Here is a 72,089-nt window from a genome sequence, read left to right as displayed (position 1 = left end):
GACCACTCCTGAAAAAGCCTAACCTGGACCCAGAGGATGTTAACAATTCTAGGCCAGTGGCCAACATCCCCTTCCTGGGCAAGGTGCTTGAGCGGGTGGTTGTAGGACAGCTCCAGGCACTCTTGAATGAAACGGATTATCTAGATCTATTTCAATCGGGCTTCAGGCCTGGTTTTGGAACGGAAACTGCCTTGGTCGCCCTGTGGGATGACCTCTGCCGGGAGAGGGACAGGGGGAGTGCGACCCTGTTGATTCTCCTGGACCTCTCAGCGGCTTTCGATACCATCGACCATGGTATCCTTCTGGATAGGTTGTCTGGGTTGGGAGTTGGAGGCACTGCACTACAGTGGTTCCGCTCCTACTTGGATGGCCGATTCCAGAAGGTGGTGCTGGGGGATTATTGCTCTGTGCCATGGCAACTGTGCCATGGGGTTCCACAGGGCTCTATTTTATCCCCCATGCTGTTTAACATCTACATGAAACCGCTGGGGGAGGTTATCCGGAGGTGTGGGCTGAGGTGCCATCAATATGCGGATGACACCCAGCTCTACCTCTCTTTCTCATCAAAACCAGGTGAGGCAGTGGCTGTTCTGAACCAGTGCCTGGGCACAGTAATGGACTGGATGAGTGCTAATAAACTGAAACTCAATCCAGACAAGACGGAGGTACTGTTAGTGGGTGGTTCGTCTGCCCGGCTAGGTGATATTCAACCTGTTCTGGAGGGGGTTGCACTCCCCCTAAAGGATCAGGTTCATAGTTTGGGGGTGCTCTTGGATCCAGAACTGTCACTTGAGGCACAGGTGAACTCAGTGGCACGGAGCACTTTTTATCAGCTTAGGCTGGTATACCAACTACGCCCTTATCTGGACAGAGATAGCCTAGCTACAGTTATCCATGCTCTGATAACTTCTCGTCTGGATTACTGCAATGCGTTATATGTGGGGCTGCCTTTGAAAACGGTCCGGAAACTTCAGCTGGTCCAAAATAGGGCAGCAAGATTGTTAACAGGGACTGGCCTGTGAGCTCATATTACGCCAGTACTTTTCCAGCTGCACTGGCTGCCAGTCCATTTCCGGGCCCGATTCAAAGTGCTGGTGTTAACATTCAAAGCCCTTAACGGCTTGGGGCCAGGTTACCTGAAGGATCGCCTCCTCCCATATGTGCCTGCCCGGACCTTAAGATCATCATCAGCGGCCCTTCTCCGTGAGCCCCTGCCAAAGGAAGTGAGGCGGGTGGCTACTAGGAGGAGGGCTTTTTCTGTTGTGGCACCCCGGCTCTGGAATGAGCTCCCTAGTGAGGTTCGCCTGGCGCCTACATTGTACTCCTTTCGGCGCCAGGTGAAGACCTTTTTATTTTCCCAGGCGTTTTAGCTTTCTAAATTTTTATCTTTGCTGTTTTAAATCTGTATTTTAAACTCCTGTACTGCTGCTAGGTTTTATTGTGGTTGTATTGTTATATTGTGGTTTTAATGTTCTATATATTTTAAATTGTTTTATTGTGTGTTGTTTGGTTTTAATTTTTGTGAACCGCCCAGAGAGCTTCGGCTATTGGGCGGTATAGAAATAAATAAATAAATAAATAAATAAAAAATAAATAAATTAGGAGGTGTGCACATTTGATTGTTCCAGAAAATGATGAACGTTTCCAGGATCTGTGTTTTGAAGGTTAGCAGCAACTTCCTGGTATTAGATGGTGGGACAGGGTGCAAGGATGCTATTGACTAGGGGTGTATGGATTTGCCACCGTCTGTTCCGGTAGGAAATCTGGGGGGGGGGGGAGCTGATCCATTCCTCCCCCCAGAATCCTCCAGAGCGGTTCCGCTCCACGAGGACTCCGGTGGGGGGGAACTGACTTGGGGGCCGCTTACCTTCCCTCCTGCCAGCCAGAGCCGTTCGCCTCCTCCCTGTCCCTGCCGATTGCCATGTCTTTAAAAAAAAAAAAAAAGTGATCGGCAGGATGTGCCCATAGATTTATACACAAAATAGAGCCGTGAATATTGCATATAAGCCTATGGACACATAGACTTAGATGCAGGATTCATGACTCTATTTGTGTCTAAGTCTATGGGCACATCCTGCCTATCACCTTTTTTTGTTTTTTAAGAAAAGACATGGCCATCAGCAGGGACAGGGAGGAGGCGAACGGCTCTGGCTGGCAAGAAGCAGCCAAGTGCTGTTCCACCTCCAGTCCTCCTGGAGCACAGGTAAGTGGTCCCGATCCACTGCAGATTCCTGAGGCTGGATTCCAAAGAATCTGGCATCATTTGAATCCGCAGCAGATTTCTCTGACATACCTACTATTGACAGCCTGCTTCTAGGGTGTTTCCAATATGGAGAGTCACGTTATCCTACTTTATGTCCAATTGTAGTTTAAGAATCTCACCATCCATGCCCAAGTCCTTGAAGCTGGCCTTGAAGGATGGAGGTTGTTAATTACTAAAGACAACTGGGTAGGAAAAGATTTTACCGTATATCGGGTGATGGTTATTGTCAAAAATCAACACTTTGATAGGCACCCAGCAGCGTGTGCATGAGAGGAAGTGTAATCATTTCAGGAGACCAGTAGCTCCTTGGGATCCCTGGGGATGCTACCATTTTCTAGAACAGGATTAATTAAGTATGCTTTTTAAATATAGCTATTTATGAGAGCCAAGATGCTGTGGTGGTTAGAGTGTTGGACCGGAGAGCCCTGGGTTCTAGTCCCCACTCTGCCATGAAGCTCACACTGGTGACTTTGGACAGTCATTGACTCTCACCTTCACCTACTTTACGGGTTTGTTGTGGGGATGAAGTGTAGAGGAGGAGAATCGTAAGCTGCCTTGAGCTCCTTGAAGGAAAGGCAGATTTTTAAGGTAACAAGTCATCAGTTTATCGGAATTGTTGCCACTGATAATGTTAATTATGGGAACCATATGGGACCATTTTATTCTCAAGTGAATTTGAGAATCTGGGGGGTCCTTCTCAGAAGGATGGCCTAACCACATGTCTTTCTTTTGATGAGGCATGCTTGTCTGGAATACATGAAGTAAGTGGGCACCCCAAAATTCTCCATAGTGTCAGGCAAGTTGGCCATAGAGCTTGAAAATGTCTTCTTGATTTCAGGAGTTTCACTATCCATGGATTTACAAGAACAATTGCTGCTGTTGACCTTTGGTCACAGTGGGCAGCAAGAATAAATGTGCAATACTGTGCATATTTAGACAGAAATAATGTCTTACAACTCCCAGCATCCCTTCAGCCAGCCATGTTGGCTGGGGAGTGCTGGAAATTGTAGGACTTATTTCTGTCTAAACATGCATAGGATTGCATCATGAACTTGGTTCTCTGGAGAGCTCTACTGAAGTCCTTGAAATCTAGCAAGGGAGCTTCTCACGTGGAAGAAAGCTTCAGCACATGATTTTCCTGATGAATCAGACATTGCGTATGTAGATCAGCTCCAGATATGTGCTCAGATCTACATCCAGACACACGGTATCGAATACAATCCATAGTTGCACTGAAGATTGTGTGTTGGAGTGCAGTCCCAACGGACTTAGAATTGGAATTCATGTTACTACCCATTCTCTTGGGCCATGAGGTGTGTGAAACAACCTTGATGAGCATGGCTATAGCAGGACTCAGTCTAGTTACTCTGAATACATACTGCGAGATGCAGAAAGCACACCTGCCTGCACAGAAGAGCAGTTGTCCCACTCCACCGTTCAGAAAGGCCCAAGAAGAGCCTGTTCAGAGAATGGGGCATCTGATTCAGAGTTTGATCTTCCACACCATAGAAAAAGCAACATCCTTTAGGTTAGGATAAACTTTTGAGAATGGTCAGGGACCACATGTCCAAAGGGGATGGGGCTAGATCAAAAGGGGGCAGTCTAGAATAAAAGGGGGCAGCCCAGAATAACAGGAGCAAAAAGGAGAAGCAGCACCACTCGCAAAAGTCTCCGCAGAAGCAGGACTGGATAAGCGAGACTGAATCCCCCAGCAGCACTTGCAAATTGCATCCCCAAAACCAAGATCCTCCATGCCTACTCAGAAGGAAGCATGAGCACAAGCAGCACATTGACTCATGAGTCAGCAGGGGCAGCCTCTGCCTCTCTCCTCAGAAGTAAGCAGGGACAAGCCTTAGAAAGAAGTATGGCAAGCCTCAGAGGTAAGCAGGGCTGAGTGACTCTGCCTTTACCTGCACACAGGCAGCTCTGTGGTTCAGGAGGCCTTAAGCATCCCCCTGCACTGCAGAATGCTGTGAGAGTATAGAAGTGAGCATCTCTCACAGGGAAGGGCAGGAGAGGAAGTGAGTGGTGGTGGTGCTTCTCTGGTGCTAAAATGCTCTTTTTGGCTGAATGGGATACATATTTCCTGGGAAAACAGGCTTGCAGGCAGGCTGGCAGAGTAGCTTTTGTGCTATGTGTTAAGTTTTTTTCAACAAAAACTTACAAAGCAAAGAGCTATAATTTTTCTAGGGATGTACGAAAGTCACTTACCTTTTCGACGAGGCGATCCGCGGTGGGGGGGAGGCGCTCTGCACCTCCCCCTGAAATCTTTCTCCGGCTGGCTCCGCTCCGCAGAGATTCTGCGGAGCCACCGGCCGGGGCCACCCACAGCCGGAAATCGGGCCGCTGGGCAGCCTTCCTTCCAGAAGAAAAAACAAACAAACCACGTACGTAATGGCGGCGGCTACGGCGGCCGCCATTTGCGTTCCCTTTTTTTTTGCAGTTTTAGCCTACGTAAATATTTACTTAAGCTATTACGGCAAAAAAAAGGGGCAACGCAAATGGCGTAATGGGCGCCATTTGCGTTCCTCCCCCCCCCGCCGTTTTAGCCTACGTAAATATTTACGTAAGCTATTATGGTGGAAAAAAAAAAGGAACGCAAATGGTGCCCACTATGCTATTTGTGTTGCCCTTTTTTTCACTGTAATAGCTTACGTAAATATTTACGTAGGCTAAAACTGCAAAAAAAGGGAATGCAAATGGCGGCCACCGTAGCTGCCGCCATTTGCGTACGCGGGTTTTTTTTTTCCCTTGGCTTGCCGTGATAGGCTACGTAAATACTTACGTAGCCTATCACGGCAAAGGGCAGATGGCAATGGCGGCCGTGGCAGCCGGTCGAAAGACCAGCCGCTGCCGCCAGAGCTGCCGTCGTCCGGAACATCTGCCCCAGGTAAGCCTCGTCCCGGGGGGAATCCGCAGGGGTGGCGGGGGGTGGCAGGCCGTTCTGCCACAGATTTCAGGGGGCTGAAAGCCAGTGCATTCGGCCTCACTGAAATCCGTGGCAGAATTCTCCGCCATCCCTAAACTTTTCACTGGTTGCACAGAAGTGCATGAAATCTGCAACAAGCAGCCCACATGCCAAGACCCCAAAGATGCCTCATATTGGGCTTGCTTTGCCACATAGTGTAATATTAAATGTAAATAATAAATTTTAATGTCTGTAGTGCTTTGCCCACAGTATTTTGAAATGCGGACACGCATGTTGTGCTTTGCCACACTTGGTTTGCTTGACTGCAACAAGCACACACACAAATACACAAATGCAGACAGATGGGAGCAAAAGAAAAGCAAATACAGAACTGCCTATAAGGGAAAAAGGGTATTTCTTCTTCTTCTTCTTCTTCTTCTTCTTCTTCTTCTTCTCCTCCTCCTCCTCCTTATTATTATTATTATTATTATTATTATTGGGAAAAGGTATAGAGTTCAAAAATGGGAAGGGAAGGAATGCACGAACTGAGAAGGGTGGCAGTGGGGAGCTAATAACAAATATATATATAATATTCTCTCTCTCTCTCTCTCATCTACTATCTATCTATCTATCTATCTATCTATCTATCATCTAGAAAGAAATGGAAACCTACTAAGAAATAGTTGAATTGAGAAGGGGGGGCAAAAAAAACAAGGGTAGGCAGGAAAAGAAAGTACTTTTATTTTTTATTTTTTGGTTTTTTTATTAAAGAATCTAGAAAGAAAGGGAAATCTAATAAGACTGGTGGACTTGAGAAGGGCAGGGCGGGGCACGGGGGAGCCAAAGAACAAGACAAGGAAAGGAGAAAACTAAAGTACTTTTTCAATGTTTTCTGGTATTTACATAAAGAATCTAGAAAAGAAATGCAGGGAATAGTTGAACTGAGAACGGCCTGGTGGGAAAGAAGAACAACAAAGCTGCAGAACAGCACCCCCCCCCCCCACCGACCTAGCAAATTAACCACCTCTAACCAGTGCTCTCTCACACAATGAAACAAATGCAGGGTGATCTCCAATATATACAGTACTCCCCCACCCCGGGCCCCTCATTCTTCACCACTGTCACTGATTCGAGACTGCTTGGTTAAGTTCATCCCTAATTTAGTGAGAACAGTTGCCATTCGCAAAAGCTCCCTCCCTCCTCCTTCTCTTCCCTTCCCCACTCCGTCCTCCTCCTTGCTCCCTCCCTTTCACAAGTTAATACATTTAGAGACAGGTTGTTTGGGCTTCAGAAGACATCAGAATAGCTCCAAAATGACAAGGTGGACTGAGTCGCTTTGGTGGTGACTTGCTTTGCTTTGGACTGCCTTGGTGCTGGTCTCATCCACTTTGGATCTCACAAAGGCACCCCCGAAGCAGCGGGATTCACTTCGGTATTTGGATTCACCACCGAAGCGATGCACGGCCCTAACAAATAGTATTCCTGCTCTAGGTTGGTTTAGCTGTGCACACTTTAATCAAGGAGTAAGGGTAGAATCTCTGAGGGACAGTGCATTCAGAGAAGGACATAAGTGAATGTGTCTGGCTATGGAGAGTGCTTGGTCATGCCTGGCTCTACAGAAAGGCCACAGAAGAGGTGGATACAGTCAAATGCAGATGGTTTGATGGATTAGTACTTTATTGACTGACACAGACTGCATGGTGGCGGCTTGGAACATATGCAGGCCGAGGCCTTTGTCGTTCTCTATTCCATCTGGTACAGCATGACGGTCTCTTGAACGGCCAGATGGCGGTGTTGGTGTTGGTGCTGGTGTCTGAAACTGAACAAGATGCAAAATCAGCATTCCCATGACAGCACATTTTCCTAGACAGAAGACAAGGACAGGGCAGACCCAGGTTCAAATCCCCACCCAGTTATGCAGATCACTGGGTGACCTTCGGAGAAAAGGTGGGAGATACGTCTCTCTCTCTCTCTCTCTCTCTCTCTCTCTCTGTGTGTGTGTGTGTGTGTGTGTGTGTATATATATATATATATATATATATATATATATATATATATATTTTCCTCCTCTGGCAGCCTGCTTGGTTTCTATACTTTGTACAAAGGACAGACACCACACTCTAGCCCCGCTCTGCTAGAGCACTCACCCACCTGCATTGAATTCTGTGTCACGTATGGCTAGGGATGGTATGGATGCCCCTTTCAGTCCAGGAGTCTGGCAGACTGTTCATGCTTGTAATCTTGCATACATGGGCAATTCACGCACCATTTTGTGTATAATTCTGTTTGTTCATTTTTGTGATTTCATGTTTTGTTTCACAACATGGCAAATGTGGCGCAGGAAGATGGAGCCTGGGTGAGTGCAGGTGGTTCGGCGAGCTGGTGTGGGACTCAAGCGCTGGTCCAGGGTCGCATGAGTGGGGTCAGGGGCTGGGCAGATGTCCAGAGAACCCGCCCGGGGGGGGCACCCATCCTTCCATACGTATGGGTATCAGGCTAGTGCTCAAATACAAGGCTGCTTTAACCCTTCTCTGCTGGGGAGGAAGATATCCCTTTACCCCCAGCTGAGGACTTGAGGGATCTTTCCCTCTCCTTCTGGACTTGGACCAAACCTCCTTCCATGCTCCTGTTCACAGCACTGAAAAATAAATGCCCTGTACCTCATGACTGGGAAGTCCCCCAGAGCGCTTACCCGTGACTAATCCGTTCCCACGTATGTAATAGATTCTTGGAGATTCATGAGCCTCTCTCCCATCTCATTGGTTACTCCCATTGTCTAGTGAGAAGAATTCAGTAGGCTTAAATCCTGCACCCTTTACCTTGGCACCATCTTGAGTCTCTCTACCTGCCTTGGACTCCCCCCCCTGCCCTTACGCAGCCTCCCAGGGCCAGAGCAACACCGTACAAATGGAAGTTGGAAACAGCAGAGTGACAGTAGATAAACACCTGTGAGAGTTCATTCTTGGAGTATATGGAATGCTAAAGGTGCCTGACAATTGGCCTGGAAGCACTTTGTACGTGCACAGGTGCACTAACAGTCTCTGTCATGATTGTGGCCTTAAGGGCATACATTAGACCAGGGGTGTGCAGAATGTAGATTTCCAGCTGTTTTGAACTTCACCACACATGAGTTCCTGCCAGCATGGCCAATGGACAGGAATGCTGGGAGCTGACATTGCAAATAGTTGCAGACCTACCTTCTGCCCACCCCTGCACTGGACCATTTTAGCCATTCTCACCTTCCTTTGTATTATCATTATCCCTCTAGTATGTAATACAAAGAGGGGGGAGGGTTGGGAGGGCCCCATCTGTGTTGCTAAGGCTGCCATAGCGTCCAGGCATTGTAGGCCCTGTCACCTGGCAATGACCTCATCAGTAGGCATGAAGCCCTGCAGGCAGGAAGCATTCAGGAATTACAGTGCCATCCTGAATATGTTTGCTCAGAAGTAAGCTCCAATGACCCCTTCATGGATCACTGCCTTGTTGTGGCGAGCACGCTCTGGGAGAGAGCGCAGGACAGGAAGGCCTGGCGTGCTCTGGTCCATGGGGTCACGAAGAGTCGGACATGACTGAACAACAACAACAACAAAGCTCCAATGAATTCAAGACAGTTTACTTACAGAGAGAGCAATCCTGAGGTCCCTGGGTAAGCATCCCAGGGACCATAGGACTAGGGATGTCAGAGAATTTCTCCACAAATATCAGGGAGGCCGAATGCCAGCGCATTCGGCCCCCCAAAATTGATGGAGAAACAGTCTGCCCCCCCGCCCCCCCGAGATGGGACTTACCTTGTGCGAATGTCCCTGGCGGCGGCGATTCGGCGGCGGTTCGGCGGCGGCGGCCAGTCTTCCGACTGGCTGCCGCTGCCACCATTTCCAAGTTTAAAAAAAAAATGTGATAGGCTATGTAAAGATTTACGTAGCCTATCATGGCTAGATTTTTAAAAAACACCGTGATAGGCTACGTAAATGTTTACGTAGCCTATCACGGCTAAGTGAAAAAAAAACACACCCGCGCATACGCAAATGGCGGCGCCCATGGGCGCCGCCATTTGCGTTCCTTATTTTGGCATGTGTAGTCTACGTAAACATTTACGTAGACTACGGCGAAAATAAGGGGAACGCAAATAGAAGCCTAGCTTGTAGGATTTTGAGCATAACCTTGCTGGCATGTGAAATGAGTGCAATTGTACGGTGGTTTGAACACTCTTTGGCATTGCCCTTCTTTGGAATTGGAATGTAAACTGATCTTTTCCAGTCTTGTGGCCACTGTTGAGTGTTCCAAATTTGTTGGCATATTGAATGCAGCACTTTAATAGCATCATCTTTTAGGATTTTAAATAGCTCAGCTGGAATACTGTCATCTCCGCTAGCTTTGTTGTTAGTAATGCTTCCTAAGGCCCACTTGACTTCACTGTCTAGGTTGTCCGGCTCAAGTTCAGTGACCGCACTATCATGGCTATCAGGGACATTCAGATCTTTCCTGTATAGTTCTTCTGTGTATTCTTTCCACCTTTTCTTAATCTCATCTGCTTGTGTTAGGTCCCTGCCTTCTATGTCCTTTATCATGCCCATCTTTGCACAAAACATTCCCTTGAGATCTCCGATTTTCTTGAAGAGATCTCTAGTCTTTCCCATTCCATTGTTTTTCTCGATTTCTTTGCATTGTTCATTTAAGAAGGCCTTCTTGTCTCTCCTTGCTATTCTCTGGAACTCTGCATTCAGTTGGATATATCTTCCCCTTTCTCCCTTCCTTTTCGCTTCCCTTCTTTCCTCAGCTACTTGTAAAGCCTCATCAGACAGCCACTTGGCTTTCTTGCATTTCTTTCTCTTTGGGATGGATTGAGTTGCTGCCTCCTGAACAATGTTACGGACCTCCGTCCATAGTTCCTCAGGCACTCTGTCTATCAGGTCTAATCCCTTAAATCTATTCCTCACCTCCACTGTATATTCATAAGGGATATGATTTAGGTCATACCTAAATGGCTTAGTGGTTTTCCCTACATTCTTCAATTTCAGCTGAAATTTTGCGATAAGAACCTCATGATCTGAGCCACAATCAGCTCCAGGTCTTAGGGCTATGTGTGTCAGTATGCTACCGATAAGAAGATCATGTCATGATGCTTGACTCCTTTCCATTCAGGAAGGATTGATATTTCCAGTTTTTGCAGTGAGATCCCTTTCGTCAAGCTTATTCCAGGAAAACATCTGCATATGTCTCTGGCATCACTGCTTTGCAAAAGAAAACGCCATTGAAACCAGTTCTGCTTTCTCCCAGTGGCTGAGCCAGCAATTCACAACATAAAAAACCCTATGGAATTCCTATGACTGATCATTCTTCATTAGAGAAAAGTTCTCCTTTTATTTCTTCCTTGTTTCTCTGGCTTGCTCTGCACATCTTTGTCTCCTCCTGAATTCTGGTTTAATTGGTGAATTTCTAAAATTAAATCTACAATTGAGGTACAAGTCATTTTTGTCATTTTTCAGTTTCTTCCATTCATTTTTATCATTCTGTCCACCCTGCCTCACTTATCTGTTGTGGGCATTGATTAGAGATGTGAGAACCTCCCAGTTCAGGTTCTCTGTGCGCCAGCTGAGCTCCCCCCCACCCGCTCGCTGGCCCTCCGGGCTTCAGTTGAGACCCCGTCCTCACTTGGTAAGCAGCCTGCAACTTACCTGGGCCTGTTTGTCTCTGTCCCGATCTCTATGTTTTTCCCCATTGCAGATCATGCAAACATGTCCCATTTGTAATCTTTTCTGAGAAATGTTCGCAAATTCCGAAGTTGCAATTGTGTTCAAAAACTGAATATTGTTTCAAAACGTGCTCTTCGAAATTTGCCTTTTTTATATAAAAAGGTGCATTTTCACACTTTTATCAACAGTGGGAAAGTGTGAGCTTTCGAAAATTTAGTGTTGAAACACACACCATAAGTCTGTGTATTTTTCTGTACAACAGAAACAAATTTGACTCCGTCTGTGAGTGGAAAATGGAAGAAACGGCACCTGAAAATCCAGGAAACTCAAAACGGAATGGATTTGACAAACTTTGTACATCCTTAATCACATTATGTTTCCTCATTTTTCAGGGCACTACAAAACGTTTATCAATTCCTATGTGTACATGGTGATGTAGGGTAGGGAAAAGACTTGAAAGATCGGAAGGAGGCAGCAAATTCTGCATGCAGAGTTCTCAGTACAAACCTTAGAATTTTAAAGTATTACATTTCCAGACTACTTCAGAAAGAACTTTCCATTATACTGTCTCTTTTTCATGAGTTTCATAACAGCAGTATGGTGTTTAGACAGCCAGTGTAGCATAGTGGTTAGAGTATTGGACTGGGACTCGGGAGATGGGGGGCGGTTTCTAGTCCCCACTTGGCCATGGAAACTCATTGGGTGACTTTGGGTTGGTCTCAACCACACACATTGTTTGTGTGTTCTTTCTGAAGCAGTTAGACTTGTGCAAATGTAGCATGAGGGGAAGGATTAGCAAGCTTCTCTTTGTTGGAAAAGCATACTCTGCACATGCTGAGGGAATGGACAAAATGAGGAATAAACATATCAGGGAATATGAAGAACTGCATTCTTCCATTAGGTGTGTGTATGTGTGTGTGTGTGTGAGTGAGTGGGGAGGGGAAGCTTCTCCCCCAATCCAGCTGTTTCCCTGGACCCCCCCCCCCTGCCCCATCACCCAAGGGTCTTCTGAGATAACCTAACAGGAGGTTTGGAAATGAGCTGGATGTGGAAATACAAAGCTGAGCTGGGGGCAAGTGGGGTGCTGACATGTGTAGAAGTAAGTTGCATTGAACTCAGTAAGACTTACTTCTGAGTAGACATGCACAGAGTTGGTTCTCCTCTCCATTTTAGCCTCACAATGTCACCAACAAGGCTGGATGTGGAAATAGAAAGCCTAGCAGGGGGAATTCGTGCAGGGCTCCAGACCGGCATGGTCATTTTAAAAGGTTTTTTCTTTCTTTCAAACATCGTTGCTTTAAACAATGTGTGCATTGCTCAGGCACACCTGGGGCAGCCTTGTTTTGGGATGGGAAGCCAGGAGGAGGAGGAAGTGTTTTGGCTGAAAGTAATTACTGCACGTCTCAGGGCAGGGGAGAAAATATGTAAATATCTATGAAAAATAGCCTTTCTTACGGAAGGTATGCAGAATTACGGCTGTCGGTATGGATTTATCTTTGTAATTTTCAGAGCAGAAAAAAAAGAGGAGAATTCTGGGGGCTTGCGAACGACGGTACGGAGCACTGGCCACAAACTGCGGAAGTCAAGCGGCACGGAAGGTACACAATTCGCACATCCCTAGAAAGCAACCCACAATTTCATCCTTGCAGTGTTTAGGCAGGGAAAACAGGTCTTGCAAGTGGTCAGAGCAGATTGAGGCCTGATGGGACACATTGCCGAGTTTAGTGCTTCTTGTGCTGTTTTTAAAGGCACCAAGTACCAATCAGAACTCTTGAAAGGAAGCAAGTCTTGATGAAGAATTTACAAGCAAGCCAATTAAGGAGTTGGCATCCCACTGACAAATACCGCGAAGGGCAATTCAGGGAAAGCTTTCACGGCCTTTCACTGAATAGTCCAACAAAAGTTCATCGGGGGTGTACTGCACTTTCCTCCATGCTATCTGCCAACTGAAACATCTGCAATGTAGAATTCACTAAAGTTCCTTCATTGTTTTATTTGATAGACCACCAGTTTCCTCGCTATCCCGCACGAGTGTCTGTCAATGAGATTATGGAACTATGAGCCTTTCACCACACCAGAGAGTTAAACAGATCAGCATAGGAAAACAAGAGACACTATCACATTTAGCCTCATCTTGCTTTGGCACTGGTTTAATTCCTTCAAAGCTTGGAGGGTCCCTTGTGAAATGGAAGCACATACATCAACTTGATTTGCATGTGTTTTTGAGCTTGTATATGAGTTGTATTCCCTCGATACTGGAGATCATATAGGTAACCATCATGACTAGTAGCCATTTACAGCCCACAAATCCAGTTTTGTGGCAGTCCCTACATCTAGGAGTGCACGAAAGCCACTTACATGGTCTCGCAGCTTGCTTCGCGGTAGGGGGGAGGCGCTTCGCTGCTCCCCCCAAAGTTCAGGCCGGGGGGGGAGGCTTCCTGCCTCGCCCGGCCGAAATTCAGGCCGGGGAGGAGGCGCCTCGCCTTGCCCGGCCGCGAAATAAAAAGTTAAAAAAAAAACGCCCCCGTGATAGGCTACATGACGATTAACGTAGCCTATCATGGCTAGATCTGCAAAGTCAGCCGTGATAGGCTACGTTAATCGTCACGTAGCCTATCACAGGTGACTTAAAAAAAAAAAAAGCGCGTACGCAAATGGCGGCCCCCATAGGGAGCCGCCATTCGCGTTCCTTATTTGGTCGCTGTAGTCTACGTAAATCTTTACGTAGACTACAGTGACCACATAAGGAACGTGAATGGCAGCTCCCTATGGGGGCTGCCATTAGGTGTACGCGCTTTTTTTTTTTTAAAGTCAGCTGTGACAGGCTACGTGACGATTTACGTAGCCTATCACGGCTGACTTTGCAAATCTAGCTGTGATAGGCTACGTTAATCGTCACGTAGCCTATCACGGGGGCGTTTTTTTTTTTTTTTACTTTTATTGGAATGGCGGCGGCTGCAGCCGGTCGAAAGACCAGCTGCCGCCTCTGCCCCTGTCGAAGACCTGCCGAACCGCCACTGGGACCCGCCGCCGGGAGGGACATTCGGGAAAGGTAAGTCCCGTCCTGGGGGGGTGTGTGTGTGGGGTGCGGGGGGGTGCGGAGAATTTCTCCCCGAAACTACTTTGGGGGGCCGAACACGTTGGCACTCGGCCCCCCGAAGTTTCAGGGAGAAATTCTCCCCCATCCCTACCTACATCTTGTAATAAATTCCATAGTTTAACTCTGTGCTGTGTGAAGACATCTTTCCTGTTATCTGTTCTGAATCTCCAATCAATGATCTTCATGGGATTACCCCACTGGGATCTAGTATTATGAGAGAGGGAGAAAACTGAATACTTTTAAATTGTGGGGAGAGCCCGGGGGGCCACATACAAAAGGCCACCAAGGGCTATGTGTGGCTCATGAGCTGTTTGTTGCCCACCCCTGTTCTAATCTAAGAGATGCAAACAGCATTCCTGGTCTAGGTTGGTTAAGCTGTGAACACTCAAGCAAGTTGTATGGGTATAGCTTCTGAGGGACAGTGCATGTCGAGATGGACATAGGTGAGTGTGTCCAGCTATGGAGAGTGCTTGGTATGTCAGAGAATTCTGCCGTGGACTCAAATGAGGCTGGATTCCAGAGAATCCGACCTCTGGATTCTGCAGTGGAACTACATCACTTACCTCCAACCCTGGAGGATTTCATGCGGAGCGGCTGTCTGAAGGCGAAATGCTAATGGCAGCTGCCATTAGCCTATCCCTAGGACAAATACAGACAAATGCCTGCCGATTGCATCTCCTGACTCTGCATTCCTCAGCTGGAGGGAGAAGAATGTAAAATGCCTCCCTGCAATGAAGGGAGACATATCTGATCCCCCACCCCACCAAGCTCAGAAGCAACATCTTCTGTTGTTTCAGAGCACCCTATTAAGTTCAGTTGGGCTTACCTGAGGGTTGCAGACTGACAGGGTGATCTTATGTCTACTCAGAAGTAAGTCCCATTGAGTTCAATGTGGCTTACTCCTAAGTAAGTAAGTAAGTGCCCGGGATTGGGGCTGGGAGAAAAAATGCTACGCAGAAGTTAAGCTACAGGGAGAAGGGGAGGTTGGTAAGGGAGCATGTGTAAAGGCAGTCAGTTGTGATCCTGCATTTAAAACGGAAGCAGAAAACCCCATTTTAAATGCAGGATTGTAGGCTGGTGGCAGATGCATATTTTTTTTTACTTCAGTCAGTGAAGGGAGATGTGCTCTGTGATTGGATACTGGTTTTGTGGGTCTCCCCTTTAAAAATCATATGAAATTCTGAGGATCTTTTTTTTTATGTACCCTTGTTTTACCCAGTACCTCCCAACACATTGGCTCCCTGGTTAATGGGGGAGTCTTCTTTTTCAGCCAAGCAGGAGAAAGCCTTCAAAGTTTGGAATTCACTGGTTATTTAGGGCACAACCCTATGCATGTTTAGACAGAAAAAATGTCCTACAATGCCCAGCATTCCCCAGCCAGCATGGCTGGCTAGGGAATGCGGGGAGTTGTAGGGCTTTTTAAACGTGCATAGGATTGTGCCATGCAATTCATCTGGCAGAGCTTGGCATCTTTTAAGATTTTTTTTTAAAGCAATTGCTTTAGGCACTGCTTGGGTGGGAAAGCAGTGTCTGTCACCTCCAAATCAGAAGGCAACTTGCTTTCAGTGGGATTTCCCTCCCTCCTTGAAAAGAGGCAGACAAAGGCCTCCAGAGTTTGCAAACGGCGAACCGGAAAACACGGACCGGATTCAATACACTTTCTCAAATCACTGCAGATGACCGAATGAAAGATCCCTAACAAGCTACGAAAAAGAAACGGAACAGATTTCATAACATTCGTACATCACTAGTGCTTGGTCATGCCTGGCTCTACAGAAAGGCCACAAAAGAGGTGGATACAGTCAAATAGGGATGGTGGAGAAATCCGCTACGGACTCCAATGACTACCCCCCCGCCACCCCCCGAAATCCCCCCCGGATGGACCCTACTTGCCGCCAGCCGGTCCAGTCCATCTGCTACCATCCGCTGCATCGGTCTGCAGCCATGAATGGTGTCCAGCACAGCGGACACCATTTGTGTCCCTGCTAGGGATGGCAGATAATTCCACCACAGATTTCAGTGAGGCCGAATGCACTGGCATTCGGCCCCCCAAAATCCGTGGTGGAATGACCTGCCCCCCTGCCCCCCCACGGATCCCCCCTGTGACAAGGCTTACCTGGGGCGGATGTTCCGGATGGTGGTGGCTCCGGCGGCGGGTCCGGAGGAAGGTCCAGTGACGGCGGTGGCTGGTCTTTCGACTGGGTGCCACGGCCGCCATTTGCATCCTGGTCTTTGCCGTGATAGGCTACATAAGTATTTACATAGCCTATCACGGCAAGCCAAGCAACCCCCCCCCAAAAAAAGGCGTACTTAAATAGCGGCGGCTACGCCAGCTGCCATTTGCGTTCCCTATTTTTTGCTGTTTTAATCTACGTAAATATTTCTGTAGGCTATTACAGCAAAAAAAAAGGGGAATGCAAATAGCGTAGTGGGCGCTATTTGTGTTCCTCCCCCCCCCCCCGCTGTTTTAATCTACATAAATATTTACATAAGCTGTTACGGCAGAAAAAAAAGGAACGCAAATAGCACCCACTACGCTATTTGCGTTCCCCATTTCCCCCCCCCCCCCGTAATTCTACGTAAATATTTACATAGACTAAAATGACAGAAAATAGGGAACGCAAATGGCGGCTGCCCTGGCCGCTGCCATTTGCATACGCCGGTTTGTTTGTTTTTTTGATTGGCTTGCTGTGATAGGCGATGCAAATACTTATGTAGCCTATCACGGCAGCCTGGCTGGATGCAAATGGCAGCCGCTACGGTGGCTGCCATTTGCGTCCGCACCAGCCAGTCCGTGGCCGGAACTCCGGCTGCGGACGGCCTGGCTGGCTGCTCCTCAGAGCTGCCGTGGAGCGGAGCCAGCCGGGCAGAATTCTGGGGGGGAGGACCGGATCACAATCCCCCCCTGTCGAGGATTCCGGGGGGAGGGACAGAGTGCCTCCCCCCCCACCGTGAACACAGTCCGTGAAAAGGTAAGTGACTTTCGTACATCCCTAGTCCCTGCTTTAGCGGTGATAGGCTACATGAATATTTATATAGCGTATCATGGCAAAGAGCAGGGACGCAAATGGCATCCCCTACGCCGGACGCCATTTGCGGCCGCAGCCTGGCAGCAGATGGAAGTCCGGCTGCAGATGGGCCCGGCTGACAACTCCGTGGACTCGCCACAGAGCGGAGCTGGCCAGGGAGGATTCCGGGGGGAGGGAGGGATTGCCTCCCCCCCCCGTGGACACCCTCCGGAACCTGGTGGTAAGTATTTCATACATCCGTACAGTCAAATGCAGATGGTTTGATGGATTAGTACTTTATTGATTGACACAGACTGTATGGTGACAGCTTGGAACATATGTAGGCTGAGGCCTTCATCATTCTGCATTCCATCCGGTACAGCATGATGGTCTCTTGAACGGCCAGATGGTGGTGTTGATGCTGGTGTCTGCAGTTGAACAAGATGCAAAATCAGCATTCTCTTGACAGCACATTTTCTAGGGATGTACGAAATTGGCCTTACCTGGCTCCGCCAGGTTCTGCTGGGGGGGAGGCACTCCGTCCCTCCCCCCGGAATTCTTGCCGGGGGGGAGGCGCTCCACGCCTCCCCCCCGGAATCCTGGCCAGCCGGCTCCACTCCGCGGGGATTCCGCAGAGCCGCCAGCCGGACATCCAGCCGCTGGCTAGCAGGGACGCAAATGGCGGCGGCCGTAGCCGCCACTGTTTGCGTCCCTGTAGTCAGCCGTGATAGGCTACGTAAATCTTTACGTAGCCTATCACGTCTGACTTAAAAACAAAACAAAAAAATGCACTTATGCAAATGGCGTACCTTATTTTGCGTTCCTTATTTTGGCTCGTCTTAGTCTATGTAAATATTTACGTAGACTAAGACGGAGAAAATAAGGGGAACACAAATAGCGTATATTTATACGCTATTTGCACTCCCCCTTATTTTTGTCGTCTTAGTCTACGTAAATATTTACGTAGACTAAGACAGGTCAAAATAAGGAACGCAAATGGCGGCGGCCGTAGCCGCCGCCATTTGCGTACGTGCATTTTTTAAAAAAGTCAGACGTGATAGGTTACGTAAAGATTTACGTAGCCTATCACGTCGTGTTTTTTTTTTAAACATAGCCATAATAGGCTACGTAAATCTTCACGTAGCCTATCACGTCTTTTTTTTTTCCCCCCTCCCAAGACTGCAAATGGCAGCGGCAGCAGCCGGTCGGAAGACCAGCCGCCGCTGCCGCCGCCGCCACCGCCGCCGCAACCGAAGCTGCCAGTGCCCGGAAGATCCACCCCAGGTAAGTCTCGTCCCGGGGGGGATCCGTGGGGGGGCGGGGGGATCCGCGGGGGGGGTGGGCCGTTCCGCCACGGAGTTCGTGGGGCCGAATGCACTGGCATTCAGCCTCACCGAGATCCATGGCAGAATTCTCTGCCTTCCCTAACATTCTCCTAGACAGAGGATAAGGACAAGGACAGGGCAGGCCCAGGTTCAAGTCCCAACCCAGTTATGCAGATCACTGGGTGACCTTCAGAGAAAATGTGGGAGATACGTTTGTGTGTGGGGTGGGGTGGGTGTATTCCCCCCTCTAGCATTCTGCTTGGTTTCTGCCCTTTGCACAGGGGAAAGACACACCTCTGTAGCTCTCCTCCACTAGACCATTCACTCTCCTGCATGAAATTCTGTGTCCCCTATGGCTAGGGATGGCACAGGCACCTGTTTTCATCCAGGAGTCCAGCAGACCACTCATGACCGTGTCCCCAAGCTGTTCCCACAAGCCCCTGCCCCTGCTCACCTGCCCCCCACATGGGCCGAGTTGCCCCCGGACACAGGCTGTTTACTAGGGCTGTGCACCTACTCACTAGGATGCCTGAATAACGAGGTGAAAAAGGCTGATTTGGAGGTGCCTCATCATGATATGATGAAGCATATCAGACCAGCACTGAGGTGCCCCGAAATGAAGAGGCTCCTCACTGAAGCGCCTCATCTGCCTCATATCTTTGGAGGCTGTCCCCAAAATGCATCAACTTCTGAAAGATGACATGGAGGGACAAGAGGAGGATGAGGGAGTTGGAAAGGCAGGAGGATGTGGCTACACCAAATGTATCAATTTGAGGAAGATCTGACCACCAGGAGAGGCAGGGGAAGGGGAGTGGAGGGGGAGGAGGAGGAGTGAGTGAGCTTTGCTGTGAGTCAGCCTCCATTTGCTCCTTGTGAGAGAGGTGATGTTACTGGGGAGGAGAGGCCTGTGTGAGCATTATTTGGCAAGAGCAGTGATCTTCAAAGGGCTGTTCATGCACCCCAGGGGGGTGCAAGTATCCTTTGGGGTGCGGGAGCTGCTTGATAACTGAGCAGCCTCCCACTGCCCTGACAAGCTGCCACTGTGTGCAGTGATTTTGGGGGTGGCAGCGGCAGCAGCAGCAGGATCGACCGGAGCTGAGAGGGAAGCTCCATGGCATATCTCCCTCCACTCCACTCCTGACCACTGGGAGCAACTGCCCCAGTCTCTGCCAGGCATGGCAGAGGATGCCTTAACCCTTCCCACTCTCCTTTGTCAGAACGAAGCCGAGAAGAAAGTGCGTGCTATGGGGACTGGGTAAAAGGAGGATCCAAAAATCAAGAAGGGATCCTCTTGATTTCATATGATTTGTGCAGAGCAAATCTCCCAAACCACCATCATATCACAGAGCACATCCGCCTCCCTGGATTGAACTAGAGAAATTGTGGATCCATCACTCATGGGTGTAGGCATGAAGCAAAAACTTGGATCTTTGGCAGGGACCCTCTTGATTCCACACGATTTGTGCAGAGCAAATCCCCCAAACCATGAACATATCACAGAGGACATCTGCCTCGAAGAACTGAACCAGAAGAATCACAGCTCTGCCACTCACAGGCACAGCCATGGTTCCTAAACTGGGGGAAATGGCTCCTCCCATTCTATGGCACAAGGCAGATGTCGGTGCGCATCCAGAGGGCCTAGGAGCTGGTGGCAGCAGCAGCGGCAGCCCACCCTCATTGGTAGGAGTGGTCCCCCAACAGGGCACCCTCCGCTCCTTCCAAGGAAGGGAAAGAGGGCAGTTCGAGGGTGACTCCTGCTCTCGTGCCCATCCGCAGTTGGTGGGCTGTGAGGGAGGCATTTCCCCGGCAGTGCCTCCCCAGCAGTGCCGGCAGTGGTAGCTCTCCTGGTGGTGCCCCCCCAATGGAATAAGGGCCCAGGTGAAGAGTTGGGGCTGGGCAGAGTTTGGGGGGAGGGCGAAATGGGATTCGTATGCCTGATCCTGCAGGTTGGGCCCCCCCAAATCAGCCCGAGCCAAAACGGGCCCACCTCAGAAGCCCCAAAGTGGCTTCCAAATCAGATCATGGAGTCCATGCCCAGCCCTATTATTTATGCCTGTACTCTTGGGTATATGCATGATTCACAATGCCATTTTGCATATAAGCCTGTTTGCCTAGTTTTGCGATTGCTGTGTTTTTTCGCATCGTATAATGATCGTAGCACAGGAGGATGGGGCCTGGGTGAGTGCAGGTGGCGTGGCGAGCTGGTGTGGGGCTCAAGCGCTGTTCCGGGGTCGTGCAAGTGGGGTCAGGGGCTGGGCAGATGTTCAGAGAACCCAGCCGAGGGGGGGGGGCTCCCATCCATCCCTATATATGGCTATCAAGCTAGTGCTCAAATACAAGGCTGCCTTAACCCTTCTCTGTTGGGGAGGAAGATATCCCTTAACCCCCAGTTGAGGACTTGAGGGATTTTTCCCTTTCCTTCTGGACTGGGAGTCTGGGACCAAACCTCCTTCCACGCTCCTGTTCACAGCACTGAAAAAATAAATGCCCTGTACCCTATGAGTGGGAAGTCCCCCAGAGGGCTTACCTGTGACTAATCAGTTCCCATGCAAGTAATAGATTCTTGGAGATTCATGTGCCTCTCTCCCATCTCGTTTGTTAGTCCTATTGTCTAGAGAGAAGAATTCAATAGGCTTAAATCCTGCACCCTTTACCTTGCCACCATCTTGCATCTCTCTCCCTGCCTTGGACTTCCTCCCCCTCACCTCTTCCCTCTTCCTGATCCCTACCCCCCTTCTTTATCCCCCTCCCTTCTGCATATCATCATGTATTGAAAGAGTAAACATTTCATGTATATAAGCAAAGTCATTAAAGAAAAACCAGATAAATAAATAATTACACAGAAATAGAAAAGATAACAAATAAGGTTTGGGTTCACAAATGTCACATTGCAGGCCTCTACTGGTTTTGTGGTAGACCACATTACAATTGAAGAAAGTTCTCCCATTTCGAGAAACTTTCCCCATATTTATTGGAATTTATTTCTCATCATAATTTGGTGTAATATACCTCATGGGTGGCTAAGGTCAACACATCTTGAGGTTGAATCTAATTGTGTCTATTTGTTGTTGTTGTAATTTTGCTTTCCAGTGCTGTAGAATTATAAGTTTAGCTGTTAGTGTGGCCTTCTCAAACCATTCAGCATGCCCCATTTGCCTGGATTGTATCCCACTGACATATCCCAATGTATTCTGTGATTTTTTTAAAAAACCCCTAGACTGATTCAATGAAGAACAGTTTGACTGATCAGTGATCATATGCAAATAATGCTGGCATTAGTTCTGGTGGCCTCATCACATCTTCAGGTTTTCCTTGTCACATTGACGACACAAGCTTGTTTTGAATACTGCGGCCCTTCAACACTTACTACTTCCTCCGAAGATAATATAGAGAAGTCCAGACCCCAAATCACCAATTCCTTCGAAACTACTTCCAAGTAGTCCAGCTAAGCTTGGGAGTAATCCTCTGCGTGCAGCAGATGTCCCTGGATGTCAGGAAAGAAAATGAGAATTTAGCCCTTTGAGGGACTCAGTTCCCACCTTGGACAGCTCAGCACTGCTGCCCATCAGAAATGGTCCCTTCCTCCCCTAGAGCCCTTTGCTTGTTTCAGAAGCAAAGAACAGGCCTCTTACAGGATGCTGGATTTGCCTCTAACGTTTCTGTATTTTCCAGGCTCTTAATGCATGGACAACATAAATGTACCAGGAAACTGTATGCTTGGTTTAAGAGTCAGTCCCCAGACGGAGTCATTCGAACTTTCTCAGCCATTTCCAGTCAGACACCTTGGCACAGAAAGCTCCATCTCTCCATGTGCACAGCTACTTCATCCCTGTTTGAACTGGCTGGGGATTCCTTTGTAGGATTCCCTAACACAGCCACATCAGTTATTGGGTTAGGCTCACCCATCCTTAACACCTGTAGTCTAAATGTACATACCGGATGTGGAGATGGGTTGGGGCTCTTCGTCAACACTGTGGGACTCTAGAAGAGAAACAACAGGACTCATCTCATGATCGCCCACAGGCAAACTCTGCAATGCTCAACTCAAGATCAGTTCAGTATTAATGCTTATCTTGGCAAGCACTTGGAAAGAAATTCTCCTGTTCCCTTCTGGCTCATCATGTTGTCCACAGACACTTCTGGCCCCACGTGCATGCAACTGCAGTGCTCTCCTGGGAGCAGGAGCACATAACGTCCCACTGGTGGAGAGTTACCTGGAAGGTTGACAGCCTTCCCATCCCATCCCAAAGCAAATGTACCCAAGAAGAAGAGGGGCTCTTGGATCTGGACGGAGGGCAATAACCTCCTAAAACAAAGATCTGAAGGGAACTATCAAGAAAATTCACCAAGGAGGCAGGATGCTCCCCAAAGGACAGGCTCCTTGGTAAGATGGACTGGTCATGTAGTTCAGAGTTGGGCTGTACAAGAATTTCATTTGGTTTTTTACTTGACTTTGCCCCGTTTGTAGCTCTGAATGTGAATATGTATGCGAGCACCTTATTGGGGTGGGGAAAAGGTCGCATGTTCTGGAACTTGAGTTCATGTTCCAAGAATATACACTTTAAAATGTGCATATATTTTTTTTAAAGCTTTATTCTAGGGGGGAAACCATGCATTTATGTGTTCATTTTCAATAAATGCATACTGAAATGCACACTTTCCCCATTTGAACAAAAAGAAAAACAGATCACAACTGAACACAGGAACGAGGTGATCCAAGCTTCTCATGTGACTTTTCTAGCTGGGGAAGAACTTTTGTGGGAAATGGCACTCCACGTGTAATACAGCTGAGCACTATTAGCCCATAGGAGAAATTTATATTAGATTTAGATGTTTGGCATCATCACTATGCTCTGTGCTGTTGCTTTCAATAGATGAAGCTTAAGGGATGCCCATAGAGGTTTATGGCAGCTGGGCAGAACCCAGCCTAACCAGGAAGCCCTTGTGGGGTAGCCGCACCATACTTACCCCCAGAGACAAGAGCCCAGGTAGCAGTTGCCAGCAGGAGCAGAATCCAAAGCGTCTTCATCCCAGAAACACAGATAGCAGCCTGGAGGCTTTCTGATGCTCAGAACGAGGTGACGGAGCTGTGACAGTGCCTGGTACTTAGCACAGGACCCCACACCAGTCTCTTATGTAAGCAACAGGCACCAATCAAAGGAAAGGGCAGAGCATTTGCATAAGTCGGGATTAGTATTGTGTAATGATGATGTTAACGGTGGGGAAACCAGCCAATGCATGTGAAGAAATTTAGGATGGCTCAAGGATGGATGCTGCCATCTACAGATGCTCGGTTGGGGATGAGATTAGGAAGGACATGAACAAGGTGCCAGTGTTGACAACAGTGTTGTCTTGGAAGGCAGCAGGTTTCTGTAGAAGAGCCTTTGCCAATCTGGTACCTTCCAGATGCTTTGGGCTACAAGTCCCAGCATTCCTGATCATGGGCCATGCTGGATGGAGCTGGTGGGAGTTGCAGTCCAAAACATCTGGAGGGCACCAAGTTGGGGAAGGATGTTGTAGACTGTTGGATTTGGGACAAATTCATTCAGTTCCCATTTAAATGGGAGCACACTTGATTTTAAAATTTTGAACCACTATGCAAAGTAAAACTCAGTTATGCTTTGAAATTCATGCTTTCCATATTTCGCAACGGATTTCTCCAGTTAAAAATGTGAACAAAATTGTGCAAATTAGAGAAAGTAACGGTCAAATATGCCTTATCTCAGGAAAGCTGCTTCCAAAAATGTGTATGTTAGGTGAACATTCATAAAAATGGGTGTGTTGGGTGCATGTGCTCATAAATGCTTCTGAATCATCATGCAATATTTCAAAACAAAAAATCTCAAAGTTCAGGATGAACTAAACATAATACTGAATATATATATATATATATATATATATATATATATATATATATGTTGTTGTTGTTCAGTCGTGTCTGACTCTTCGTGACCCCATGGACCATAGCACGCCAGGCCTTCCTGTCCTGCGCTCTCTCCCGAGGCGTGATCTCTCCCTCTCTCTCTCTCTCTATATATATATATATATATATATGCTCCAATTTGGGAGCCAAATATTTCACCATGGTTACAATAGGAGCAGCAGCAGCAGCAACAACGACAAAAACAAAGAGATGATCTTGGGTGGATTGTCTCTTTGAAATGGGCTGAGGATTGAAAAGGGCTGATTCTTTTGAGGAATTCCTGTGATCTATGTAACAATAGAACAGACCAAGTCGGAAGGCAGTCATGGGGTCTTGTTTTAGCGGCCAGATCAAGTGAATAGACTTGTGGCCTGCAACCTCCCAACATGTTTTCTCATATGTGATCACAATTCTTGGGAAGGAAAAAGCCACGTTTTTACTGCTGCAGATCTTATAGATCAATAACGCTCATGCTGTGGTACACTTGTTTGTCTATAAGGAGCCATGAGGCTCTTGCTTGTTCAGAAAAACAGATGTGGTAACCTTTCTGGGATGTGTTGCCATAATGGCTATAACAAGTAGATGCACCAACTCTTACAAGTTATTTCCAGTGTGGAATGTTTGCGATTACATACGGACATGTCCCTGTTCGAAGTGCAGATTAAACATTTCAGCAAATACACAAAGGCTCCTGCCATTCAAGTCCTTGTTCCAGGTAAACATCCACTTAACCCAGCAGTGCTGGCAGGAATAGATGCCATGCACTTCCAAATGTCCCACTTCCAAACCTGCAGTTTTATAGGTTGAGAGAAACACTCAGTTAATGCAAGAAAAATCACTGATTTTTCCATAGCTCCTCTGCACAAGTAGGGTTGAGAGATTTCTTTCGTTCCCCTTTAGCAGGACCTCCCTACTCATCTGGCTCCACTGTCCCATGCCTACAATATTCACAAAATTTGTTGATCCACTTTGATGGCGCTTCCCTAAGCAGGGGCAGTGCAAGCACGCTGGTGCTGAAGAAGTAGACATACCAGTAGGGAAGCAGCTAAAGCCAGGCCAGGGCAAGGCTGGGTGGAGTCTGAGCTTTAAAGGAAACAATTAATGTTCTGAACCAGGAAAAGCAAACACACACTTATGGTGCATATTTAATGTGCTTAATGCAATGGAATTGTCATGAGGAGGAGCAAAGAGCTGTCAAAGGGCAAAGGTAGGGGCACAGGAAGTGGCCTTCTCGCCGCTCAGGTCATTGGTCCATCTGGCTTAGTCCTGTCTGTGCAGTGGCTCTGCAGGATCTCTGGCAGGGAGATTCCCCGACCGCAGCGGGAGATGCCAGGGATTGAGCCTGGGTTCTGGTGATGCAAAGGATATGCTCCACGTCTGAGCTCTGGCCCTTCCCCTCCTCTCAGCTCTGGCCCTCTCCCTCACCTGTGGCTTCAAAGCCTCCTGAACATTGGGAATCCTGTCCCTTGCCCTTTCCTTATCCTGCAAAGCACACTTCCAAAGACACTCACCATGAACAGAGTTAGAAATGTATTTTTCCCTTAACTGAAATCTGAGATTTGCTCCAATCGAATTGTTTTTTGTATATTTATCAAATGTCTGTTCCTTTTTTAATCACCTGGATCATTATGCTTTCCAATATCCCACTCCACCTCCCATGTACACCACCAACCAACTTCATTCCACACACCTCTTTCCACACACCAGGATCCATCGTTTCTCATATTTTGGCCCTTTTGCTCCCCTCCACAGATCTCCTGTATAACAAAAATCTCTTCCTTCCTGCCTGCCTTGAAACCTTTACCTTATTCCATAGGGTTTATGTCCACTGACATTAAGTAGGGATCTATGAGAATTTCGTTCCAGTTCCTAGGGGTGTACGAACCACACTTAACAGTCCGCTCTGGGGTCTATCACGTAGCAGATGCCATTTGCGTCCCTGCTGTTTTTGTGGTTGGCTATGTAAATATTCACATAGCCAATTATGGCATAGCAAATTATGGCTTAGCTGGACTAGTTGGCATCTGCTACACCATTTGCGTCCCTGCTCTTTGCCGTGATAGGCTACGTAAATATTTATTTTGTAAAGAAAAGAACATTAAAAAATAATGTGAATTTGTGTTTTTGTGTTTTTAAATAACAATAAAAACAGCAGTTTGATGCAGAAAATGCATGGAAGGCAATTACAAATGACCACATTCAGAACTGACATGGACCAGAAATTGATCACCCTTATACAGCATAGGACTACACTGTGGCTTGACAATTTTAGAAAGGTCTATACGCATACTCAGACTGTTTTTTTGTTTGATTTAATCATGGCAGGCTGAAATTCCTGTTCTCTGAATGGGAGTGTTACACCTTGACGTGAAAGATTTTTATCCCAGTCTGACTTGTGGGTGGTCTGACTGTACCCCAAAGTTAGTACACATAAATCCCCTTGCTGGATTGGGATGAGTTCAGCAACATTTTGTACAGGACTTCATTAGGGAGGGACAGATCCATCAATCTCAGTCTTATTTAGATGGTCTGATTTTTAAGGTAAAGTTCATTCCACCCTGTGTCTGCATAAGCTTTCTATTTTATTTAATAAAGAAATGTAAACATGTAGTTCTTTTTTGTGCCCTTTCCCTAAGGCATGCATTTTTGTGCACATTTGTAAATGTACACATTTTTTCAGGTACTTTGCATTGCTATAATGCAGGTTTGTGCACACTATCCCCAAATATATGCATTTTTTTTGGTGCACATTTTCCCTGAGATGAGCTGCCCCACAAAGCCCTCTAAAATGTAGATTTGGTTATGCAATTTTGTCTTGGCTCGCTTAAAGGCTTGGGAGGTTTCAACTGGGTAACTCTGTATAAGACCATGATGGAGTTAATTTCTTGCTCCTTCTCTGAAAAATCAAAGGATCCCAAAATATTGAATTTGGGTCAGCTGAAACTGAGAATCATTACATTAACATTCATGAGCTTTCTTCACATGCATTCCCATTAAGCTCATTTTACGTGATACTGCTTGGCATAGGTGTTTCCCACACCATTGTGTAATGTGTGTACCAAGAGGTTGCTCAGGAAGGAAGGCCCGAAGATGTCAACATTCCCTCTATACTTGTATCCCTCAGAGTCAGACATTTCATGGATGAAAACAGGAACTCTGCCTCTGAGAAGAAGTCTCTGAGTAGAAAATGTGGTCTCTCCTTCCCTCCCTCATCCCTCCCATACTTTTTGTGCACATGAGCAGGAAATGCAGAGAAGGGGAAGTGCATGTCACAGGGTAAGACACGGCAGAAACAAAATCAATATCCAGTGCAGGGGGGATCAATGTATATATGATATTTTGGAGGTGAGCCTAACACCGGTGGCCCCCACTAAGACTGGGCCCCTTGGCTGCTGCCCTGTTAGCCCATGCCTTAATCCAGCTTTGCTCGTGACATGTTCTGGAAGAGTGTGGCGGAGTCAACCCAATCCAGGTAGAAATGTACCAGGAGCTTTCAGCAGAAATGAAAAGTGCATGGAAGGAAGGAGCTCCAGCTGACAAAACACAGTGCAGCCAGCCACGGAGTTCAGGGCTCACCACAGATATCTAAATGCACTCCACTACAAGTGTACCAGACAGAGCAGGGGTCGCAAACGGTCTTGGCGTGGGGGTGGGGGGGGTGAATGATCCCCCACATGACTCCCATGAGTGATAATTTTGGATTGCGTTTCTATCACATTACTGTTCCTCTGCTTTGTTCTGCCTGTTATGGTTTAATTTGGTGAATGTCCACAATTAAACCCACAACAGAAGCATGAGCAGTTTCTCTCAGGTGTCAGGCCCTTCAGTGCATTTTCATCTGTTCCTCCTCCTGCCCCCACCCATTCCCGATCTGTATGTGGGCATTTATAAAACACTGTGAGTGTAAATAAAAACCTAGACTGGGCGAAATTGTGCACATGACTGGATAAGATCCTTTTTGGGAAACCTTTGAATGATATGCATTACATTGCTCCACACTAGGAAAGCATGAGAGAAAAAAGAAACTTGACATGGCCATATGTACAGACAAACCTATATTGCAGTGTTTTCTCAATACACTAGCAAATCTCTGAACAAGATGCATCTTGATAAAAACATGCATCCAGCTACAGCAAGATTGCTTTTTTGTAGTGTTTCATTATTGGATATGTGCACAGTGGTAATGAAGGGAGGGACAAGAGATGACTGAACTGAAAACGGAGCACACTGCTCCCACAGTACTCTGTACAACAAAAATAGAACCATGGAGAATTCCTAATGCAGCATTTTCTACCAGAAATAAGACTAGTGAATTCCAAACTGTAATGGAGATATTACGATGAGGAGAATTTCAGATGTACTGATAATTATAATTATAATTTATTATATTTATACCCTGCCTTTTTTTCCTCTTGCAAAGAACCTAAGGTGGTTTACATGATCCCCCTCCTCCTCTCCGTTTTATCCTCACAACGACCCTGTGAAGTAGGTAAGGCTGAGAGTCTGTGACTGGCCCAAATTCACCCAGTGAGCTTCATGGCTGAGTGGGGACTAGAATCTGGATCTCCTGACTCCCAGTCCAACACTCTAGCCACTACACCACACTGGCTCTCCTGATGTTGATAGTACACAGGAAACATGGAGCAAAATACATCTATCTCCCCTGCTGATCTTCAGGAGGGTCTTCCCTTCACCCCCGAAAAATCAGCTCATGAAATGCTCCTGGGCAGAAAACAAGGCCCAGTTTATAGCATATAGATTTCCACTTCTTGCATCAGTGTTGCTTGCAGAGGTCAAGTAAATCCTCCAAGGGGACACTAAATAACGTGGAGTACAGTATATAGAGCTCTTCTAATGCGGTATTGATGAAAACTGTTAACTGGAAAAGATTTGTTGGCTTAGGGCTACGTGTGTCAGGATGCTACCGATAAAAAGATCATGCTTGACTCCTTTCCATTCAGCTTGACTCCTTTCCATTCAGGAAGGATTAATATTTCCAGTATTTGCAGTGAGATCCCATTCGTCAAGGCTATTCAGGGAAAACATCCACATATATCTCTGGCATCACTTCTTTGCCAAAGAAAATGCCATTGAAGTCAGTTCTGCTTTCTCCCAATGGCTGAGCCATCAATGCAAAACAAAGAAACCTATGGTTTTCCTATGACTGATCATTCCACATTTGAGAAACGTTCTCCTCTTACGTGCACAATTTCATCCAGTCTGTGTTTTTTTTACAGTGTTTTATAAATGCCCACATACAGATCGGGAATGGGTGGGGGCCAGAGGAGGAACAGTTGAAAATGCACCGAAGGGCCTGACACCTGAGGGGAACTGCTCATGTTTCCATTGTGGACATTCACCAAATTAAACCATAGGAGGCAGAACAAAGGAGAGAAACAATAACATGATAGAAACATAATCGTATATAAGACAGCCCTCAGCCCTCACAAGTAGGGCTGAGCACTGTCTTATGTTTGCCTTTAGCAGGGCCTCCCTTGTCATCTGGTTCTACAGTCCCATGAATCTCTTCTGCCCACAATCTACACAAAATTTGTTGGTCCACTTTGATGAAGCTTCCCTAAGCAGGGGCCATCCAAGCATACCGGCGCTAAAGAAGTGTATGTAACAGTAGGGAGCATCTAATGCCTGGCCAGGGCTGGGTGGAGTCTGAGCTTTAAAAGAAACAATTAATATTTTGAACCAAGAAAAATGAGCACATATTTATGGTGCATAATTTAATGTGCTTAATATAATTGACGTCACGAAGAGGAGCAAAGAGCTGTCAAAGGGCAAAGGAAGGGGCACAGGAAGTGGCCTTCTGGCCAGTCAGGTCATTGGTCCATCTGGTTTAGTCCTCTCTGTGCAGTGGCTTTGCCGGATCTCTGGCAGGGAGATTCCCCGACCCCACCTGGAGACGCCAGGGATTGAACCTGGGTTGTCATGATGCAAAGCACGTGCTCCGCCACTGAGCTCTGGCCCTTCCTCTCCTCTTAGCTCTGGCCCTCTCCCTCACCTGAACACTGGGAATCTTGTTCCTTGCTCATCTCTTATATTCTGTCAAGCACACTTCAAAAGATACTTGCAACAAACAGAGTAGAAATTATTTTTCTCCTTAACTGAAAGCTGAGTTTTTGTGGAGATCCTGAGTGCTGTGCCTACAGTCAAATGCCATGTTTCTGCCTCCTCCAGCGGTAATACATTTGCTCACACCTTGAGAAGCCTAGAGTGCGGTGCATCATAACAAAGGTAGGACCATGCTATACAGAGTTAGTGCCTCTAATAGGATTTGCTAGAAACAGGGAAGAAACTAAAAGACCTTTTCAGAGTAAACATGTTAGAAAAGCTTGGCATGGCAAAGAATGTCCTTGTCTCCTACTGGATGTTTAGAAGAGTAATTAAAATGAGGGCTAATCTCATGCTTGGTTTAATGCCTGCACATTCTGTGCTCCAATCCAATTATTTATGTGTATATTTATCCAATGTGTGTTTATTTTTTCATTACCTAAGTCATTATTTTCCCCAGTATCCCCCTCACTCCACCCCTGCCCCCAACCAACCAATTTCATTGGTGGTGGTAACTTTCATAAGCGAATGGAATGAAGCTCCTCCACCAGAATCCCCAGTTCCTTTAGTTCGCCCTGAATTTCTGGAAGGCTCCATGTCATTCATGATGACCATGAAGCTATTGGGAGCCCTCATGCTGGTTTGTACTTTAATATCTGGAGGTACGTTGGCAGCTCTCTGTAATTGCATGTGCTTTCCTCTTTCTTGGGGCTAGTCCTATAATTACCATATGGAATTCACTCCTAAAGCAATAGGCATGAGGTTAGATGGTTCAATTCACTGTTTAGACCAGGAGTGGGCAGAAGGTAGCTCTCTAGATGTTATGAAATTCAAATCCCAGCCTTTCTGGACATTGACCATCCTGCAGGTGCTGATGGAAGTAGAAGTCCAAAACGCCTGGAGATCTATTGTCTTTCCACTCGTGGTTTAGACATATTCATGGAGGAGAAGCCTATCAATAGCTCCTAAGTCATCCATGATAGGACCCAAAGACCAGTTGTTGGGGATGATCAGGGGAGGGCTATTGCCTCCCTGATCTATTTATGGGCTTATTGGAAATATCTGGCTTATCACTGTTAGGAAAAAAATAATAACGGTGAACTCGATGGGCCCTTGGTCTGACCCAGCAGAGCTCTTCTTATATTCATGTGCCATCTTCACATTCTGGGCCTTGGCATGACAACATTTGTATCTGGCAAGGAAGGAAAATGTTAGTTCATTAAGCAAATACTTGGCATTATCGGGTGTTAAACACTGATCTAACCTCTCCTCGTGTTGAAGCTTTGACTACCAATGCTCATGAGTGTTTTACATTGTACACTTGTGAACTTGAGTCTTCCATGGTCCTATCTTAGTGGAAATTGCCTGGGAAAATGTGACTGTTATGGCCATCCAAAGGGACAGCACTATTATGCAGGGCACTTTGGTGTTTTTGAACAGGGCACTTCGGTGTTTTTGATCTGTGTGTGTAACTGGCATATTGATGAATTCCACGCACCTCTTTCCATACCCCAGGCTCCATTGTTTCTCCCTTTCACCCCTGATGCTCCCACTCCCTGATCGGAAAACCTCCTCCTTCATTCCCTCTTCAACCCTGTTCTTAAATCCAGACTTGGCCTTGGAACCTCTTAAATCCAAACTCTGCCTTAATGGTGCTTCCAAGTATATACAGAATTTCTGTGACTTCCAATGAAAACTCTGTGAGGAATAGCTTTCTGCACCTCATCATATTAGATTACCACAGAGCCCTCAGGCCAGAATACCTCTTTCTTCATATATCAGACCCCAACAAAAGAACTGCCATAAAGTGAGAGGAAAGGAAACAAAAACAAGTCCTGGCACATAGGAGACAGTATGAGTTATGTTTCACGCCTGGTTGGAACATGATGCTGGGTCTGCTAAGAAAGCAGTCTTGAGCAGTGTGCCATATGTTCAGCCTCATGTACAATACAGGCCATCATACAGGTACTCTACCACCAGTACATGAGTGGATTAGAATGCCAGATTATTTTTACTATTGAAATTTTATTAAATGTCTTCAAATTACATGGAAGATAATGACAGACAAAACACCTTAACCCTCCGCCCAAATCTTATCCATACATGTTTATATATTATATAATCCCTCACCCTGCACATATAACCAAACATCTACATTTTCTAATGACAAACACACAAATGGGCCAGACAGGATAGCTTGCACAAATGAGGTTTGCTTTCAACTTTTTTTCATTTGTTTATTTGTTTTACACATTTGGCATTGCATTTAATAAATCATGGAGTGCTGGCAATGACTCTCAAACCTGGGATCCCACAATATCCTGAGGAAGAGGAGGATTAGGATGAGGTGCTCCCCTCAGGGGACAACTTTGAATACATTCTTTCTCCAATGTTCTGCCTGCCAGAACATGTGGTCCTACCATCGTCCTCAGACCCAGAAGATGAACCTAACATTCTCTCTCTCTCTCTCTCTCTCTCTCTATCTATCTATCTATCTATCTATCTATCTATCTATCTACAACATTTGTATACTGCTCCACATCTCAATAGATTCTGGAACAGTGAACAAGGTGAGATAAAATAAACAAAAGCTAAAAAGAAGAAACATGATATTAAGATTATTCTTTTTTTTTAAAAAAAACAGAGTCCTAATAAAACCGAGGCTGGTGGACCAAGGAAGGCTTCCTGGAAAAGAGCTGTTTTCAGGAGGTGCTGAAAACAACTTCTCTGCATTGGTGCAGAGGAGTTGGTTTGCACACACAAATCCCCTTGCTCTACTTGACTGGGCCCTGCATTGCACCAAGTGTGTTGCACAAGACTGGGGGTTGGACTGGAAGATCTCCAAGGTCCCAATGAAGCAGCTTCATTGATGAGAGTCTGGGAATTATTTAGCCTTTGCTGATTGAAGGAATCCCTTTTCACAGGCCATGCCTTCTTCCTTCTGGAGCTGCTTCTGAACAAGGGGGTACCAGCATAAATGCTCACTTCTTCTTCCAGAAATTATTCCTGCATTGAGCAGGGGGTTGGACTCGATGGCCTTGTAGGCCCCTTCCAACCCTACTATTCTATGATTCTATGATTCTATAAATCTGAGCCAATATGCAGAACACTGTGTCAGACTACCCAGGAGTAGGGGCCCTGACAGATAACATTTGGATTTTCTTCTTTTCAGAAGACTTTACCGCTCCCCAGACTACTACAACCCGTGAGTACAAGAAGCAATGGGGCAGAGGGAGAGGTCATCCTGGCAATGGCGGCTGCTATGCCACCCGCCATTTGCGTGGCTGCCAAGCCGTCATAGGCTACGTAAGTAATTACATAGTCTATCACAACAAAAGGCAGCCACGCAAATGTCTAGATTTTACAAGAGCAGCAGCAGCAATAATACTAATTGCACATTGAGGCAGAAAAAGGATAAAATGCAATGACATGGGACCACATTCAATCTGGACAGAGTCTAAAAACGTGATCTTAGAGACGTTTGATTCCAGTCCGCCCCGAGGATCCTCGGTGCAGAGGAGTTGGTCTGCATACACAGATCCCCTTGCTCGCCTTGACTGGGTCCTGCATTGCACCAAGCGTGTTGCACGAGACTGGGGGTTGGACTGGAAGGTCTCCAAGGTCCCTTCCCTCTGTATAATGTGCATGATTCTGAGATGTAGGGCTGGACGTGGAGGGCTATTCTCATAGTGATTTCAGTGCATCAGGTTCAACGTGGCACAGCGTTGCTGTTTTTTCAGCAGGGGATGCTGGTGGCTTTGATTTTGATGAGGCTCCAAATCACTTCTGGGCTTCAGTCAGCCCCAGCCAGAGCTCTAAGGAAGCTATCCAAGGTGCTGAGTTCTATCCCCCAAATAGGCCCAGCCCCTTGGAGAGCTCCTTCAGAATTCTGGCCTGTTCTGACTGAAACCCAGGATGGATGTGCAGCTCCATTGGAACTGGAGCTACCAGCCTCCACTGGTTTTTCTATCACCCTCCTGGAGTTGCACTGAAACCCTGCTGTGCTGAATGTTCCCAGCGGCCCAGCACCAGCACAATTAAGCAGGTGGCACAGTGGCGCCACGAACGTCTGATACTCGCCCGGCTAAACTGCTTAGTGGCCACCTCAGCTGCAGGCAGTAAAATTCGAATTGGCTCATACAATGTTCCTTTTCGTGGGGTGGGGTGGAGGAACTACAAGGCACCTCCTGTGGGCATTATTTAGCCTTGGCTGGTTGGAGGCATCCCATTTCACAGGCCATGCCTTCTTCTTTCCGGAGCTGCTTCTGACCAAGGGGGAACCACCAGCATAACTGCTCACTTCTTCTTCCAGAAATCTGAGCCAATATGCAGATCACTGTGGTCAGACTGCCCAGGAGCAGGGGCCCTGACAGATAACGTTTGGATTTTCTTCTTTTCAGAAGACTTTACCACTCCCCAGACTACTACAACCCGTGAGTACAAGAAGCAATGGGGCAGAGGGAGAGGTCATCCTGACAATGGCGGCCGCTACTCCAGCCACCATTTGCATGGCTGCCAAGCTGTGATAGGCTATGTAAGTATTTACGTAGTCTATCACGACAAAAGGCAGCTATTATGGCAAAGAGCAGGGGCGCAAATGGCGTAGCGGCTGCCATTTGCGCCCCTGCTCTTTGGTGTTATAGTCTACGTAAGTATTTACGTAGCCTATGATGGCAAAAGGCAGCCATGCAAATGGTGGCCGCTACGACAGCTGCCATTTGTGGCTGCAGCAGCCCGGCAGCGGCTGGGAGACCATCTGTAGCCACCGCTGCATCCACCGCCAGGTGAGCTCTGTCTCGGGGTGATTCTGCGGGGTGGCGGGGGGGGGGGGAGACCGTTCCACCATGGATTCCGGGGACTGACTGGAGTCCATGGCGGAATTCTCTGACATCCCTAGTAAAATTTGAATCGGCTCATACAGTGTTTCTTTTCGTGGGGTGGGGTGGAGGAACGGCAAAGAACCTCCTGTGGGCATTATTTAGCCTTGGCTAGTTGGAGGCATCCCATTTCACAGGCCATGCCTTCTTCTTTCCGGAGCTGCTTCTGAACAAGGGGGTACCAGCATAACTGCTCACTTCTTCTTCAGAAATTTGAGCCAATATGCAGATCACTGTGGTCAGACTGCCCAGGAGCGGGGGTCCTGGCAGATCACATTTGTATTTTCTTGTATTTCAGAAGACTTTACCACTCCGCAGACTACTACTACAACCCGTGAGTACAAGAAGCAATGGGGCAGAGGGAGAGGTTTGCTCATATATTTTCTGAGGGGTGCTGCACGCAGGGATCTGTGCTTCTGGCTTTAGTGTTTGGTTTTTGGGGAAGACAAGTTGTGTGGACGATGTGGTGCACCTCTGGTTTTCTGAAGGATGTCAGAGAACTTCAGAACGGTTTCAAACGTCTTCAGATTTCTATGGATTCGCCCGTGGTTTCTACAGGGAGGACAAGCATGTTGAAAACCATTTGTTTACTTTTGGGGGTTGTAGGCAATTGCTATAAAACAATATGAATGTTACCGGAGACTGTGCTAATATATGTGGCCTTTTAAAAACAACCACAACCACATTGTTTTATCCCTCTCTGTAGTCTCTGCTGCGTAGCATTCCTCTTTGATGCACTCTGATCATTCCTTTTGGTGGCTGAACTAAAAAAACTGTGCAAAATGTTATGATGTAAACCATGGGGACTTTTTCGCATACTTTTCCTAAGGGGGAACAGTATCGGTTTCCGTCAATGGGTGGATGATAGAATGAAAGATGCCAGACAAACCCCCAAACCAAAACAGAATGGATCAAACAGAATCCGGGTATCCCCAGGTTTTAGTGAAGCCTTCTACTTCCTCCAAAAACAAATTGCTGGTCCGTGACTTTATTGTATTTTCCTTTGCATCTTTATTTTGTGAGAGAGAGTCCAATTGGTCTTTGACTCAGAAATTATACACCAAGGGGGCAGAACCTTGGACATGGGTGGCCAAATCCGGGCTGACTGGGTTCCCAGTCTGTCCCTCTGGGGTTCCCTGGAACGCCACGCCCCCTGCCCCTCCGTTCCCCAGCTGCTGACTGTTTGCGGATTTCCCAGGTTTTATGCAGCAATTCTCCCATTCAACAGTAATGTGGATGTTTGTGTCTAGATTTTACAAGAGCAGCAGCAGCAATAATACTAATTGCACATTGAGGCAGAAAAAGGATAAAATGCAATGACATGGGACCACATTCAATCTGGACAGAGTCTAAAAACGTGATCTTAGAGACGTTTGATTCCAGTCCGCCCCGAGGATCCTCGGTGCAGAGGAGTTGGTCTGCATACACAGATCCCCTTGCTCGCCTTGACTGGGTCCTGCATTGCACCAAGCGTGTTGCACGAGACTGGGGGTTGGACTGGAAGGTCTCCAAGGTCCCTTCCCTCTGCATAATGTGCATGATTCTGAGATGTAGGGCTGGACGTGGAGGGCTATTCTCATAGTGATTTCAGTGCATCAGGTTCAACGTGGCACAGCGTTGCTGTTTTTTCAGCAGGGGATGCTGGTGGCTTTGATTTTGATGAGGCTCCAAATCACTTCTGGGCTTCAGTCAGCCCCAGCCAGAGCTCTAAGGAAGCTATCCAAGGTGCTGAGTTCTATCCCCCAAATAGGCCCAGCCCCTTGGAGAGCTCCTTCAGAATTCTGGCCTGTTCTGACTGAAACCCAGGATGGATGTGCAGCTCCACCGGAACTGGAGCTACCAGCCTCCACTGGTTTTTCTATCACCCTCCTGGAGTTGCACTGAAACCCTGCTGTGCTGAATGTTCCCAGCGGCCCGGCACCAGCACAATTAAGCAGGTGGCACAGTGGCGCCACGAACGTCTGATACTCGCCTGGCTAAACTGCTTAGTGGCCACCTCAGCTGCAGGCAGTAAAATTCGAATCGGCTCATACAATGTTCCTTTTCGTGGGGTGGGGTGGAGGAACTACAAGGCACCTCCTGTGGGCATTATTTAGCCTCGGCTGGTTGGAGGCATCCCATTTCACAGGCCATGCCTTCTTCTTTCCGGAGCTGCTTCTGACCAAGGGGGTACCACCAGCATAACTGCTCACTTCTTCTTCCAAAAATGTGAGCCAATATGCAGATCACTGTGGTCAGACTGCCCAGGAACGGGGGTCCTGGCAAATAACGTTTGGCTTTTCTTGTATTTCAGAAGACTTTACCACTTCCCAGTCTCATCCTGCAACTGGTGAGAATGATAGGCAGTGGGGCAGACCGAGAGATTTGCCTTTATGTTTTGTTGGTGTTGAGCACCTGAATCTTTATTTTTCTGGCTTTAGTATTTGGGTTTCATTGATGAGAGTTTGGGAATTATTTAGCTTTTGCTGATTGAAGGAATCCCATTTCATGGGCCATGCCTTCTTCTTTCTGGAGCTGCTTCTGAACAAGGGGGTACCAGCATAACTGCTTAGTTCGTATTCTAGAAATCTGAGCCAATATGCAGATCCCTGTGGTCAGACTGCCCAGGAGCAGGGGTCCTGGCACATCACATTTGGATTTTCTTGTATTTCAGAAGACTTTACCACTCCCCAGACTACTACTACAACCCGTGAGTACAAGAAGCAATGGGGCAGAGGGAGAGGTTTGCCTTTACGTTTTATTGGTGTTGAGCACAGGAGTCTGTATTTTTCTGGCTTTAGTATTTGGGTTTCAGAGATGAGAGTTTAGTATTAGAGGTGCTCTCAGATCTTGCTTGATCCTCATTTTTATTTATGTTTCTGTGTTTGTAGTTCCTGGAGTAATATCTGGATCAGAACACAGTTTTCCTTTGTTTTCCGCACTTATCTGAATCTTGTGATCCATTTGCTGGCTCAAAACGCATTCAAAATATATATTTTAGGAAAGATGAATGCAAAAACTAATTTTCGGGGTAAAATGCCAAACACAGGTAAGAGCCCACTATCGAGCCTACTCTGTGGCGGTGAGGGTGGCAAAGAGACAGTTCTTTTCCACCAGCATTGCATCTTCTCAGTGTCGTCCAGCGGAGCTTTACCGAGTGGTTCGCGGCCTGTTACATTCTGGGCCAGGGAGAGAGACGGTGGAACCCTCGGTAGCACGCTGTGACAAGTTTGCACAGCACTTTGAGGATAAAGTCGCTCAGATTCGTCATGAATTGGACACCACCATTAATGCAGTTCCATTGGTAGAGGCGTTCAGAGCACCGTCTGGTCCAGTTTTATTGGATGAGTTTCAGTTACTGAGGCCTGAGGATGCGGACAAGGTGCTTGGCCAAGTCCGATCGACCACTTGTGTGCTTGACCCTTGCCCTTTATGGCTTATTAAATCAAACAAGGAAGGGTTGTCCGGCTGGGTCCAGGAGGTTGTAAATTCCTCCTTGAGAGAGGGAGTGGTGCCTGCCGCTTTAAAAGAGGCGATAATTAGACCACTCCTGAAAAAGCCTAGCCTGGACCCAGAGGATGTTAACAATTATAGGCCAGTGGCCAACATCCCCTTCCTGGGCAAAGTGCTTGAGCAGGTGGTTGTAGGACAGCTCCAGGCACTCTTGAATGAAACGGATTATCTAGATCCATTTCAGTCGGGCTTCAGGCCTGGTTTTGGAACGGAAACTGCCTTGGTTGCCCTGTGGGATGACCTCTGCTGGGAGAGGGACAGGGGGAGTGCGACCCTGTTGATTCTCCTGGACCTCTCAGCGGCTTTCGATACCATCGACCATGGTATCCTTCTGGATAGGTTGTCTGGGTTAGGAGTTGGAGGCACTGCACTACAGTGGTTCCGCTCCTACTTGGATGGCCGATTCCAGAAGGTGGTGCTGGGGGATTATTGCTCTGTGCCATGGCAATTGTGCCATGGGGTTCCACAGGGCTCTATTTTATCCCCCATGCTGTTTAACATCTACATGAAACCGCTGGGGGAGGTTATCCGGAGGTGTGGGCTGAGGTGCCATCAATATGCAGAGGACACCCAGCTCTACCTCTCTTTCTCATCAAAACCAGGTGAGGCAGTGGCTGTTCTGAATCAGTGCCTGGGCACAGTAATGGACTGGATGAGGGCTAATAAACTGAAACTCAATCCAGACAAGACAGAGGTACTGTTAGTGGGTGGTTCGTCTGCCCGGCTAGGTGATATTCAACCTGTTCTGGAGGGGGTTGCACTCCCCCTAAAGGATCAGGTTCGTAGTTTGGGGGTGCTCTTGGATCCAGAACTGTCACTTGAGGCACAGGTGAACTCAGTGGCACGGAGCACTTTTTATCAGCTTAGGCTGGTATACCAACTACGCCCTTATCTGGACAGAGATAGCCTAGCTACAGTCTTCCATGCTCTGATAACTTCTCGTCTGGATTACTGCAATGCGTTATACGTGGGGCTGCCTTTGAAAACGGTCCGGAAACTTCAGCTGGTCCAAAATAGGGCAGCAAGATTGTTAACAGGGACTGGCCTGCGAGCTCATATTATGCCAGTACTTTTCCAGCTGCACTGGCTGCCAGTCCATTTCCGGGCCTGATTCAAAGTGCTGGTGTTAACATTCAAAGCCCTTAACGGCTTGGGGCCAGGTTACCTGAAGGATCGCCTCCTCCCATATGTGCCTGCCCGGACCTTAAGATCATCGTCAGCGGCCCTTCTCCATGAGCCCCTGCCAAAGGAAGTGAGGCAGGTGGCTACTAGGAGGAGGGCTTTTTCTGTTGTGGCACCCCGGCTCTGGAATGAGCTCCCTAGTGAGGTTCGCCTGGCGCCTACATTGTATTCCTTTCAGCGCCAGGTGAAGACCTTTTTATTTTCCCAGGCATTTTAGCATTTTAGCTTTCTAAATTTTTATCTTTGCTGTTTTAAATCTGTATTTTAAACTCCTGCACTGCTGCTAGGTTTTATTGTGGTTGTATTGTTATATTGTGGTTTTAATGTTCTGTATATTTTAAATTGTTTTATTGTGTGTTGTTTGGTTTTAATTTTTGTGAACCGCCCAGAGAGCTTCGGCTATTGGGCGGTATAGAAATGAAATGAAATGAAATGCTAATGAGCCCAGATTCCTGCATTGGCATGATGTGTGAGGCAGATGGCGCCACAGATATGACATCATCTGCCATCCGAAATGCTCAGCAGCCAGCTCTGTTGCAAGCGATTAAGCCTTAGAATCGATCAGAAAGTGAAGCTGCATTTCTTTTCATGGGGAAGGACAACACTCGTGGGAATGAGTTTTGCCACAGTTCAGCTCCTGTTGATTGGGGGATTTCTGTGTCATGTCTTCCATGTCTTTTGGCCACAGCAGCTTCTGGACAAGAGGATACCACCAGCACCAGTAAGTTCTTGGCCTAGCAATTGGAGCAAATAATATATGGATCAGAACACAGTTTTCCCTTGTGTTATGCGCTTGTCTGAATTTTGGGCTGAAAACGCATTCAAAATGTATATTTTAGGGGAAATGTGTACAAAAATTCACTTTCGTATAAAATGTATACAAGGTAGGTATTTTCTAAAAACATATTCAGAAATAATGTGAGGTTTTTTTATGTTGTGTTAATCATAAACATAACCATAAAAATAATAATAATAATTGCAGATTGATGCAGAAAAAGGATAATGTGCAATTACATATGACCACATTCGATACTGACATGGACCAGAAATTGATCAATCAGTCCACTCGTATTAGACACTGTATTAGTCACAGACTCTCAGCCCAACCCACCTCACAGGTTGTTGTTGTGAGGATAAAATGGAGGAAAAGGACTATGTACATCGCCTCGGGTTCCTTACAGAGGAAAAAAGGCGGGATATAAATGTAATGAATGAATGAATGAATGAACCAAAATGAAATCCTCACTGTTCTGCACCAGATAACTTCACTAGGTACAGCTATTCACAGTATGGAAAAGACCACATTGTATTTGCCTGCCATGTAGCTGGTAAAGATTAGGAGCCTGAAAAAAAATTAAGAGGTGGCAACCCCTAATTCTGCATTGCAAGCTTGGTTGAATTCAAACAGATATTCAAACCGAGTGCTCAGCCTTCCCCAGAGAAGCCCATGGATAGACTTGCCAGATAACATTTTCCTTCTTCCTCTCCCAGGTGGTCGTACATCTTCCCAGACTACTCGTACAAGAAGTGAGTATTAGAAGCAGTGGGTTAGAGGGAGGTATTTGCTCTTACATTGTATTAGACTCAGGCACAGCCCCACCCTCTTTTCCTCAACTACTGATCCTGTGGTGGTTTCCCAGTTTGTATGCCATGTTTCTCCCATTCTAAATGGCTGAAAGATGTTTGCTGACAATTTTGACATTTCCCCCCCTGCCTTTTTTGCCTTCGGCCCCACCCATCAATGGAATGTGGCCCCTGAGAGCTTCTCTGAAATGGAATTTGGCCCTTGGACAAGAAGATCTTCAACACCCCTGCTTTATATACTTTCCTGGGAGTAAGCCCCATTGAACCTAGTGGAACTTAGTTCTGAGTAAGCACACTTAGGATTGTCTTGCACAAGACATTTACCCGAATCCAAAGTGGGAGTATCGTGCACTCTTCGTGCACAGTGATTCTCTTGCTGGGTTGAGTCTTCTGTGTACAAATGAATGTTGCACAATAATAGTAATTGCACAGCCAGAACCAAAGGCTACTCTTGGAGAGTTTCCTGAATGAGGTCTGTGCACACAGTGCCTAATAGATCTGGTCTAGTGAACCTTGATGTTTCCCACCACCTATTTGTGGAAATCAGGGCCCATCCTCCCTCCCAACAAGCTGACTGTACTTGCTATCTATTCCACGCATGGGTAGGGATGGCGGAGAAATCCGCCACGGACTCCAATGAGGCCGGATTCTTTAGAAATTGGCCCCCGGGAGTCTGTGGAGGAATGGACTGCTCCCCCCCACCACCCCGCGAACTAAGGTTGGGACAGACCCTACCTGGCACCGGCTGGTCCGGGACCATCCTCTTCGTTCCACAGCTGGCCGCTGCTGGGCTGCGACCACAAATGGCATCCGGTGTAGCCATTTGCGGCCACAGCCCGGCAGTGGACGGAAGTCTGGCTGCGGGCGGCCCCGGCCGGCGGCTCCACGGACTCGCCACGGAGCAGAACTGGCTGGGGAAGATTCTGGGGGGAGGGACAGATCGCCTTGCCCCCCAGCGGACTCCGGAGAGGACTGGTAAGTGGGGCTCGTACACCCCTACGCATGGGCAACTTGTGGCCCTCCAGAGATTTCGGTCTGCAACTCCTGTCAACGCTAGCAGCCAATGGTATGCATGAGGGACGATGAAGTTGTAGGCCTAAGCATCTGGAGGGCCCCAGGTTGCCCACCCTTGACCTATCTGGTACCAACTGCTGCAAAACTGCCTGTGTGAATTGCTGTGATGGTATGTCTGGATGTAGCTCTGCATTGGATTTTACTTGTCCTGTGGGAAGGAAGGTGGAGGTTCCTGCTTTGAATCCCAACTTTGCTCTGGCCACTTTTGGAACTGCAGGAGAGCAGCTACACTGGTAAGAAAGTGTATTTACACTTAAAGACCAGAGCAGGTCAGGTAGTAGTTCCAGGTCCCTATAAAAGCTTTTGGGTCATGCTTGCTTGCTGGTCTTGCAGGACTGGCCCTGCCATAAGACTGAGTGATGTGCTTGGCTCAGGAGGCATTTACTGAATGGCAAAGTATTGGAGGACAGGGCTGTGTGGGTGCCACACGGTCACCCCAAAAGCTAGCCTGCTGAGCTTGGGTATGGTGGAGGATGCTGTCCTGTTGCCAGTGTGGAAGTAAAACTTGTCTGTCTAGTTATCTTCCACACATAGAATGACAAGGGTCACCTTTACCACAGTCAGCAGAATGTATTTGGCTGGCCCTGGATCTGAGCAGCTAGGAGGCCCTGCTCTGCCTGAGACTGCTTTGCTTTGTTCTCCCTCTGGCTTTGTCTATCACACCCTGGCTTCACTTTAACAGGATTGCCATTATTTGACCATTTAGATGTATGGTGGCTGTGTGACATTCCGCATTCATTGGCTTCCTTCTTGCAGCCAGCTCACTGTCTGCTGGCCCCACTGCACACCATCTCCTAGGCATCACAGTGAATAGGGATGTACAAATCCCCTTACCTGGAGTCTGCCGGGGGGGGCGCAGGGGGGGAGGCGATCTGTTCCTCCCCCCACTGGAATCCTCGCTGGCCAGCTCCGCTCCATGGTGAGTCCGCTGAGCTGCTGGCCAGCTCTGTTCCGCAAGCAATATGGCCGCTATTGCCATGCCGTATTGCTGCTGAGCAGAAACAGGAAGTGATCCAGTTGCAAATGGTGTCCGCTATGCTGTTTGCATCCCTGTTTCTTCTCGCGAGGAAAACAGGGACGCAAATGGCATCTCGGACACCATTTGCGTCCGGATCACTTCCCGAACGGAGCTGCCGGGAGGGAGGATTCAGTCTGCGTGGGTCCAGCAGGTGGAGGTGAGTACATCTGTTCCACCACAGACTCCGGGGGGCCGAATTCAATGGAATTCGGCCTCATTTGAGTTCATGGCGGATTCCGCAGACATCCCTAATGGTGAACCACAAGCTTGTGCACCAGGCACTAATTTTGTGTTGGGTGCAGCACTGTGTCTTTAGCCTTCAGCTGCTCCTACAGTTGATTGTGTCAGGGTCTTGTTATACATCCCACATCAATTTGATTTGCAGTACTTTGATTGGTTTAAAAGTAGGGCTGTGCACCACTTTGGTGCCGAATCTGAATCTCGAAGTGAATCAGGGTGCTTTGGGGGTGCCTCGGTGTGATATGAAGCAAGTCAGACTAGCACCAAGGCACTCCAAAGCAAGGCACTCTTGTCTGCCTCAGAGATTCGGAGCTATTCTGATGCCTTCTGAAGCCCGGGTAGCCTGTCTCCAAAATGTATGAACTTGAGAAAGATCAGGGAGGGGGAGAGGAGGAGGAGGGAGGGGCAAAGGGGAGAGGAGGAGGAGGAGGAGGAAGTGAGCTTTGGCAAATGGCAACTCTAGTTGCCAAATGTGGGCTCTCCAATTAGTGACATTGGTGAAGGAGTGGGGAACGGGGAACACTGTATATATTGGAGATCAGCCTGCATTTGTTTCATTGTGAGAGACAGATAGCTGGTGGTGACAGTTAGAGAGAGCTGTGAAGTTAGTTGGCTAGATCTGTGTGGTGGGAGTGTTTGTAGAATCATAGAATAGTAGAGTTGGAAGGGGCCTACAAGGCCATCGAGTCCAACCCCCTGCTCAATGCAGGGATCCAAGTCAGAGCATACCTGACAGGTGGCTGTCCAGCCTCGTCTTGAATGCCTCCAGTGTGGGAGAGCCCACTACCTCCCTAGGGAATTGGTTCCATTGTCATATTGCTCTAACAGTCAGGCAGTTTCTCCTGATGTTCAGCTGGAATCTGGCTTCCTGTAACTTGAGCCCATTATTGCGTGTCCTGCACTCTGGGATGATCAAGAAGAGATCCTGGCCTTCTTCTCTGTGACAACCTTTCAAGTACTTGAAGAGCCCTATCATATTTCCCCTCAGTCTTCTCTTCTCAAGGCTAAACATGCCCAGTTCTTTCAGTCTCTCTTCATAGGGCTTTGTTTCCAGTTCCCTGATCATCTTTGTTGCCTTCCTCTGAACCCTCTCCAGTTTGTCTGCATCCTTCTTAAAGTGTGGTGCCCAGAACCAGACACAGTACTCCAGATGAGGCCTAACCAGTGCTGAGTAGAGGGGAACTAGTACTTCCCAGGATGTGCTATGCTTCTATTAATGCAGCCCAAAAGAGCATTTGCCTTTTTTGCAGCCACATCACATTGTTGGCTCATATTCAGCTTGTGATCGACAACAATTCCAAGATCCTTCTCGCTTGTAGTGTTGTTGAGCCAACTTGTAACTGTGCATTTGGTTTCTTTTTCCTAGGTGCAGAACTTGGCATTTATCCCTATTAAATATCATTCTGTTGTTTTCTGCCCAGCACTCCAGTCTATCCAGATCACTTTGAATTTTGTTTCTGTCTTCCAAAGTATTAGCTATCCCGCCCAATTTTGTGTCATCTGCAAATTTGATCAGCATTCCCTGCACCTCCTCCTCCAAGTCATTCATAAAAATGTTGAAGAGCACTGGGCCCAGGACTGAGCCCTGCGGTACCCCACTCGTTACCTCTCCCCAGTTTGAGAAGGTCCCATTGATAAGCACTCTTTGAGTCCGATTCTGTAGCCAAATGTGGATCCACCGGATCGTTGTTTCATCTACCCACTTTGAGCTAGTTTGCTCATCAGGATATCATGGGGCACTTTGTCAAAAGCTTTGCTGAAGTCGAGGTATATGATGTCCACAGCATTCCCATGGTCCACAAGGGAGGTGACTTGATCAAAAAATGAGATAAGATTTGTCTGGCAGGACTTGTTTTTAACAAATCCGCATTGGCTTCGAGTAATCACTGCATTGTTTTCAAGGTGCTTCCAGATGGATTGCTTTATGATCTGCTCCAGAATTTTCCCAGGGATTGATGTCAGACTGACTGGTCTGTAGTTCCCAGGTTCCTCCTTTTTACCCTTTTTGAAGATAGGGACAACGTTAGCCCTCCTCCAGTCATCTGGCACTTCCCCTGTCCTCCATGATTTCTCAAAGAGAATAGACAGCAGTTCTGAGAGTTCTTCTGCCAGTTCCTTTATTACTCTAGGATGCAGTTCATCTGGCCCTGGAGATTTGAACTCATTCAAAGTAATTAGGTGTTACTTGACCATAAGCCTATTGATCTCAGGCTGCAATCCTGCCCCTTCAGCCTGTACTTCGCCTTTGGCAGGGGGGTCATAGACCCTCTTTTGGGAGAAGACTGAGCCAAAGTAGGAATTGAACACCTCTGCCTTTTCTTTGTCATCTGTTATCATTTTGCCATCCTTATTTAATAGCTGAACAACCATTTCTTTCCTCTGCCTTTTACTATGCACGTAGCTGAAGAAAGCCTTTTTGTTGTTTTTAGCATCCCTCGCTAGCCTTAGCTCGTTCTTAGCCTTCCTGACGCCATCCCTGCAATTCTGTGCTACCTGCCTGTACTCTTCCATTGTTACTTGGCCTTCTTTCCACTTCCTATATGTGCCCTTTTTTGTTTTCAGGTCCTCCCTAAGCTTTTTGTGAAGCCACATTGGCTTCTTCTGTTGTCTTCCACCTTTTCTTCTTGTTGGAATTGTTTGTAATTGTGCCTTGAGAATTTCCTTTTTTAAAAGCTCCCACCCATCTTGGACTCCTTTTCTCATTAGCGTCGCTTGCCATGGGACCTTACTGATCATTGTTCTGAGTTTATTAAAATCAGCTTTCCTAAAATCCAGGGTACGCGTTTGACTACACTCGGCTTTTGCTTCCCTTAGAACCAAGAACTCAAGTGCAACATGGTCGCTTTCCCCCAGAGTTCCTGTAACTGCTACTTTATCCACAAAGTAATCTCTGTTGGTGAGGATCAAGTCAAGGATAGCCGATCCTCTAGTTCCTTCCTCTACTTTCTGTAGGAGGAAGTTATCCGCCACACAAGTCAGGAATTTCCTGGAGGGGCCATGTTTTGCAGAATTTGTCTCCCAACAAATATTGGGGAAATTGAAGTCCCCCATTACTACTACATCATGCTTCCTTAAAACATTGGCTATTTGTTTTTCAAAAGTTTCATCCTCATCTTCTCCTTGGTTGGGTGGCCGGTAGTAGACTCCGACCACCAGGTTCCTTTTATTCTTTGCTCCATTTATTTTGATCCAGATGCTCTCGATGGGGCTACCAAGCTGATCCTCCTGTATTTCTGTGCGGATATATTTATTTTTCACATACAGTGCAACCCCACCTCCCTTTCTGTTCCTCCTGTTCTTTTTGAACAAGTTATATCCTTCAATTGCTGTATTCCAGTCATGAGAGTCATCCCACCAAGTCTCAGTTATACCTATCAAGTCATAATTTCCCTCCTGTATTAAGAGTTCAAGTTCGTTCTGTTTGTTTCCCATACTCTGGACATTAGTATATAGACATCGAAGACCATGTGCTTCATAGTCTGGCTTTCTTCCTACATGTGTCTGAAGACTATTATTGGGTGCTATCAGAGCTGTTCTCTCCATTGCGGTGCATGCACCTACATTCATTGTTACCCCCAACATTACATCTCCCTTCCCCGTAGGATTCAGTTTAAAGCCCTCCTGATGAAGTTCTTCATGCTGTGGCCAAACACATTCTTCCCATCCTTTGTGAGGTGCAACCCGTCCCTTGCCAACAGCCCATCTTCCAGGAAGTATAGCCCACGGTCCCAGAATCCAAATCTCTCTCGTCGGCACCACCTTCGTAGCCAGTCATTCACCCGGAGTATTTTTCTTTCCCTTTCTAGCCCTCTTCTAACTACTGGAAGGATGGATGTGGGCCACCAAGTTCTTGAGTTTCCTTCCCAAAGCTTCAAAGTCTGACGTGATTTCTTCATAGCTCTGCTTGGCGGTATCATTTGTTCCCACATGGATGAGAAGAAAGGGATACCTGTCAGTGGCCTTTATGAGTGCAGCCAACCTTTCAGTCACGTCTCTAATCTGTCCTCCTGGGAGACAACATACCTGGCGAGTCCACGCGACATACTAGGGTCTCGATCCCATGCAGCAAGGAGTCTCCCACTACTACCACTCTTCTCTTCTTCTTGTTATAGGCCTGGGTTTCATCGCCTCTGTTTGACTGACCTTCAGCCTCTTGCACACTCTCATGTAGGATCCCCTGTGATTCTTCCTCTGCAGGCTGTCCTCCAGTCTCATCCGCAAGTACCTGGAATCGGTTCCACAGCTCCACTGCTTCCACTGGTGCAGAGTGGCATCTAGTTCTTCTTCTCCTAACTGTCACCCTTTTCCAAGGAGTATCCTCTACTCCATTTTTCTTCACCTCAGCATTTCCCACTGCCTCATCTTGCTGTTGCTCTTCAAGCTTCTGGTCTTCCCTTTGCTGCTGTAGTTCCCCCATTCTGTCCAAGAACTCTTCGTGTTTTCTTATTCCCCGGAGGGTCGACAGTCACCGCTCCAGGCCACTTTTTCTTCCAGCAGCGTGATCCACTTGCACTGGTCCACTTGCACTGGAGTCCCACTGGTGTGAAAGTGTGTGTTACAAGACAAATAAATGGAAAAAAGTTAGTTAAAAAATAAAATAAAATGAGAAAATGAAAAAAAAAATGTTAGGGGCCGCCCCCTTGACCTCCCCTGGCCAACTCCTGTTTGCTCGCCTTGGTCGCTCGCTCTCTGGGAGCTTGCTTGCTTCTGTAGTCCTTGGACCAGCTGGAACAGCTTGCTCTGTTCTGTTCTGCTGAGCTAGGAGGCGGGAAACAGCACTGTATTGTACTTCAGCTTTGTTCTTACTCAGCCCTTTTCAATTCAACTATTAATGTGCTTTCTTTTCTAGATGATTTATTTTAAAAATGAAAAACAGTTTCCTCCTTGCCTTGCCTTGTTCTTTGGCTACACTCCCCTTTTGAATTATTCAAACATTCTTATTAGTTCTTTCTTTCTTTCTTTCTTTCTTGATTCTTTTTTTTAAAGAACAAGTAAATTTAAGAAGTAGTTTTACTTTCCTTGCTTTACCTTGTTCTTTGGCTCCCCCCCGCCCGCCATTCTCAACTCAACTCCTTCTTTGTAGTTTTCCCTCTTTCTTGCTAGACACACACACACACTTACTTTCCATCATTTCCTTGATCTTGGCTCCCCCCACCCACTTCCTGTATTCTTTCCCTTCCCATTTTTGAACTTTATATCTTTCCCCTAAAAAAATGAGAAAAAGCGTGTTTTCCCTTAAAAAAAAAATTCCAAACAAGCTTTTTCTTTGCTTGTAGGTAGTTCTGCATTTGCTTTTCCTTTGCTTGTGTGTGTATGTGTGTGCGCGCGCGCATGTATACCTGTATACACAACGCACATTTGTATACACAATGCACACTTGTGTTGTGGTCAAGCAAACAGTGTGTGTGGCAAAGCACTACACACATTGACATACATTATTTAAATTTAATACTAAGTTGTGTGGAAAAGCAAGCCCAATATGAGGCATCTTTGGGGTCTTGGTAGGGGAAGAGGTGGGTGAGGTTCTGCTGGGACCCTTCTGTGCAACCAGTGAAAAGTTATAGCTAGGGGTGTACGGATTCCCCACTGTCTGTTCCGGTGGGAATCCATGGGGGGGGAGGCGATCCGTTCCTCCCCCCCCCCCGGAATCCTCCAGAGCGGCTCCGCTCTGCGAGGATTCCGGGGGGGGGAACTGGCTTGGGGGCTACTTACCTTCCCTCCTGCCAGCCAGAGTCGTTCGCCTCCTCCCTGTCCCTGCCGATTGCCATCTCTTTTCTTAAAAAAAAAAAAAGAGGCAATCGGTAGGATGTGCCCATAGACTTAGACGCAAATAGAGTCATGAATCTTGTGTCCATAGGCTTATACGCAAGATTCATGGCTCTGTTTTGCATTAAGTCTATGGGCACATCCTGCCGATCACTTTTTTTTTTTTTTTTAAGAAAAGACATGGCAATCGGCAGGGACAGGGAGGAGGTGAATGGCCTTGGCTGGAAAGAAGCAGCTGAGTGCCGTTCTGCCTCCAGTCCTCCTGGAGTGGAGGTAAGTGGTCCCAATCCGCTGCGGATTCCTGAGGCCGGATTCCAAAGAATCCGGCCTCATTTGAATCCGCAGCAGATTTCTCTGACATCCCTAGTTATAGCTCTTTGCTTTGAGAGTATGTGTTGATAGAAGCACATTTTACCTGTGCCTAGCACAAAAAGTCCTCCGCCAGCCAGCCTGCTTTCCCAGATAATGTGTATTCCATTCAGCCAAAGATAGTCTGCGGTCAGCCACTGTGAAGCTGAATAGGAAAGTAGTACTAGGAGAGATTAGGTATAGTGACCTCCCCCTAATCACCGCTTGAACACCTAACTTCTCTGATTATCCCCTTATGACCTTCGGTTTGAGTTTCTGAGAACAGTACATTTTACCTGTGCCTAGCACAACTACTGGGACAAACTGTCTGAAATGTGGCAGGTGGAATCACCTCCATGGAGTCTGACACATCCCCAAATTTCATGCACTTCTGTGGAAACAGTGACAAGTTATAGCTCTTTTTGTTTTTAAAAAAGCAAATTTACCTGCACCTACCTAGCACAAAAACTCCTGAGCCAAACTTCTGAAACTTGGCTGCTGGAATCTGCTCAATAGTGGCTGCCAGGTGGCCAAATTCCATGTATTGATCATGAAAACTGAACAAAGTTATGGCTGTCTCTATTTTCCAATGCAAGTCAATGGGAAAACGTCAAATCTGAATAATTTGGATATCTGAATCTCACTTCGGATCCAAATCTGAAGTGAAGCGGATGGGATCCGAATCAGTCTGAACTGAAGTGGGGCTGCTTTGGAAGGTCTGAATTAGTATCCAAAGTAGTGTGTGTGTGTGTGTGTGCCCGCCCTATTTAAGCCCTATTTAACAGCCCTATTTAACAGCACTTTAGGTCACAATGGCTCATAGTTTTTTACATCTCAGTTCTAGGATGGGTGTGATCCCCCAGTGCCATGTGGGAACACACATCTCAATTCCCCCCTCCCCCCAAAAAGCACCAGAAAGTCCATCTCACTCCAGGAAGACCATCCCAACCATAGGAGTCAGTGCCAGCTCCAGGTATTTGAGTGCCCTTGGGCAAGACACCATGAATGGGCCCCCTCCCTCAGTGAGTCCACCTTCTCTCCGCCATTGCCACCAGCTGCTATTGCTCATCATCCTCTTTCCCATCATTGCTACCTCTTGCTTGCTAGAAAGGCAGCCAGCCAGTGAGCAAGGAGGTAGCGGCATCTGCTGCTCCTCCTTCTCACCATCACTACTGTCTGAGACAAAACATGAGGCAGATGAACAAGCAGGGTGCAACGGGGAAGAGGGGGAGCAAGCCCAGGGTGCTCTTCTTAGTGGGCCCCTGCCAGGATGTGGGCCCTTTGCAAGTGCTCAACCATACCTACCCTTGATGCTGGCCCTGGCAGCAATTATGCTCATATATTATGTGAGCACAGACTATTGCTCCAGCATTTGGATAGTACTAGTAATAGAATGTAGTGGGGTGTGTGTGTGTGTGTGTGTGTGTACCTACCTATCTCCTGGAAAGGCCCCAATAGTACAAAGGGAGGAGTGTCGGTTGAAAGGAAAATAGAAAAGATGTGACTTCTGACCTCTCTTCTTCCTACTAATTCAGCGACGACGCAACGTGGTCTTTGGGTGTCTTTAGCTGACATCGTTGGAAATGCATCTAAAGCATTGGGTGATTTTGGCAGCAAGTGGATTAAAGCCATTTTTGGCACTACGAGAAAAGGTGAGCGTAAGAAAGGAACAAAGAGACAAGGGAAAGAGGCAAGGGCATCAGAGATAGGCACTGTAGGGCTGAGGCTGAAGAGGATGCAAAGCGGAGACAGCAGGTGCAGACTCCTGGGGGAGAGTCTGGAGAGTGTTGAGGCGAATGAGGACATCACGTACTGTCTCAGCCCATTCTTACTTCCCTGTGCTTGAATCTGTGAGGTGCAATGTGGATGTACAGCAGCCTGGCCAATGGTCACGAATGCCAGACGTTGTAGTCCAAAACATCCAGGGGGCACCAGACTGAGGATGGCTGATCTACGGGGCGCAGTTGCACACTGAACAGTGATGCAAGCCAGGGGGAGGCAGCCTTTGTGGGCTCATGGGCACACCGGGATCTTTGAGGAAGGGCCAAAAGCCCCACCACAAAATCCGTGGCTATTGGGGTGCTCGACAACACAGCACGGAAAAAAGAAAGCACACCAAAGTCATTACAGGGAAGAATTGATTAAGAATGCCTTTACGGTAGGGCTGTGCAGGGCCCCCCTGATCCGACTTGAAGCAGCTTCCAAGGTGGGCCCGATCTGGCTCGAGCAGATTCAGGGCCCCCCTGACCCGCTTCGGGTCCCCCCTGACACCCCTGTGCAATCACACTTACCTTGCTGCCACTTCCTCCGCTGCCATCATCCTCTCCTCCTTCTCCACCGCTGCTGCCCTCACCTCTGCCGCCCTCGCCACCTCCAACTGCCTGGACTCGTGCGGTGAGTTTTATTGCAGGGAGTTGACATTTTTAAAATGGCAACCTCCAGGAAGTTCCAGGAGGTTGCCATTTTGAAAGTGCCGACTCCCCACAGTAAGAGTCTCTGTGCATGTCCAGGCCTCAGCAGTTGGCAATGGCGAGGACGGCGGCGGCGGTTCAGGTAGGAACCTGGAGGCGTTGGGGGAGCTGGGCCAGGGGGGCTGGTCTGGGGGGGGTGAAGCTCTAAAGCGCACCGAGCACTTTGGAGAGCCCCCAACCCACTCCAGGTCACTCCGCTTCGCCTCGGAAGGGGCACAAAGTGACCCAAAACAGCCCGCTTTGACTCGGGGTTCGGGCCTCGGGCTGAAGTGGCTCACAGCCCTACTTTACGATCTTCCAGAATATTAAAAGGAACTCCGGTCAAAGTTAACGAATAGAACACCTGGCAATGGGGGTTGCTGAAACGTGGGGCCTGAGCATGTGCTCAGTCATCGTGTGCGTGAAATCACCCAGAGACACACGATAGCTCACTCCTCAGCAACTCTCTCCTGGAGCACAAGAAGCCAGTGAGTACAGCCGCTGGAGCTCTGTGAAACCTGGGTCCTTCTATGTGCAAAGCATGTGCTCAGTACCTTCTCTTCTTCTGACTTGTACTCACACAGTCAGGCAATGGATTTTCCTTGGGCGGGGGGACCACAGGCAAGGAGAGAGGTATTCACACACACACACCCTTCACACACACACACCCCTCACACACACACACACACACACACACACAAGACTATCTTTGAGTCTGCTCTATCCATGCTGTCCTTGCGCAGTTTGGACTCTCATCCCCCTTCCCGTCTCCCATTTTCAGCAAGTGTTCCCACCACTGCTGCTCTCTGCTGCCCCATCCCCCCTGTCCAGCCAACGTTCCCCTTTTGGTCTCTCTCAGCTGCAGCTTCCTCTGCACCAAGTTTTCCCACTGCCCCATCTCCCCCCATCCTGCCCCCTTCCAGCCACTCGCTCTCATCCACCCCACCCTCTCTTTGCAAACAACGTTGCCACACCCTCCGCTCTCAGTAGCCCAGTCTCCCTTTGCAGCGAGCATTCCCGGCACTGCTGTCACTCTCCACCATATAGCTTGAAATGGAAGGGGGAGGTTAATCTGAGGCAAGAGGAGGGATGTCCTGAGTTGTCTGTCAAGCGCATGGGGGGGGGGCTGGTGGGCACCTGATCTGCCCATGGGCACCATGTTGCTGACCCATGGCGTTAGCACTCCACCCACGAATTAAGAAAGGAAAGGCACCTGGAAGTGAGGGGGATGGGCTACTATGATTAAATGATGATAACCTAAGAATGCATAGAATAGTAAGGTTGGAAGGGGCCTACAAGGCCATTGAGTCCAACCCCCAAAATGCTAAAAAAAAGCATTTCTTTTTTAATACAGGTTGAGGCAATTCACCAACTCAGTAAACTGGTAAGTACCACTGACGTGGTCCACATATCCCTTCCATCTCTTCATTCCTACCTGGAACTGCAAATGAATGGCGCTTACAAATCACCGTTAGGCCTTGGGTGGAAGTTAGGAAGTATGAGACAGTGCTCTCTCTCTCTCTCTCTCTCTCTCTCTTGTTTTCTCTCTCTCTCTCTCTCTCTCAGTCCAAATATCCTAACAATTTGAGCCAATCCCTTTATTTCCCCCAGTGGATACTGAAGGGCTTGGAAATGTCAGTGCTGTAGTTTATCCACTCCAAAGGGTAGGAAGTGTCAGGGTGGAAACTGAGCCCAGAGAGCCTCAGAGCAGTTCGGATTCTGAGGAGGAACAGCTATCCGTGGGAGAGGGGCCAGCTCATCCCCCACAGGCTCAGCACCTGGCAGAGATTCCTCCTGCCGGCATTCCAGAGATAGAGAGCAACCTGGGTAGTGAGGGAATGTGGGAGGGGGGCTTCTTAGATGCTCGACGCAGACGCAAAGAGAGACGAGCGATGGAGGGCGCGGAAAGGAGGCGTAGCGCCCGTTTGGCGCGCAAGCAACGGCCGCCTCCCATGGACCCAAGGGAAAGAGGAGGGATCTCTCCCTAGCCCATAAGTTCTGGGTCTTCAAGTGACTCTCTTTCAAATGGGGATCAACTGACTACTTGAAGCTTAGGCCACCCTGCTGTTCCTTGCTTTAGTCGCTGGTGATTAGCATCTGAAAGAGTCATTAAGTTATAAAAGGATTAAAGCTTTGAAAAGAAATCCTTTCGTCTGTGTCTTGAGTTGGCTATTGGAGTCTACTGGGAGAAGCCACCAGAGCACTCATGGCAGGAAATTCAAGTCAGCCTTTACATCAGGGGGCAGAACCTCTGGCTCACGGGCCGGATCCGGCCCGCTTGGCAGCGCAGTCTAGCCCACGGAGCATTGGGGGAGATGACACTGATCAGAGATGACACTGGATATAAGGGTCTGGGTACACGCCTGTGCCGGGAAGTGCAGCCACTCTCCTTGGCATGGGTCAGGCCCCCCACCCCACATCCTAGTCTGCTTGGCCTGGCTTGCATCCTTCCTGCAGTGGGGGAAGGTGGAGGGTGGGGCGAAGCCGGTTCACCATTAACACAATCCTGACAGCTGCTTTGTCTAAGGAAAGCCACTTTCAAGAAGAGATAATCTGGGGCAGAGAAGTGTGGGGGGAGGAGTGGGAGAGGGGTTAACACGATTAACTGTTCCCTGCCCACTGCTTTTCCACAGCAATTCCTTCTCCCACGTAGAGATGTCACAGACTTTCCCCAAGAATTGTTTTAAACTAAAATTATCTTTCAATTTCAGAAGTTGGATAAATTTGGTCACTCCCCTCCAGGGGACACTCAGCATAACATTATAATCGAAACGAGAAAATATACCCTCACCACCACATGCTCCAGCACCAAACATATGGTTGTGCGTCATCATCCTGGCCTCTGGAAGAAAAATAAACTTGAAGCATTGACTAGACAACTACTTCATGTCAGTGATTTAGCAAAATGTACTTTCGGTGTTATGCGCTGCACAAAGCACATACACGTTGCAGAGATCCTGCTCAGATTTGGAGCTTGCAGTTAGATCTATCACTTGAGGCCGAAACATAGAAATTTGAGATCAGCTGCCTTTCCAAGGATGCTCATGTGACAACATGACCTCAGACTTCAATGTTCTCAGTTTTGGGTTGAAATTTGATATTGGGATGCAGACGGTTTGTCTTGGTTTAACAAACGCATGTAGTTGAGACAAAGAGCATGGGTAGACCAAGAGGGGAGGGGAGGGAGAATCCCTGGCCCGGGAACCATGAAATCCAAAGCCCTGCTGGGCTCCAGCCACTAAGTGGAAAAAGAAGTATGCTATACTTCCCTCCCCTCTCCCACCATTCCAGGTGCGTGCTGGGCATGGGACAGCTTTGGATCTGGTGGACTGAAGCTTCCCCTGACATGCTCCCCTTTCCCCTTCTCCATTGGTGGAGGTGCAATGGTTGCCTGCAAACCTTTGCTCAGCCATGGGGGGGGGGAGGGGTAACTCTGAGGTTAGTCCTTCTCCTCCTCCAAGGATGCTCCTCCCACCCATAGGGAAGGAGATTTGCAAATTCCACGGCCCATGAGAACTTTCGGGGGACAAGAGTTGCTGCATCTCACTACAGCAGCCCCTCAACCTGTCAGGGACAAAAATCAGGAGCTGGTTGCCACACTCCAGTTCTCATATTAAGTAGGGCTGTGCACCGCTCTGGAGCCAAATCTGAATGCTTAAGTGAATCAGGTTGCTTCAGGGGTGCTTCGTTGAGCTCTGAAGTGGGTCAGAACAGCACTGTGGTGGTCCAAAGCAAAGCGGGCTACCCCCAAAGCACCCTGGTCCATCTTGGAGATTTGTAGCTATTCTGAAGCCCAGACAGCCTGTTTCTAAACTGTATCAACTTGAAAAATATCAGTGAGGGGGTCAGGAGGAGGAGGAAGGGAGAAGGAGAGAATAGGAAGAGAGGGGGAAATGTTGAGCCTTGACGAATGGCAAGTGTAGTTGCCAAATTAGGGCTGAACTTAACCCAGAAGAGTCTCCAGTCAGTGGTAGTGGTGGACGGGGGGGGGGGGGAATCCACATCACTCATTTTTGACATTTTTCCATGGACTTTCACAGGGAAAACACAAATGGCCATAACTTTTCAGTTTTCATGATACATACATGAAATCTGGGGAACTCTCAGCTGCCATGGAGGGGTGGCCACCTACCAAATTTCAGGCAATTTGGCCCAGGAGTTTTGTGCTAGGTGCAGGTGAATTTTGATCTGTCCACAACTACTCTCAAAGCAAAGAGCCATAACGTTTTACTGCTTGCACAGACTTGCATGACATTTAGAGTAGTCTCAGCCCCCCTGGAGGGGATCCCACCTGCCACATTCCAGACAGTTTGGCCCAGTAGTTTTTGTGCTAGGCACAGGTGAAATGTGCTGCTCTCAGAAACTGAAACCAAACTCAGAAGGGAAAATCAGCTAGGTGTGTTGAAGCAGAGGAGGTCACTGTCCCTCATCTCTGCTGTAGGTTTCTTTGAAGTGCAAACAACCCCTTTCTCCTTGTACTTCCTATTCAGAAAAATCACAGGCTCAGGCTCTCTTAGCCTGAATACACACATTACCTGGCTGGCAGGCTGGCAGAGTAGTTTGTTTTTGTAGCAATGTGCTTTTTTTGTAGCACACGCAAAATGAATATTGTATATTTATTCTATATTTTATTGATTTTTAGTTTTTAGCCCCACCACACCTACAAAATATTTCATTGTATTATTATTTTCGGGGCGGGGGGAGCCAAGCAATAAGGCAAGGCACAGGTAGGCTACCAGTAATATTTCTTGATCTTTTAATAAAGAATTTAGAAAGACAGAAAAAATGAAATGATTTAATAATAACTAAGAAGGCAGAGGGAGCGAAAGAACAAGCCAAGAAAAAGCTAACTAATACAGTAAAAAATGATTGTTTTTCAATTAATCATCTCAAAAACAAAGAAGAGTTGAACAGAGAAGGACTGATAGGAAAGCACACATGTACCCCACAGATCTAACCAAAATTACCAAACACACAGAGCTTTAACACAACCAACCCCCTCACTCTCACTCTCAGGCAATGAACAAATGCAGGCTTTCACCAAAATGTATGCAGTGTTCCCCCCAGTCCTCCACCATGGTCACTGTCACTGATTGGACACTGATGGGTTAAGCTCAGCCCTAGTTTGGCCATTCGCCCAAGCGCCTCCCTCCTCCCCCTTCTCCCACCTTCCCCCGCCTCCTCCTCCTCCCCCTTTTGATTAGGGATGTCGCAGGCGCACATCCCTTACCTGTGAGGTGGCCCGACTCAATCCATATCGAGTCGGGCCAGCTCACGGATTTTCCAGGGAAATTTTTTTTATCACCGATAGAAAGTTGTAATTGACTAAATTCCGGCTGGAATTTTAGGGGTGGTGGTCCTCAAACATGGCATTTGTGGAAACGAAGCATATTTACGACCACAGTTCGTGCTAATTACACAAATTGTGGCTGAAAGTTGAATAACATAAGCACTTTGCAATTGCAGCTTGTGTAAATGCTGATTTTAAAAGGAAAAGAAACCATGCAAAAGTTCCGGATTTCAGGAAAAAGCCCCCTGACTCACAAGTGCAACCTGAGCTGTGGGCTCCAGGGAGTTTGGTGAGCCCCCAAAGGGCCGGATTTCCCCACCACAGACATCCCTAGTACTAGTATCAACTTGCTTTCTTTTTATAACTTAATATAGGTAAGCTTTAAAACTTATTTTGTTGTTTGACTGAAGTTCAGTGCCTTTCACTGCTGGAGACAAACCACTTGAACAATCATTAGCTAGACACAGCAGGCAAGGTGAAGCAAAATGCTTGAGCTGTAGAAAAACTGGTTAAATTGGGCAAGGGCATTCTGAATATGTTTCAAATTGTTTACTCGTATTATCTTTGGGCAAAGGTTTCTAGGACTGGGATAGCATTCAAATTGGGTAGAAACATATTGGGCCAGGAGCCATGTAGAAAGTCCTTTCACATTGAATGAGAGGGTCCATTGGGAAAGGTTCTAAGGATCTTCCAAATTATTTCTACATCCCCTTCATACCTTACCCAACAAATCCTCAGTTTGCACATGCACATCCCACACTTTCCCTATGCTAACCCTTTTTTCCCAGAGGAGAAATTAGTGTCTACCCCTCATTCCCAGATTACACACTTTACCTCACAGCTGTACCTAGTCCCAATCTCTATGTGTCTTGAAATGGAGTTGAGGGCTAAATGAAGAAGACTCTGTGACAAGGGCTGGTGCTGAGTACAACATATCTAGAAAAAAAGAGATGCCCGAGTCCCAGTCTGTATGAAACCAGTGGCTTCTAGTCTGGAACCACCCCTCCCCCCTCCCCATCACATGGGGGCTCTCCTTCACCATTTCAAAACTTTCCACCCAATGAAAAGTAGATGTAGGGACTGAAACCTCAAAGATCCTGCCCCAAGTCATATCTTGGATGGTAAGAAGCAAATGCTCAACAAATATGTTTTGGTACATGGTGCAAAGAACCATTAATCAGATCAGCGTCCTAACTTGTTTCCACACAAGATGATTCCTCCTGAATTAGCTTGTTTCTCATTCATTGCTCAGATCCTGCACTCTTTAATCCTTTGTGATCTGTCCTTTTTGGCTTTAAAAAGTCAAAGAAGCAGCACACAATGCAGTGAGGTGTCCCATCTGTTTTCCAGCTGTGGTGACCACCTGGACGCCTCTGAGGCCTGAGGTGTTGTGGAGGTCAGGAGGCTCAGTTACAGTCTTGGGGGTCTGCATGCAGACCCCAGGTGACAGGGTGTACACCCCCGGTTTAGGCCAATAAGTGCAGGAAGTTTATGGATAAATATATTATTACTGGCTGTAATAAAGTGAAGTGTCTAAACATAAACTGAAGATAGAATATGTACAAACAGAGACAAGACAAAATCTCAGTGGTGTTTGCGTCTCGCTCCAACAGACATGGAGAGAACGTCAACCAGCTCACATCTGCAGAGAACACATCTGTCAGGGTCAAGAAGGGGAGGTTGCCTTCTCCCCAGCTTGGTGGCCTCGTGGGTTAAGTGGGAAGTGACCAATGTCTTCATTTCTTCATTTCAATGTACAGACAGCCCTTCACCAGGGCAGGGCACAGATATGACAACAACACAGTATAGAACTGCTTAAAACCACTACAAAAAGCTCAATTCATACTGAACCAGAAACATACAGCAAAACACTCGTCAGCTCTTCCTTTCATCCACTTTCAAAGGCCTGAGTAAAATGGTGCATCCTGACCTGTTAATGAAATAGATAACCAGAGGGGCCAGATGCCGTACTCAGTCTCAGAGATAGAGATAACAGTGTGCAAAAGTGAGTCATACTGTGTGTCAGCTGTGAAAAGTGTACAGAGAACTGCATCATTTGGAGCAGGGCCGGGGAACCTTTTTCAATCAGACAGCCAACTTCCCTTGTGGAGAAGGGGCCACATTCCAGCAGTGAGTGGGGACGAAGGTAGAGGGGTGGGGCTGAAAATACAAAGAATAACAGAAATTTTTAGCTTAAAGCTCTGACTGCCAGTAAAGAACCCTCAGGACAGGCATGTTGACCCTTATGAATGGAGAACCAAGTGCAGAAAAGCCAGGACACCCCCCAGTGACTAGTGGTTGGCGGAAAGGGGGTGAGGCTGGGGGAAGGTGAGAATGACCATCATTAGATCGGGGAAGGGGGGCAGAGTGGGCCCCTCTGAAAACTGTCCCTTCCCCATTGAAGTCTGAATGAATCTGGTTCCTTATTCCCCTTTGAGGATGAAGAGGTTGTCAAGATTACAACAGCCCGTCTGAAGCGCCTCATATTTACCCTGGAGGAAGTGCTCGCCTTCCTGCATTGACTCTCTGATGTGGTATTCGGTCTCTTTATTCTCTTGTGTGGTAATAAAAGACAGCACTTTTGATCGCACAGGCTTCATATATAAAGAGACACAAATCAATGAAGAGAACCCTGTGGAAGAACAGTTACAGGATTTCTGTTAGGAGCTGAGAGACCTCGATTCTGGTTTGGGGGCTCCCACTCTCCTCCCCCACTGTGATATTCAACGCTGCTTCTGCACGACAGGGGTTGGGAAACCTCTTTCACCTCGAGGGCTGAATTACAGTTTGGAGAAGCTCTCAGAGGACACATTCCAGTGCAGGGCAGGACTGAAGGCAAAGGGGCAGGGCATGCATGCATGCATGCATGCATGCATAAATGGATATTTTAGCTTAAAGCTCTGACTGCCAATAAAGAAGCCTCCAGAGAGGCATTTCGACTTTTTCAAATGGACAACAAATGGCGCAACAGCCAGGAACACACACACACAAACACACACACACACCGTGACTAGTGGATGGCAGAAAGGGGCTGGGGCTGGGGGAAGGGGGCATGAGCATCAGAGGGACCTAGAGGGGCAGACAGGGCCCCCCTGAGAACTCTCCCTGGCCCAATGAAAAGTAGATGAATTTGGTTCCTTACTGCCTCTTTAGGATGAGGATGCTGCCAGCACTGAATATGCGGATCTGCAGAGCTTAACATTTCAGGTGGCAGCAGATATGGCTGCGCTACTTCAAGTCTTTAAGGAGGTATTCAGTCTCTTTCTTCTCTTTGAGTCATGTGGTAATAAGCCATAGCACTTTTGATCACACAGGCTTAATATATAAGGAGACACCAACCAGTGAAGACAACACTGTGGAGGAAGAATTACAGGATTCCTGTCAGGGGTTGAGAGACCTCAGTCCTGGTTTGGGGGCTCCCGCTCTCCTCTCCCGTCATAACATATGAGTGCTGCTGCTTAAGACGGGGCTGGGGAACCTCTTCCAGTCTGAGGGCCTAATTCCATTTGGGAGGAGCTGTCTGGGGCAGCTTTCCAGAGCAGGGAGGGACTGAAGGCAGAAGGGGTGAGGAGAAAAATAACAGAATACCAGCATATATGAGTTTCAAGCTCTGACTTCCAGTTCTGAAGCCTCCGGAGAGGCATTTCGACATTTTCACATGGGGAGCAAACTGCACAAAATACGGGAAACCACCCAGTCATGAGTGGTTGGCAGAAAGAGGGTGAGGCTCAGGGAAAGGGGGTGGGAATGATAATCTGAGGACCCCCCCCCCATTCTCTGGTTTGTGTCAGGAGCTGAGAGACTGAAATTCAGTTTTGGTGGCTCCCATTCTCCTCTCTCATTGTAATATATGAATTCTGGTGCTTGAATGCAGCTCACAAGACCCTCTTCCAGCCTGAGAGATCCCACTGCCTTATGAGCTCTTGGAGGACACATTCCAGTGGTAAGTTGGGATGAAGGCAAATAGGCATGGCTAAAAATACATACACTTCCAGCCTATATTAGCGTAAAGCTGTTAGTCTGAGAAGAGGGGTCTCCGCCTTTTAGAATGGGGGAAAAACATGCAAATCCTGGGAAATCACCAAATGACTAGCAGCCAGGGGAAAGAGTGTGGCCAGGCAAAGGCAGTGTGGCCTTCTGGGGAACCCGGAGGGCCGAACTGGGACTCCAGGAAGGCCAGTTTTGGCCCATGGGCCTCAGGTTGCCCACCTCTGCTTTAGGACCAACTCCCAGAAGGCCTCTTGCAAAAGAGACTCAAGGCCTATTCAGCCTGAGGACTGTTAGGACAGTTACGCTCTATACAAAGTTGCTGTCTGTGATACTGGTAGGGATGTATGAAACCCCTACCTGGCTCCGTAACAGGCAATCCGCGGTGGGGGGGGGAGGCACCCTGTCCCTCCCCCCGGAATCCTCCCTGGCTGGCTCCACTCCACAGCAGCTCCGTGGAACCACTGGCTGGGGCCAGCCGCAGCCGGAGTTCCGGCCGTGGCTGGGCTGCTGCGGCTGCAAATGGCGGCCGTCGTAGCGGCTGCCATTTGTGTCCTTGCAGTAAGCCGTGATAGGCTACGTAAGTATTTACGTAGCCTATCACGAACAAAGGCAGCCACGCAAATAGCGGCCACTACGACGGCCGCCATTTGCGGCCGCAGCAGCCTGGCAGCAGCCTGGAGACCAGCCGGAGCCGCCGCCGCTGCATCCTCCGCCAGAGCTGCATCCACTGCCAGGTACGCTCCGTCCCGGGGGGATTCCGTGGGGTTGCTGGGCGGGAGTCCATTCCACCACGGTTCTGGGGGGGGCAGATTCTAAAGAATCCAGCCTCACTGAAGTCCGTGGCGGAATCCTCTGAGATCCCTAGATACTGGACCTAAAAGGGGAGGACTGTGCACTAGACCCCAGTCAGGATACTCCCCATGTGTGCAGAGCCCTCCCCACCCCACCCAATACTGCACAATGACAGAATTGTTCCCCCTGCAATTAGGGATGGATGAATCTGTCAAATTCCTTTTCTCCGATTTTGGAGAAGCTCTTAGGGGCCTTGTTCCAGTAGAGTGGGGAGGGCAGAAGGCAAAGAGGGGGATGACAAAATGCCGAAATGCCAACATAGGGCAGGAGGATGGTGTCAGTGTCGGTTTCTCTCGGATTTCATTTGTCCAAATTGTAGTTTGATTCGTCTCCAACTCTGAGAATTTCTATACTTTTAAGTTCGCTTCATTCCAGACTTTGAGATTTTTATTTTATTTTTGCATGAAAATTCATAAAGAAAATTATACACTCTACTATTAATGCATGGATTTTTCTGTGCGTTTTTCCTAATATACACATCTTTGGGGGAAGCCATTCTTCCTAGTATAACACATTTTTATCTTAGGACAGTATTTTCTCTAATATACACGTTTTCAGATTGGAGACCTACATTATTAAATTGGGAAAAGTGCTAAGTTTGAAGGACAGCTGAATTTTGATTCACATAGTAGATTGAAAGTGTGACATTGGGCCGGTTCAGATGTCACACTCAGCCATGGTGGTTTGGGAATTTCCAGTAACCACAGTGGCTTAACATATCATGTGCGGGGAAAAACCCACGTTCCGTGTGGTTACTAAGCCACCCTGGGTACCCACCCACAAGAAAAGGGTTAAAGAGTCCTGGGGAAACTTACTGTGTCATCTGGTGGGCTCCCTGGTGGTTAAAATGGGCTCCGGAGGACCTCTAGGCCATGACCATTGACTCCGCCAGCTAAAATGTCTGCTACTACGGGCACTTTGAAAGTGTGCATTTTTTTCAAGTATACATTTTGGAAATGAGCATTGCAAGCTTGTGAATGTGCACACTTTTCCTTAAAAATGCACTCAGGTTTGCATTCGCATTCAGGGGTGCGTGTGAACAGGGCAAGTTCTGGTCTTTAACAACTGGAAAGAGAATTCTTGTAGATCCCACATTTTATAATTAGTGTTATCATTGAAGAGATGTGATATCAAAGGAAAGGGTAGGCCAGCTCTTGCCAAATTCTGCAAATAGAGAAAAACAAATGGAGGTGGTGATGCCTTCTGCAACTACAGGTTAGTAAAGAGTGATAAAATCATGGCCAAAAAGGACAGTTGACATGATTGTTAGGCAGGAAGGTGCTGGGCCAGTTTTGTTTTTTTCTGTTTTCTTTTAGATGGCCTTCTGAACAGGCACTTTCTACTTAAAGATGCATTGCAAATATTTTTACTCTTCCCATCCCATGTCTCTCTTTCATAAACACAGCAAAAGTCACGTTATTTCTTACATGAATGTTCTTTCTTTCATTTATACCCCACCTTACTTCCATTATGGAACTGAAATCACCCAGTCTTCAGCAAAGTGGCTACATCATGGGCATCCAGCCAAAGCTTCCAGGAAGGCTAGATGCTGCTGCCTTCAGAATAATCTCCCACTGCTTCTGAGTCAATCAACTGCCAATCAGCTGCAATTCACATCTGCACCATCATCCAAGACCTGGGGAAGCCAATTAGCACAGCACAAATGAGGAAAGATCCTCAACCCAAACTTGAAGGAAACAGCAACCAAGGTCAAACCACCTGCAGCCAACAAAATGGAAGAATTCCTGAAGTAGACACATCCCCAAATAAACAAAAGAAAAAAGAAAAAAAAAGAGTGTCTTTCTTCTAGTTATTCTCTGTTCAGGGGAGTGTTTCCATGACAACGGAAGGAGAATTGAATGGAGGAGTACTGGATTTTTTTAAAAGGAATCAGCTTTGCTGTGCTTTGGTCCATGCAGGGCTCCATGAGTGAGTGCTCCACACCAGTAAAAATTGCTTCACTGAAGATACGTCCTGGTGGGGGTGGGGGTGGGGGTGGGGGTGGGGGTTGAATGTCATCTGACTGGCAGGAGCTGCTCAACCAATCAGAGAAGGCTTCTCTGCCCCCTGCCCCTCATCCAGGCTCCCCCCACTTTCTACTTTCCCTCAAAGCTCCAGATTCCCTTGCATTTCAGGAGCAAGCCTCATGGATCACAATGGGAGTTACTTCCAAGTAGACACACATGCTTCTGCTGGGAAAGATGCGGGGGACACAGGGATGGGAAACCAGGCCCCTCTATAACCTGATGCTGTGCAGGATCTCTATAACAAACATGTGAAGTAGTTACTTCCTAAGGCAATCAACCAAACAACAGAGAATTGGAGCCTCGAGATCATGCTTTACAGCATTTAGGGAATTTATGCTTTAAACTGTGTCATTTCAATTGAGGGGATCTCTGTAAATTTGGATGTGGACATTTAGAGGACAAGCCACATTGAGTACAATGGGATTTACTTCTGAGTAGACACTAATTGGTTTGTGCAGGGGCGGGAAACACACAGGAAATACCCCTTGACTAGGGTCATGGTGAAAGGCACACCCCTGGGCAGGGCTAGCATAGGGGTTCATCACACGGAGCTTTTATTTCGCTATTGAGTTGGCTCCCTCTTGGAAGTTTGCAGGCTCTTTAGATGATGCCGTTACCCTCCAGGGAGTCTCCCTCCATTTCCTCCAGCCTACCTTGTGTTTTCCCCAAATGCAAAAAAATATGGTATTTTTTCCAGCCCACGGAACAGGGGTGCCATGACCTCCCTGTGAAATTCTCCAATAGGGGAAGAAACCTCTGTCTCTGTCTGCTGTGGCATTTGTATTCAGTTGTTCGGGGCATGGTCAGGATGAGATTTGACAGGCGCGAGGGCAAGAATCGCCTGCCGATTGCGTCTCTTGCCTCTGCATTTCTCAGTTGGAGGGAGAAGAGGGTAAAATGCCTCCCTGCAATGAAGGGAGACACATCTGATCCTCCACCCCGCCAAGCTCAGAAGCAGCATCCTCTGTTGTTTCAGAGCACCCTATTGAGTTCAGTGGGGCTTACTCCCAAGTAAGTGTGCCGAGGGTTGAAGACTTACAGGGTGATCCTATGTCTACTCAGAAGTAAGTCCCATTGAGTTCAATGGGGCTTACTCCCACATAAGTGTGCCAGGGGTTGCAGACTTACAGCACAATCTTACATTTTTTGTTTACTCAGAAGTAAGTCAGAGGTTTCCTGGCAGCTGTGAGACAACAGTACAGCAGAAGTTAAACTACGAAAACAAGACTCTCCCCCACCCCTCCTTTGCACACATGCCAGGGAGGGAGGGAGGCACTCCCCCATTTCAAACCATGTGGCTGCCTGTCATGTAAAGAAGCCCTTCCTAATCCCACAAAGCAACCAAAAGCAGGAAGCTCCAGAAAGGATGTGGGTTTTGCGGGTTTTTTGCTTAATGTAGAAACACCCATACCTGAGATAAATGTGCGGGCTGGGGCAAACAGCAACTATACTGGGGAGAATCTGACTTAAGGAAAAGAATCAGACTTTAAGCACCCTCAGGAAATCCAGTTTTTCCCTGCTGGATGGCCACAGCATCATATATCCCTAATGACCTCCAAAAGCAGCCAGCTCAGAGCAAATCGCTAATGGATACACCCCACAGGGGACACACAAACAGGCCTATCTATAGCTGTGGCCTGTGAATGTAGCCTCCTTTAGGATCAAAAAATTCCACCACCTCCAAAAATGTCTTATTATAATCCTTTGGATCTGGAATTATAACCTTTGAGAGATAACCTCCTATTTCAGTGTCCATAGCATTATCCTAGGATACAATAAGGTTATCCTTTTCAACACCTCCATCTCCTTCCTTTTGAAATCCCTTGGCTTGCTTTTCTACCTCTGAATGCTTTCCCAATCCCCACCGGTCTTTCTCCCCTGAATAGTGGTTGAAAAGTGTGAAATTGGGTAATCTCTCATTAAAACACAAACTGAACGCCTTTCTCTCCCATCCCTAGTCAACACAGGTCCTGAATCACATGAAAAGGTCAACACGCTTGTACACATGTAGAACCCTCTGACACACGTTGCCAGGAACTTGGGCATAGAGTCACCGCTTGCCATGGAGAGGTTGCCTTTTTCACTGATCCCAGGATGAATTGAGCAAGAGATCACAGACCAAAGTTCAGAGCAAATAATATGCCTTGGTATTTCGGTGTGGTGTAGTGATTAGAGCATTGCACTGGGATCATTAAGGAGATCTGGGGTCTAGTCCCCACTTGGCTATGAAGATCACTGGGTGAGTTTAGGCCAGCCACTGACTCTTAGAGTAACTTCCCATGGGAAGAGGAAAAAAAGGCGGGTTGGAAATGTAATAACATAATAAATGAAAATATATACAAAGGTCAATTAATACGCAACAGTGGTGCAGATAGATATGATACACGACATACACAGCATAGCTCAGACTGCCAGCTTATTTGAATATATTTGCAGAATAAGAAAAGGGAAAGACATCCGTACAGAGAGAGGGTATGTATGTGTGTGATGGCTTATTACCGCTAACTAAAGCGTACATGACAGGGATCCATCAGACTGAGTAGGAAACTGAGTTCCAATAAGACATACTTAAAGTGTGACTGGAACAGGGTTTGAGTGACTGGGCCATCTCTGGTGGTGGTAGAGGGGTAGAGCAGAGAGCCAGTCAAAAGAAAAGAGGGAAATCAGACAGAAAAAGAGATTAAGGCTTCAACACCACACACAATTAACTGGGAGTGAGTCCTTCTGAACTAGGGATGTACGAAAGTCACTTACCTTTTAGCGAAATTGATTCGAGGTGGGGGTGGAAGCGCTCCGTCCCTCCCCCGAAATTCTGGCCGAGGGGGAGGCGCTCTGTCCCTCCGCCCCGAAATTCTGGCTGGCCGGTTCCGCTCCGCAGGGATTCTGCGGAGCTGCCGGCCGGCTCCGCCAGCGGCTGGACATCCGGCCGCTGGCTAGCAGGGACACAAAAGGCGGCGGCCGTAGCCACTGCCGTTTGCGTCCCTGCAGTCAGCCGTGATAGGCTATGTAAACGTTTACGTAGCCTATCATGGCTGATTAAAAAGAAAAAAAATGCGCGTACGCAAATGGCGGCGCCCATGAGCGCCGCTATTTGCGTTCCTTATTTTGGCACGTCTTAGTCTACGTAAACATTTACGTAGACTAAGACAGCGAAAATAAGGGGAACGCAAATAGCGTAGCGTCTACGCTATTTGCATTCCCCTTATTTTCACCATCTTAGTCTACGTAAATGTTTACGTAGACTAAGACGTGCCAAAATAAGGAACGCAAATAGCGGCGCCCATGGGCGCCGCCATTTACGTATGCGCGGTTTTTTTTCTTTTAAATCAGCCGTGATAGGCTACGTAAACATTTACGTAGCCTATCACGGTGTTCTTTAAAAATCTAGCCGTGATAGGCTACGTAAATCTTTACGTAGCCTATCATGTTTTTTTGTTTTGTTTTGTTTTTAACTGGAAATGGCGGTGGTGGCAGCCGGTCTGAAGACCGGCCGCCGCCGCTGCCGAACCGCTGCCGAACCACTGGTGGAGCCGCCGCCACCAGGAAGATCCGCCCAAGGTAAGTCCCGTCCCGGGGGGGTGGGGGTGGGGTGGCAGACCGTTCCGCCACAGATTTTGGGGGGCCGAATGCGCTGGCATTCGGCCTCCCCAAGATTCATGGCGAAATTCTCTGACATCCCTATTCTGAACTCAATGGGGTTACTTCTAAATAGACTTATATAGGATTGCAGTCTCAGGTGTGGCTATTTACCTATTCCTGAAGAGGAGGGATGGGTGCTTTGCCCAGCCTGTAGAAAGGCAAGCTATGGTTTGTTTTTGTTCCCATGCAGGTAAAGGTGGTGACGGGGGACTGAAGGCAGGGAAGCCTCTGTAGATTCCCTTGAGCTCTGGCTCCGCAATGTACAGCACTCAAGGCAAGAGTGGGTTCTCTTGAACTGTCCCAGTTGGTAAAAAATGTAGAATGGAAGCTATCCATGCTTAAAGACACTCACTTGGTCTCCAGCAGCAGTTGCCTATTTTTTTTTTTTTAACCCAGAGCATTGAAGACCAATTATAGCGCATGTTGGGCTCAAAGGGCCTTAGCACAGACTGAGATTCTCCCTGGGATTACTGCCCGGGAAGGTGTTCCAGTCAAGGCGGCTCACTTGGGATTGTGATTTGAGCTGTGATCCATTCCCAAATTCTGGGCAGAATATTCACCAAGCCAGGAAGATTCAAGGACATGGAGCTTTTGAAGGTGAACTTTTTCTGCACATCTACAGTCTTCACACCATGCAAGGAATCATCCATCAATTCCTTGCAACCCGAGTATATGTCCTCACATTATAACCGCACACTTCGTGCTCATCTGATATGGGATCTAGATCAGGGAAAGAGTGATGGGTATGAAGTTTGCGGGGGGAGGGAATAGACAGCCTTCTCTCCGCCTCCCCCCGCGATCCTGATGCAGAAGGGTCTCCACTCTCTCTCCCAGAGGTCATCAAATCGATGGCACTTTTCTCACTGGAAAAGCAATCTGTATCGCTGGGGATGTGTGGGAACTTGGTTTCAGTTCACAAATCATTTGAAAATGCTCTGTTCGCAGCCCCGAATGTGAACCTGAATTTGAGCACATATTCTCTGAACATTTCGCAGCTTCCCGAACTTGCATTTGTGTTTGAAAAATGCACAACTTTCTCAAAAGGCACAAAATTCTGAACATGCACAACTTTGGGAGAATCTACACATTTTCCAGTTCGAGCAAATGAAAGAACAAGTTGCAAGTGAGAATGGGCAGGAGCCAGACTGAGCTTTGGAGGAGGTTCAGAGAAGTTCAGTGAGCTCAAGCATCCCTGGGTCTCCCACCTCTATGTACCGCTGGAAGCAATGCTACCGTCAGTGTGAAATCAGTGTGGGGGATCCTTTGCTGCTTTGGGGAGTCAGGGCACCTGCGGGGGCACAGTCAAGGTCTTGTGGGGCTTGCTACAGCCCCAAGGCGACACATTGTACACCCACCCCTGCTTCAGGCCAATAACTGCAGGAGAGGTTTTGCAGAAGTATATTATTACTGGCCGTACTCATTTCAGGTGCCTACACCCAGACGAGAGATAGAATATGTATGTACACACAGAAAGGAGAGAAACCCTCAGTGACATTTGTGTCTTGCTCCAACAGATATGGAGACAAGGTCGGCCAGCTCACACCTGCTGAGAATGAGTCTGTCAGGGTCCAGAAGGTGAGGCTGCATTCTCCCAAGGTTGGTGGCCTCATGGGTTATGTCATATGTGGGAGGAGAACAATCTTCATTTCCTCCTTGTGCTGCCAAGATTACAGGACCAGACCAGAAAAGCATAGTATTTACCCTGGAGGAGGCGCTCGCCTTCCTGCATTGACACCATGGCGCGGTATTCAGTCTCTGAATTCTCTATGAGATGTGTGGTAATAAAACACGGCCATTTTGATTGCACAGGCTTATTAGATAAGGAGACACCAATCAATGGAGAAAACATTGCGGAGGAATAGTTAGAGGATTTCTGCCAGGAGCTGGGAGGCCTCAATTCTAGTTTGGGGGCTCCCACTCTCCCCTCCTATTGTCATATATGAGTACTGCTGCTTCACAACAGCGATGGGGAACCCCTTTCAGCCCGCAGGCTGAATTCACTTTGGGAGAAACTCTCATGGGCCACTTTCCAGTAGGGATGTACGAAACCCCCCCTACCTGGCTCCGCCAGGTTCCGCTGGGGGGGGAGGCACTCCGTCCCTCCCCCCGGAATCCTGGCCGGCTGGCTCCACTCCGCAGGAATTCCACGGAGCCTCCAGCCGGCTCCGCCAGCAGCCGGACATCCGGCCGCTGGCTTGCAGGGACGCAAATGGCGGCGTATTCAGCTGTGATAGGCTACGTAAAGACTTACGTAGCCTATCACGTCTGGGTAAAAAAAAAAAAGCGTACGCAAATGGTGGCGGCTACGGCCGCCGCCATTTGCGTTCCCTATTTTTGGTTGTCTTAGTCTACGTAAATATTTACGTAGACTAAGACCGCGAAAATAAGGGGGAATGCAAATAGCGTCCGCTATGCTATTTGCGTCACCAACCTTAGTTTCGCCGTCTTAGTCTATGTAAATATTTACGTAGACTAAGACAACTAAGGCAACCGTAGCCGCCACCGTTTGTGTACGCGTTTTTTTTTTTAAACCCAGACATGATAGGCTGCGTACGTCTTTACGTAGCCTATCACGAATGGGGGGGGGACTGCAAATGGCGGCGGCGGTGGCAGCAGCCAGTTGGAAGACCAGCTGCCGCCACCGCCTCCTTTGAAGCCGCCGCTGGAGCCGCCGCCATCTGGTAAGTCTCGACCCGGGGGGGATCCACGGGGGGTGGGGGGGTGGCAGTCCATTCCGCCACGGAGTTCGGGGGGCCGAATGCACTGGCATTCGGCCTCACCGAGATCCGTGGCGGAATTCTCTGACATCCCTACTTTCCAGTAGGGATGTACGAAAATCACTTACCTTTCAGGGATTATGCTAATGGTGCGGGGGGAGGCATTCCATCCCTCCCCCTGGAATCCTCGCTGGGGGGGGAGGCTCTCCGTTCCTCCCCCCACCCCAGAATCCTGGCCGGCTGGCTGTGCTCCGCAGCGATTCTGTGGAGCTGCCGGCCAGGTGCGACAGCAGCCGGACATCCGGCTGCTGGCTAGCAGGGACGCAAATGGCGGCGGCCGTAGCCGCCGCCGTTTGCATCCCTGCAGTCAGCCATGATAGGCTACGTAAAGATTTATGTAGCGTATCACGGTGTTTTTTTAAAATCAAGCCATGATAGGCTACGTAAATCTTTACGTAGCCTATCACGTTTTTTTGTTTTTGTTTTTTTTAAAACCTGGAAATGGCGGCGGTGGCAGCTGGTTGGAAGACCGGCTGCTGCCGCCGCACCGCTGCTGCACCTCCGCCAGAGCTGCCACCGGAGCCGCTGCCGCCAGGAAGATCCGCCCCAGGTAAGTCCCGTCCCGGGGGGTGGCGGGGCGGTGGCGGGCTGTTCCACCACTGATTTCGGGGGGCCGAATGCGCTGGCATTTGGCCTCCCCGAGATCCGTGGCGGAACGTTCGTACATCCCTACTTTCCAGTGGAGGGAGGGACTGAAGGCAAAAGGGCTGAGGAGGAAATAACAACATACCAGCATATATGAGTGTATACCTCAGGGTACTGGAGAGCTTTGTGCTGGAACATGAACTGTCTTGGCAGGCTGGCCCCCACAGTTGGCATCTACTGCAATGCAGGTGGGGGCAGTGTTGTGTCTGGCTCCAGGGATGAGGTGGAGTTAATGCTCTGCTGAAATCTGTCCTCCCTTGTCCTCTAGGTCCCCCACCCCACAAAAAAGAGGCTTCCATTGTTCTGCCTCATTCAGGATGGTTTATAATGCATTTTTGTGGTAGTTTTGAGCTTACCTAATCACAGCTAGCCTCCCAGGCTGCCTGCACGTTCTGATCTGAAAAAGCCCCATGGGAAGAATTACCTCATGTGCCTTAAACTGGGCTTCAGTTGAAGCGTGGGAAGCTGAGGAGGCTGCAGGCTGCCAGAGAGATGACTGTACAATGAAAAGCCGGACACTTGTGCTCACTCCTCAGCCACCTCCTAAGTAAGGTA

The 72,089-nt window shown here is 47.9% G+C and overlaps 1 long non-coding RNA gene across 1 annotated transcript; it reads left to right on the top strand.

Annotated features, from left to right (window-relative positions):
* Nucleotides 1-40,323: 40,323 nt before the first annotated feature.
* Nucleotides 40,324-55,191, top strand: LOC146353473 (uncharacterized). The gene is made up of 5 exons (XR_014787393.1): nt 40,324-40,555; nt 41,326-41,361; nt 51,400-51,516; nt 53,669-53,698; nt 55,026-55,191. It is a non-coding gene; the product is annotated as an uncharacterized LOC146353473 (long non-coding RNA).
* Nucleotides 55,192-72,089: the final 16,898 nt, after the last annotated feature.

The sequence above is a fragment of the Heloderma suspectum genome, chromosome 2, assembly GCF_057233095.1.
Source record: "Heloderma suspectum isolate Gila_16-S chromosome 2, 16-S_ref, whole genome shotgun sequence".
Taxonomy (NCBI): Eukaryota; Metazoa; Chordata; class Lepidosauria; order Squamata; family Helodermatidae; genus Heloderma; species Heloderma suspectum.
This window is presented reverse-complemented; position numbering and strand designations above follow the sequence as displayed.